General features: G+C 41.5%; 1 protein-coding gene across 1 annotated transcript; it reads right to left on the bottom strand.

Annotated features, from left to right (window-relative positions):
• Nucleotides 1–31214: 31214 nt before the first annotated feature.
• Nucleotides 31215–66403, bottom strand: Scgn (secretagogin, EF-hand calcium binding protein). Its single transcript, XM_003468774.5, has 11 exons — nucleotides 66079–66403; nucleotides 65117–65187; nucleotides 58886–58978; nucleotides 57830–57919; nucleotides 53204–53260; nucleotides 52722–52799; nucleotides 42925–42980; nucleotides 41234–41279; nucleotides 40839–40898; nucleotides 39197–39265; nucleotides 31215–31777 (listed from the first exon to the last, which is right to left on the bottom strand). Exons 1-11 carry the CDS (start codon nucleotides 66161–66163, stop codon nucleotides 31649–31651), a joined length of 834 nt encoding a protein of 277 aa, XP_003468822.1. The 5' UTR covers nucleotides 66164–66403; the 3' UTR covers nucleotides 31215–31648.
• Nucleotides 66404–71078: the final 4675 nt, after the last annotated feature.

The raw sequence follows: 71078 nt of genomic DNA, 5'->3' as shown, positions 1-71078 counted from the left end.
TATTAATTGCTTTTGTAATATTATAAAATTTTAAATTATGTTAGCTCCTTATAGAATATTTTTAAAATTGGAATAAAATAACTTCACAATGTAGTTAAATTTTTTAAACTTTTTTTTTTTTTTTTTTTTGGTCATTTTCGTGCAAGGTATTGTTATGAAGTTCAAGTTGGCCTTAAACTTACTTGTAAACCAGGCTGGCCTCAAACCCAAAGTGATTCTCATGTCTCAGCCTCCCAAGTGCTGGTATTACAGGCCTGTGCCACCACACACAGGGTACTAAAGCCATCTTTTGACAAAGGACAAAATCTTATTCATTTGAAATGTAGTCACACATAAGGTCATCTAACATGAACTATAATCACAGCTGACACTAGAGGGAGCCCAGAAGACATTCCATGTGAAAATGTACCCAGGTTTAATGCATCTCTGAAATGACACGGATAATGTACAATTGAATTGTGAATGCTCTATTTAATAAGCCTGGGGTCAGGGCCTGAGCCTGGGGTGGGGAAGGAGGGATATACATAAAGCTGAATGTAAAATAGACATTCAGAAATTGACCTTTCTGTGAATTTTATATCTAGGAAAGATACAAAATAAGAATGATGATTAAATGAACATCAATTATAGAACACCTACAAATGCCTGTATAGATAGTATGCTAATTGACATTTTTGCCTTACATGAGCACAGACACTGCCCCAACCTAGAACCCCTACTTTTAACCCAAATTCTTTTACCTAATTTCTCTACACCTTAATATCCTCAACTGTACATGCTAATATCCACCTCCCATGGTTATTTTTAAGCCAAATTAAGATGATATCAATTAAGCACATACACTTACATAGGTTAGTTCTTAATCTGAAAGAGGCTTCAAAGTCCTCAATCTTCATCCAGAAATAATTTGGCTTCCCAGTGGACAGTTTTGGTTATCAAAAAGTGGTAGTGGTACTGTCATAGACATGTACGGGCACTCCACTAAGCACAGTATGTAGGACAGCTCCCAGAGCAAAGAAGCATCTGCCCCCAAAATGCTAAAAATTGTGGTTTACAGACTTAAAGTCATCCTTAACTCTCTGCTAAGAATTCTGAGTTTCTGAAAATACAGTACAATAATAAAAGTGTTTTCTTTTTTTTTTGTCTTTTTCCTTTTTATCGGTACCGGGGATCAAACTCACGACTGCCTGCTTGCAAGGCAGGCGCTTATGCTGCTGAGCTAAATCCCCAGCCCCCAAAAGTCTTTTCATTCAGGGGGTTACAGTCTAATAGTAAAACTGGCTTGTCACACTCTGGGGGTGAAGAACAGTGAGGGAAGTGTAGACAACTCCCTTTCTTTCATGGAAGAGAGACAAGAGGCCCTCTGGGTGGCTTTGGACTGACCTGGTCCTCCTGCTTCCATTTTCCCTGGTAACTCTCAGAATACCTGGATGTGCTGTCCTGAGACAGGGAGAAACTTAGCAGAGCAGTCCTGGCTCTGTTCCAGTCACTTCTTGTATTGACATTTTATTACTATAATGAAATAGGTGAGGCTGGGTAACTTTATAATAGAACAGGTTTATTTAGGACACAGTTTTGGAAACTGGAAATCCAACACTGGGCAACCCCATTGACTTTCCTCTGATGAAGATCTAATGGTATATGGCATCAGGTGGGAACATGTCCAAGAAGAAGAAATCAAATTTCAACACAGAAGACCAGATAGTGATTCAGGGGTAGGTTTTATTTTAATACAACTCATCTCACAAGAGCTTAGGAGTCCTATGAAAGCTACCTATTCTCTTCCAGGGTCAGCTCCCTCAGTGACCTAAGGAGTTCCTGTCTATTAAGCATTCCATCCCATTGCTTAATATTGACACTCTACAGATGCTCATGAACCTATGGAAGACAAACTACATTCAAGCCACAACACAACTGGACCACACTGTACCTCAATGTTGTAGTACAGCAGGTCCTATTGCCTTTGAGGTCCAGGAAGCAGGGCAAGCTGCTTTTTGGGCAGAAAGATGTACATTTGTCAACCACCTGCTGCATATCAAATCTCTAGTCCATTATTTAAGACACAAATATGGAAAAACCTCATGAGGAAGACCAAATGTCTGATCGACTCTTCCTGAACCCATACTGCAGAGAAAAGATCACCCTAGAACCTGACCTGTTCTTCCCACAGAAAATGACCAGCAATGTTTGTATATCTAAAGAGAAGTGTTCAGGAATTTTACATAACCATATATGATAAAAGGAACTTGGAGTAAATTTGGACAAAAAAGCACTCTCCCTTCTTGTTCACATCTCATGATGGTCATCACTTGAGTAAGGCCTGTGTCCACAGCAAGAATTGGAGAATGGAGGGAAAGGCCACCACACCTTTGAAACAGTGAGTCAGATCCGTGTGGGGACAACAGGCAACACTCTGCACATTTTCCACATCTTGGCAAAGATGAGCAGAGCTGCAAGGCAGTGAAGACATCAACACCAAGTGTTTTCATTGGCTGCTTCTCTGGGCCAACATGGAAAGTTTGCAGACTGGGATGGAGTGAAATGTTGCTTTTTTTCATTACACTTGTCTGGGGATGTATTTTGTTTCAAACCTTGGCTTTTTCTGGCTCTAGAAGCTGCTATCCGAAGATCAAAATGCTCGTCGTGCAGACACACAGGCTGGAAATACAGCCTCTCCAGTCATGAGAGGGAAATCTGCCTTCCTCTTAACAGTAGAGTCACCCAGTTCTACAGGGGACAACTGAGGGTTTCCCCTGGGATGCATGAGAAGGCACAGAATCTGAGGCCACATGGGCTGTGGGACCTGCCCCTGGCAGTTGTGTGAAAGCGGCAGATGTCTCTGAAACTTACTCTGTGTGCTTCACTGCTGTTTCGCCATCCTGTCAAGAGTTCTGGAGTTCTGGATGGTGAGGTGTTGGCAAGAAGGGAAGCCTAAGGCAGAAGAGCTCTAAATCAGAGTGGGTGTCTTCTACGTAAATTATAATTGCCAGGCAGATATGGAAAGTTTTAAAAGACATTCCACCCTCTACACTCCCAGGCGCAGAACTAACCAGCAGATGTCTGATTGCATTTAAACCAGAGCGTCTCAAGCTGCTCTCTCCTGGAAGAACCAGCTTTTTTCTTTTTTAATGTCCAATCTGTTGTGGGCTAACTTTTCTCAAATATAATAAAAGAAATGACTAGGAACATGAAATAAAACAGAAACATAAAATACAGTTCTAACTTCTTCTTCAACAGTTATAAAATTACATTTCAATAACTAGGAAAAGAACCAACATAATATTGGGGAAAATAAAGGAGTCACAAGAGCCAAACACATTTATGGAAATACACACAGAGGTGATTTCTAGAGTCTGTACTTGGCTAGCTACAGACCAGTGACAATTTTCAGGACAGCAAACCACACTTTAAAGAACACCACTTGAAACCCAGAACCAAACTGGAACAAGCTAGATGATCAGAGAAACAGACAACTATCGTATCTCTTTATTTAGTTTTTGTCTTAGTATGTTCTACCTTTTGTGCATATTCTGCAGTGGATATATGAATACATACAGATGCAATCATACACAACTTTTGAACAAAGAAATGTAAATATATGTGAGATGTCCCAGTATGAGTTCATGTTCTCTAAAAGTAAAGAATGAATTTTAGGAGCAAGGAGATTAAGAGCAGAATATGATTACTTAGAGAAAGAAAGCTTCTGCCTGAGAGACAGAAGGGTTCCCAAGTGGGTTGTCAAAGACTGTCTTTTCTAGGGACTTTTATAGAGTAAAACCACAAGGTGAGTCAGGTTCAAGGTGAGGACAACCTGAACTCCCACACTGGGCATAAGCTAGGACAGAACTATGTTTGACCAATAAGATTAATTGCTCAGGTGAAATTGATTAAATCGGGACAAATGGGGAAGCGAGTCATGTAGCAAACAGCATGCTTACAAAGCAGTGACTCTGCTCCTTAGGGAATTGGAATGGTGATCTCTGGCTTTCTCAAGGGGATAGCTATTTAGAATATCAGTTCTTAGGACACAGGTACATTTGTTTGATCTTTTGTCTTGAGGACTGGCCCAGAGCAGGAAGTGCCTGTCTCCTCCAGGTATTTGCTTCTGCATTGGCTCCTTTGAGAGCCTAGCCCTGTCTGACTGCCTGTAATATTTCTAACTCAATTGCCTGTAACATGTGCAGGCATACTGAAATTTTTTCATAATAATAAAAAAAACTACTTAGCAATAATCCTTCCGGATGTACAGTGAAAATTGTATACACTTGGAAGCAGGTTAGGGGACTGGGTACCCCTGAGTCTCTCTGCTCCTGATGAAGCAGATGAAGCCTGGCATGTGCAGTTCTGACTCTGAATTCTGGGCAGTCACAAAGCCTCAAACAGATGTCCACACACATGGACACCAGTAGTGTCCCTGACATATGACCCACAAATCATCTGCTGAGTCCCATATTACATGCACATTCTTGGCAATTTTCCCTCATATATAATGAATGGAAGTTTTCTGCATGGTCAAGCATAGGAACCATACCTAAGATCCAAGGAACTGCCAAAGGATGAGGACTAGGGGTAGACGTACTACTGAGACACAGAAGATCATTATGACACAGCAGCAGCTTGGAGTCCTGACTATTGTTACTCAGGACCCAAGGACTCAGGTTTGAGACGAAGAATGCTCATAGAAGATTTGGTCATGAAAACCATCTTGGAGAGTGCAGTCATCCAGGACATCAGGGAGGGGTGAGGCGGTACAGTGGGCCACACTCCCACACCTACACCAACACCGACTAAATTCCTATATTGAAAACTCTGACCCTTCATATAACAGTGTATGGATTTGATGGATTTCAGGGAGGTAATTAGGGTTAGATATGATAAGTAACATGGGGCCTTTGTGATGAGATTAGTACCTTTATACAAGGAGGCAGCAGAGAATTAATATTCTTTCATTCCCTCTTTCCCACTTCTTCTCCTTTCCTCCAGTCTTGCAATTCTAGCTTCCAAAACTTTGAGAAAGAAGTTTCTGTTGTTTATGCTATTTTGCTATATACAGCAGCCTGGGTAGGCTGAGACAGTGGGAAATCCTTGTTTATAAGGACTGCAGGTTATGGTCAGATCACCTGTCAGCATTCTCACCCTATCTGACCTCAGATAATTTACTCCCCAGGTCTCTCTCTGAAAAAGACAGTTCTGTAGACTGAAAAAGAGATCAAAGTGGGCAAGAGCCACCTAGACTAGAACTTCTCCTCGTTAATTCATGGAGTAGTGATGTTGAAACCTGTAGATGATAACAAACAGCCTCCTTGCACACATGACATAAGTTTGCCACCACTATTCTAGATAACTAAGTTATTTAGAAATATTGTAGGCTATCAGATAGAGCTGAGCCCTTGAAAGGTCAGAAGAGAAGACAACTCTGAACCGGGCATGGTAGTGTATACCTGTAATCCCAGCACTGGAGGCTAAGGCAGGAGAATCCTTGTGAGTTTGACCAGCCTGGGCTACAAAGTGAGCTGAAGACCAGCCTGAAGTGCATAGTGAGACCCCATCTCATAAAGACAAAAAAAAAAAAAAAAAGACAACTCTCACTACAGGCTTATTCACTGAAGACCAGACTGCAAGAAAAGAGAAACTGCTCCTCAGATAACTCCCCTAGGGATGAACAGCAGTGGTTGATACTCTAAATAGGCATCAATCACCTTGGGATGGAGGACCAAATCCCCTTGACCCATCCCTCCCAGGAAAGTCTTTGTCCATCCCAGGTGAGCTTGCTACATGACTTCCTTCCCAGTTTGATTCCCATTTAATCAATATTACCCAAGCTACTGTATTTGTTGTAATTTTATAGGTTAACCATAGTTTTACCCCACCTCACTCACCCTTTTTTTTCCCATTGGATGGGTATTACCTAAACAACTACATTTGTTATCTTATTGGTTGATTATAGTTCTGTCCCACCTTGAACTCACCTCATCTCATGGCTTTGCTCAATAAACACCCTTGAGAAGTAGATCGGCAGGCAAAGCACTTTCCAGGCCCCTTCAGTCGCTCTCAGACAGAAGCTTTCTTTCTCTCAATAGACTCTTTCCACTTTTAATCCTGGGATTCATTCCTTAATTTTAGGGAACACAAACTTGCCATCTCAGAAATCTAGCAGGGTGGGAGTTTCTCTCCCTTATATCACTGCCATAGTGTATCTTTGGGAAAATATGACAAAAGTGGCCCAACCCAGTCAGCTTGGGCTGACAATCAGGTGTTCTCGGCAGGTACTTTATCAGAGAACAGTGTATCTTAGCAATGCAACAGTCCACTGCATGAATATCCAACAGTTCACTGATATAAAATTAAACACTGCCTTGCTACCTTCTTATCTCTTTAGTGGAAAGGATCTTCCTTTTGGTTTGGTTTGATTGGGAATTTTCCCGCAACAATAGGAATGCAGAAGTGTATTTTTGGGTGGTTTTGGCACAAGGTGCAGTTGGTTCAAGACCTGCCTAGCTGGGCACCTGCTTCCAAGCTCACTGGTCATTGACAGGAAGGCTTGGCTCTTATCTAAACCTCGGTAGGGCTGCTCACAGCATGCAGCAGGCTTCTGAACAGCCAGCAATCCAAGAAGCGACATGCCTTTTAAACTTAATCCAGAAACAGGTGTGGTGATGCACGCCCATAAGCCTGAAGCAGGAGAATTACCAGCAGTTTAAGGCCAGCCTGGGTTATGAGTAAATTGAAAGCCAGTCTGAATTGCACAGTGAGACCCTGCCTCAAAAACAAAACAAAAACAAATAAATATAGTAAGCCTAATGGAATTCAAGCATAGTACAGTATGGAAGGGGACTCAAGGATATTAATACCAAATAATGGTAACTGTCTATACTTCCAATAAATTGATAACTCTTTCACTAGATTTGGGTGGAAATCACAAAGAGTTATGCACAGCTTTACTAGTCGTATCTCCAGGTCTGAGTGGCAGAACCTCTAACTCAGAGTTACAGCTCCGGGGCTCTGTATCACTCCTGTCAGTTCAACAGCCATGGCTTAACTTTTGATTTGCTCTCACCAGTCATGGAGAAAATGTCTCCCATCACTGCCACTTGTCACCAGGCACCACTCACCTCTTCCAGAAGGAAATTTTATTGAGACCAAACCTCTATACAGTACCCCAGAAGGAACCCTGCTAGACTAACACTTCTTATGTAGAGCTGCACCAAACCTATGATTGGCCCAAATTCGGTTGACTTAATCTCATCTACAGTGGCCATTTTGCCAAGTAAGGCAACATGTTCACATAACTGGAGATTAAGACATGGAATTATGTGTGTGCATGTGTGCATGAGTGTATGCATGTATGTGAGCAGGGGATGTGATTCAACCTACCTGACAGTCACCTGACCCCAAAATGACAAAAGCATTTGCTGATCTTACATCTTTTATATTGGATAGTTTTAGTATGTACATAAAAGGGGGAGAAAAGATGTCCTTATTATATTTTTCCTCACACATTTCAACAAGAGGCAGGGGGTTTATTTTACTTTTCTTAGTAATGTTGAAGGTGAAACTCAGAACCTCCAGCAGGTGAGTCGGGCACTCACCCCTGACCTACACCAAGGCAAAGATTTCTGCTGTAAACTAATGGTCAGGCTTCTGGACAGAACTCTGACCAACTGAAGTTACCTCATAAGGCTCTCTTCTGCATACATGGTCATGGGCTTCTTATTTTTTTTAATTTTTATTTATTTATTTGCACACAGGGTTGAACCCAGGGCTTTCCTGCTAAGTTACAAACATAATCTTTTTAAATTTTTTTATTCTTTATTTTGAGACTGGGTCTCACTAACCCACTAAATTGTCCAGGCTGGACTCAAATTTTCAATTCTTCTGTCTCAACACCAAATCTGGCTGTTTTTCCATTGTCCATGGAATATTCATGGTCTTTACTGAATATTTAACAGGAAAAACTTTAAAGGAAACATAAAAATCGCACAGATTCTTACCAAGCGTACCCACTGCCTTATTGCAGATGGTGCTGCTATAACAGCACACTGTGGAAATGGTAGCTCATAAACTACAGAAGATTGTTCCTCACAGTTCTCAAGGCTGGAGGCCCAAAGCAAGGTGCTGGCATCTGACAACCCTCACTTGGAGGAAGGGGCAACAAACAGAGCATGAGCACACTGGCCAGAGGGACAGGGAAAGCTCTCCTGCACAGCAGCACTGATGCTCCCAACAGCACAAACTAAACCCCTCTAATGAACCCAGCCTCCCGATACATCTAGACAAGGCACTGAGCATCCCATAGATGAACTCTGGGTATGTGATCAAACCATGGCACCTACTGTTAACATTTTGGTAAATGTTGCCTCCGCCTTCCCCTGTCCAGATACTGACATACACATAGTATGAGTAAAACTGAGTCTGGACTGGAGGCACAGCTCAGTGGTATGGTGCATCTTATCAGGCATAAGACCATGGGTTCAATCCCCAGCACCAAAAGAAAAGAAGAAAAAAGTATATCATCCTGTTTATATAATTTTGTGCCTTATTTATAAAATTTTCATACTTGATATGCATATGGACAGTTTATTACATGGTTTTTGAAATCATTCTTTTCTGATACTTGCACTGTGTTAATTACATTTACTTTACTGTTATTTAGCCCTCTCTTTACAGTGGGGAATTTAGGGATTACAAGTAGTCCTGCAATAACCTTTTAAGATAGTTATTGGATTCTCTTCCCTTAGGGTAAATTATTAGAAGTGAGGTTTCTGTGTTGAGAAGTATAGGTCCAGGGATACAGTTTAGTGGCATAAGTTTCTGCCTTGCAAGCTCAAGGTCCTGAGTTTTATTCCTGGTACCAAAAGTAGAAGAAATATGTTAGGGTTTTCCACTGCTAGAGAAGCAAAAGGAAGGAAAAAGTGGCCTTTATTGAGGATGTGGAGAGGAGCACACCACTCATGGAGCCGGGCATCTCTCTTCTGCCTGAGACAAACATGGAGGGAGGTTTTATGACTGCTGACTGGAAACAGCACTTGGGGAGGGCATTGATGGTGTGTGAGAAACTGATTGACATTTTCTTCACTCACACAGGAAAGGAAGGAGGAAGTTGTAATCATGGCTGAAGGGGAAAGAGGAGGAAGTGGTTGACCACCACCATAATATCAGTAATTTATACTGGGGAAGAAACCTTTCAAAATACATGTCCTTTTCCTTTCTTTTATTTTTTAATTGGGGGGTGGCTTTGTTTTGTTTTTTGTTTTTTTGAAACAAGTTCTTATTATGTAGCATAAGCTGGCCATGAACTCACTTATGTAGCCCAGTCTAGCCCTGAACTCACAGCAACCCTCCTTCCTTAGCCTCAAAAATGCTTTCTTTCTACAAAATAACTTGTTTTTGTAAAATGTGTGGAGAAATGAGTATCATCAGCTGCCCTCCCTCTTGTACCTGCCCCCACAGTTTCAGCAGGAGGAACTCCTGTTTGCATTTGTTTCCTCTATACTTCGACCTGAATTGTTCTGAGGCAAATCCAATCCCAGATCCCTGTTCTTTCCTCTGTAAGCATTCCAGTACATGTCTCACTATGGTGCTCGTTTTCTTTTTAAAGTGCCAAACTTCAATTCCAAATCAAGGGAAATAATATTGTAGACTAGGTAGCCAGGTATTAAGTTATTGTTGCCAGTCACTTAGGTCCATATGCTCAGCTTCCCTTGCTTAGCACTGACCAAATCAGAGGAGGCCATTTATTTCAGGGAAAACAAATCAGAATTCATTCAAAGCTGGCTCAGAGAAGATGGAGGGGCCTCATCACCTGAATCACTGTCTCAGGTGTGCGTGTTAGGATCTTTGATAGAAAACGGTGAGGAGGGAGGAGTACAATGAGACAGTGGACATGTCTGGGCCTGGTGTCGCCCTTTCCTGGATCTACCCAGCCTTCACTTCCCGGAGATAATGAAGCTGGACTTTGACCTCTTGATGCCAGCATCTGCTCACTGTGGTGATCTGGGCTGAGAAGTGCAGAGGCCTAATTTAGGTCCCAGACTGAGGAAGTTTGGAGAAGCCACTTGCTGCTAAAGGGAAAATGTCTAACTTCAGTTTCATTTTGACATGCAGATTATAAGACCATGAATTTTGATAGGATTATTTTCAAAAGATGAAAAATATTTCCAAAAGATGAGAAGTATAAAACAAAAAGCGGCCTTTATTCTGAGAACACGGAGAGAGATGACCAGCACGCCCCACCCCTGGCATCCGGTGATTTTTCCAGCAGACACGTGGCGTGGGGGTATATAAGTAGCCTCAGTTTGGGGTGGAACCTAAGGCAGGCATTAGGGATGCACGGGTAGCCCATTGGTCCTAGGTTTTGCACCATAGGTAAATTCCCAGGGGCAGAAAGATGGCATCACAGGTAAGTTCCTAGGGGAGGGGGAGATAGGGGCTTCCTGCTTTTGGTTGAGGCTTTCCTGGCTACAGTGTCTTGTCTGGGCCAAAACCCTTTCATATCTGGTCTTATGATTATTATTATGAAAAGGAGCAAAGATTTTTTTCTTTAACTACTTCCTGCTGGCAGAGGGCACTGTACTGGAGCGTAGGGGAGTCAATGGGATGAAGGTTGATGCCCAGGTAGAAGCTTGTGCCAGGTGTTTTAGCCAGGACAACTTCACTGGTGAATGCACATATGTTAGACTGGAAAAACAAAGAGACAAGATGTTATGAGGAGACATGGCACTGTCATATTTAAGGACCCAGGTGAGGTAGAGGGAAAGGTGCCTTTGATTTAGACATGTTCCACAGTAAGGCAGAATTCTGAAAATTAAGTGTGAGGTTAGGAGAAATGATGTTATGAGTGGCGATTACTCCCCCATCTGAAAGCATAAAAGTTAAGAGGGTAGGTGTATAAAATTTGTTTCTGGTCCAGGAGTTGAATTGGAAAAAATAGGGGGAGCAGGGAAGGCAATGGCTATACCAGTATAGGGAAGGTAAGAGCTTAGGCTTTCAGGGATGTCACGTTTAACCAGACAGCTGAGGGTAGAAAGAACAGCGACTGTTATCATATAGAACATTAAGGCGGCGGCGACAATGGCACACGAGGGAGGGAGGGGCTGGGACGGTGCGTGGGGGAGGGGCTGGGAGTTGGTCCCACCCAGCACGCGAAGCTGGAACTGCTTATGGGGCATGAGGATTAGAAAGCCAATTTAGGAACACAGCTGGGTTTTTATTAGCCTCCTGGACCTGTTGTAAAAGTTTGTTATAGTTAGTATGCTTGCCCTGCTCTGGCACAGCTATAGGCCCAGGGTCATTATTAGTGGTTTTTATCTTATGTCTGTGATCAGCTTCTTCTCGAGTTGCTTGCCACAGCTTATTTCGCTCTTGTGAGCTGAGAGTGGTATTTAGAATCACATAAACATCCTTAAAATGTATATCATAACAATTAGTAATAAATTTAAATTGCCTGATATAATTCTGTGGGTCAACAGAGAAGCTACCTAATTTATGGGCAATTTGGGATAGATCAGAAAGGGAAAAAGCACACAGATGTTAACAAGTCCCTTGAGGCCAGCTTGCTCCCAAAGTGGTAGCAGAGCTTGAGGAGAAGATTCCGGAGCAGAGGGGCTTTGGGCAGCCATCTGTCCAGTAGGCGCATGTGAGCAATCATCTGTAGAGCAGCTACAGAGATGTTGCTGGTCACCCTGGGAAACACAGGCAGATGGAGTCTCACCGTGTGCCTTGCAGTGAGAGGATTGCTGTCAGCAGCGCAATGAAGCATCATGTGCATTGCAACAGGGTGGCTGTTGCAGTTCACAAGAGGAGCCACAAGGGGGCGCCCATTGACAGTGAGGCCCATGCGAACATAGTGGCACCTGGCCACATGGTAGAGGGTTGTAACATGGGGACCATTCTCCACGCAAGTTGGAACAATCACATGGCCTGCTGGAAGGACATAGTGACCGAGACCTAGTATGGTGGGCAGGCCGTGAGAATGCTGTAGAGGATAGAGAATTCTCAGGAGAAAAAAAAGTCGGAGACTGTGAGGAAGCGCTAACAGAGGGATTAGAGCTGCTGGGAGAGTTATGGGTCCTGGAAAACGGAGGGGAAGACGATCCCACAGCACGAGATAACGGCGAGGAACCATTTTGGGGGTAGGGAAGCAGCAGCCGGGAAAACACCGGAGGGCAGGAAGGAAAAGTTTGCAGTGCAGTAGAGTTAGCTAAAAGCATCTGAGCAGGAGCACAAGACTTAATGAGAGATGGGCATGTTCTCAGAATAAGAAAGGCCTGAACATAAGGGAGTTCTAATAATTTGTTGCCGGCCTGACAGAAATCATACAAGTTTCTGAGAATGCAGGAGTCAAATGTTCCTTACTTGGGCCAACGCTTGCCGATAAGCGGGTAGGTTGGCCAGACCTCCTGGCAGTAAAAAGTTAATTGTTTAGTTTTTATGGTACTTTTAATTTTTAGAGTACATAAATTGGAAATTAGGCATTGTAAAGGCGTCTTTTGGGAGTTAGAAAATACATTTCCCATGACTGATTCAGGCAAGAAATAAGCTAGTGGTCCAGAAAAAGCCGTCACTCGTTTGTGGCACCACACGGTGGGTAAGGTTCCAAAAAACTCATGTATTCCAGTCCTCACTGAGAGATTTACTAGTGGAGCCCACATGGGTCAGTAACAGTTTTGCCCATGAAAGTACAAGGCTTTAAGGGAAGTGAGGGCCTTTCAGTGTGGGCAGTCCAAAAATCTCTGCTCTGGGCTATCCGAACCCAAAGAAAGTGAGAGATTTTAGAGTGTGGACACAGGTTCGCCCAGAAAGAATCCTGCCCTGGGCTGTCTTAAGGATGTGAAAATGCACAGACCCACATGAACGGGGAGAACAGTCAACTGGGGCTGCCCAGTGCCAAGAGTTCCCCGGGGAGTGCTCACCTGAAATCAATCTGGCCAATATTGAGTGCAGGCAGCTGGTGACAAGGATGTCTCGGGAGAGGAAAAAGCTCAGAATTACTCCAGGATGTTATCCGGTTATCGGCTAGGGGACTCAGCTGGGTGTGTCCCAGGAGCCAATCGCCTGCCGACCGAGTCACAGCACCAAATGATAGGATTATTTCCAAAAGATGAAAAATATTTCCAAAAGATGAGAAGTATAAAACAAAAAGCACCCCCCACCCCTGGCGTCCGGTGATCTCTCTGGCGGACACATGGCATGGGGGTATGTAAGTAGCCTCAGTTTGGGGTGGAACCTAAGGCGGGCATTAGGGATGCACAGGTATCCCATTGGTCCTAGGTTTGGCACCATAGGTAAATTCCCAGGGGCGGGAAGATGGCGTCACAGGTAAATTCCTAGGGGCAGGGGAGATACGGGCTTCCTGCTTTCGGTTGAGGCTTTCCTGGCTATAGTGTCCTGTCTGGGCCAAAACCCTTTCAAATTTCATACTCCTTTTTACTCAAATGTGTCATTTTTCATCCTCTTTTTGTTCATATTAGTAAGAGTACTAGAAAAATAGTCCTCCACTTGAGCTCCATTCAGCCCCTTGTTAGCCTCAAGCTTTCCCTTCAACTCTTGTCATTTGGGTCAGTTATTTTCCTGACTGTATATATGTAAATTATCAAAAACATCAAAACTCATTTTCTTTACTAAATTCATGTCTTTTTGGAAAACATAACTGCTCGTGTCATGTTAATTCCCAGCATGTTTGGTTTTCATCCTAACTAAACTCTTCTTGCCTTGTCTCCTTCTCTAGACAAGACTTCCTCTTGTCTCCTTTTCTTTTTAGAAAGTTTCTCTTCCTTTCCATTGTGAACATGAGGTCTTGTGCCCATGAGAAACTGTGACCCTTTCTATTAAAGTGATATAGGGGAAATATAACTCCCAACCTGTTAGATATCCAAAATGCCAAGTTGGTGTTCTCTAAAGTCAAGGAATGAATTCTAGAAATGATGGATGTTAAGAAAGTAAAGAATTTATTGAGAGAAAGAAATCCACTGTATGAGAGAGTCAGAGGGGATCCAGAAAGTGGGTTACCCACAAAGCCAGATTCTCAAAGGTTTATTGAGTAAAACCACAAGGTGAGGTGGGTTTAAGCTGGAATAGAGCTATAATCAATAAGATTACAAGTATAGTCACTTATGTAATATTGATCCAATGGGGGGAAAAATCATAGGATGGATGTGAGGTAAAATAAAAACCAAGGTCAATCTATAAAATTACAAGTATAGTCACTTGGGTAGTATTGATTAAATGGGAATCAAATTGGAAGCAAGTCATATAGCAAGCACACCTGGGGCAGACAAGGACTTTCCTGGAAGGTATGGGTTAAGGAGGCTGGAGGCCAAGGTTATTGATGCCTATGTAGAATATCAATCACTGCTGTTTATCCTGGGGATGTATATGGGTGAGCAGTTCCTCTTTTCTAAGAGCCTGGCCTTCTGTGAACACATCTCCAATCACAGTGGTCTTCTGCACTGATCTCACCAGGGCCCTTCCCTGCCTGACAGCTTATAATATTTCTGTCTAACTTAGTCATCTATAATAAAATGATATAAACAGGAATACCTCTATTTTATACTCTGGGCCACGTTGGGCAGCCCCTCCTGATCCCACTGAAATGATGGGAAATGTCTGGTCAGCTTACATTCTGTAAACATAGCTACAGACCAAGATAGCTTATCAATAGCCAAAGACCTTCTGTTTCCTGCACCCTCAACCTCCCACTTTTCCTTCCCCTCAACAACCCTTTGGATCTTCTCCTCATAGTGCTTAAGCCTAAACGCAACTGAAACTGGGTGTGACAGTGCACTCTCAGGATTCCAGCACTCACTCAGAAGGCTGAGGCAAGAGGATTGCTGTGAGTTTGAGGCCAAGCTGGACTACAAAGTGAGTTCAAGACCAACCTGCACAGTGAAACCCTGTCTCAAAAAGACATAAATAAATAAATGAACTCGCCAACCTTGATAGATTGGAAGCCTTTGAATTCAGTCAGTGAGTTTAAAAGATAGCTGTTGCTCAAGGGCTTAAAAAACCCCACCTCCCCTGCTACTCAGCACCTACTGCCTCACCCCTAAAGTACACTCTAGCCCTTCTGATGTAGAACTTTCTGACAGAGGAAATAAATATTACTCCCGGGCTGCTAGGTACAGATACGCTGAGTTCATGTTTCTCAAAATCAAAGAATGAATTCTAAGGAACACCAAAGGAGGTTAAGAGCAGGGAATTTTACTGAGGATAAGACAGCACCCCTTGCAAGAGACAAAGGGACACAGAAAAAGGGCTGCCAATATGCCCACTTCTCAAAGGAAGTTTTGTAGAGCAAAATTAGGAGGTAGACAAAATCAGGAGGGCCAGGTCTCCCACTCTGGTGGTTGCTGCCTATCCAGACTTTACTGGACAAGGTAATATCTATTACAGTATATTGTTTATATGATATGTAGGTCTAGTCATTCCATCGTATCTTGAGGCCTGGCCTTCAATGACTTAACCTCCAGTCATAGCTGTAATGCGTTCTTATCTTCTGCACTGAGTCCAAGGGCCTAGTTCTGTGTGACTGCTTCTGCTTAACTTAGCTGTCTATAATACCTCAGGAGGGCTTTAAATTTTGCCTTTACTTGCTGTCTGAGTGCATTCTTTCCAGTACCAATAATTAGAGCCTGGGGACTTCCTGTCTAAAATGAAGTTTATGGTTTTCCCTGGAGGTCCTGCCTCCACGGAAATTTTGATTTAGCTCTCTTTTTCTGGTTCAGCTGCTGTAACTGGCTCAGAATTTCCTGAAAGGAAAGCCACAAACAAACTGATCATTTGTGAAAGACTGAAAACAGCCAGATTGGCCCCAGAGAGGGATGAGGGCTGGAGACCCTGGGTGTGAACAGCCCATTCTTCCAGAACGGGGATTTAGGCTTAGAGCAGTCCACAAGTGAGCGCTCACTCACCTTCTGCCTCTTCCTTCCTCCTCACTTTCCTGTCCCCTTTAGAGACTCCACCCCAGCTGCCTCTTTCCATCCAGCTCTAGTAGGCCTCCCTCCTCACCACAGAATAGGCACTGAGTGCCTGACGCCTGATGGTATTGAAGGAAAGGCTCTGAGGAAATTCAAAGGCAGCCTTTCTAAAGAGAAGGGGAGTGAGGAAGGAATTTGACTGTACTCCCTACCCTTGGGCTTAACCTCTTCCTACATTAGTACCACATGAAGCAGCCAATTTCCTGCTTCCTGTCCCTTATGTTTCTCAAGGCTCCTGCTGTGTTAACTTCCCTGGAGGGTTCACAGGAGGCAGTATTCCAAAAGATTATTCCTCTGAAAGGGTGGGACCACTTGGAATTCCTCACCCTGCAGCTCCATTTTGGGCAGGAGCCAGGCACTCTTCTTATGGACTGATCCATCCCAAGGGAGATGGCTGAGCCTTTTCCTCACTGCACTTGAGGAACCCAGTTGAAGATAAGCTGATGGTACCCAAGGGTGAGAACAGCCTAGGGTTGTGATAGGTGGACTTTGAAGGGATCCAGCTTCAGCTTCTGCTTCTACAGCCAAGTGGAATCTTGTGGCCACAGTAGACCCCCACCCTTGGGCTGTAATTACAGAAGTGAGTACCTGGTGGGGTCTGAAAGACCCCCATGCCTCTAAATGACCTCAGGAGATTAAATGCCCCTATTGCATTAACTCACTCCTCCATGTTCCTGAATTTATTAGGTTCTAATAAAAGTATAAAACAGAAAATGGTCCAACCGATCCCTTAGTATAAATATGTTTGGAAAGCTGAATACAAATTTTCCCTTATCCAAAATGTCTTTAAAATGTTTTTTTAATAAATACTGTCAAAGTAAAAGCTAAATGCATAAGGGCTGAGGGCACATTGTAGTAGTAGAGCATTTGCTTAGCATACCCAAGAACAATGTTAGGGACCTCATGAATGGCAGCATGTGAAAAGCATATCAGATGTAGACTGACTGTCACCATCTGCTGTCTCCACTAAATGTGACTGCGTGATGTGACTCTGGCTCCCAACCAGACCTAGATGGATACTTGTTACCTCCTACTCATCCTTTAATGTTCATCCCAAAACTATCTCTTTGAGAAAGCATGCCCAAATTTCTGCAAATGCTGCGTGATGCCTCATTTCTCCCAAAAACACTGAGATTGCTAGGCATGGTAGCATAGTCCTATAATCCCAGAATTTGAGAGGCTGAGGCACGAGGGCTACCAGTTTAGGCTACTTAGTGAGTTCAATGCCAACCCTGAACTACAAAGTGAAACCCTGTCTCAAAAAGCTTTTTTAAATGTTGGATATCATTACAGTTTATTGTATTATTTTGGACTCACCTTCTAGGTTTTCTTGGGGGAGACAAATAAATTATTTCACCCTTACAACAAATTTTGCAAAAATAACTCAAAAAGCACATGCACAAACTTTGTACAAAGGCCCTCCTTTTTGTCATCATTTTCTCCATTTTTATGTTTTCTCTGTAGCATAACACAATGTAATATAAAATGTGTCACCAGTCTATGACCCATAAGCTCGTTGTGCCTTGCTGCCTTTTTTTGCAATAAAAATTTTATTGAAACAGCTGAATGCATTTGTTTACATGTTGTTCCTGGCTGCTCTTGTGCTGCACTGACATAGTCTATGGCCCACAAATACGAAAATATTTACTATTTCACCCTTTGCCGAAAGAGAAGCCAAGTTCAAGTCCCTACGTTCCCCCAAGGAGTAGCTATCAGCTATGCTGGCATCTATGCTCGCCTCTCCTCTCTGCTCCTCTTCACACACGAGTATAGGAAACACAAGAACACAGAAACAGTAAAACAGGGAGGTGACACATAGGCACACATACACACACACACACACACACACACACACACACACACACACTAAACTGCAGGCCTGGGTCACTGCATACACTAAGCTTCCAAGGACTCAGTGAATAGTCACACCAGTCTATCTCAATCCTACCAGTCTGGTGACCAAGGGAAGTCTCCAAGAGCTTTGTTTGTGTCCATTTAAAATTCATATGTTGAAATCCTAATCCCTAGTACTTCAGAATGTGACCTCATTTAGGTCCTTGCAGACATGAGGTATGATCAAATATGACGAATACTTCTTTTTTTAAAATATATTACAGTAAAAGACATCTTATTGTAAATCCCCCTCAAAATACTCCAACACAGGTGTCTCATCATTCTAGCAACTTCTTGAAGCTGTTATGGTAGACTTCTTTCATGCATGTCTATAGGTGCTGTGTTGTAGCTGCCTCCATATCTTAAATTGATTCAAAACATTTACCTTTACCGGTCATTTTGACTTTGGGAAACAGCCAGAAGTTGTATCATGGCAAAATCATGGATTAAGTAGATGAGAACATGTGATACTGTTTTTATTTGACAGAAATCTCTGTAAACTGGTTTAACTGATTCAAGACATTGCAGCAGTCATGAAATGATACTCACAAAAGAAGATTCCCAGAACTGCTTCAGAAAGTAACACTAACAATAGCATAATTGCGTTGAAAGGGAGAGGGAATATTTTGTAGGGGATTAGTGGCAACGTGTCTTTTACAGTATAAGTACATATTTTAATTTAAACACATTTGTACTTTTTGGTCAGTCCTATTATTGTAGACAGCTAAATTAGGTAGAAATGTTGTCGGCAGCCAAACAGGGCTGGACCCTGGAGGAAGCCAGTGCAGAAGGCAAAGACACATCAAAACTGTGATTAGAGACACATCTGAAGAAGATTAAAATCACAGTGGCCAGATTTACCTATTTCCCCAAGGGAAAAACAAAAGCTTGAGATTATTGGTACCACTCTTATATTTCTCCTATAAATAAAACATTGTCTTTTTAGAAGTGGGCCATTTTCTCTCACCCACTAAGATTACTAAGACTGAAAGATTAAAAACAAGACTAAAACTATAGATTATAGACCAAGATTAATGTGACCTGTATGCCCTTGCTACTATTAGATCAATATTAGTGAAGTAGCTATACTTGTAATTTTATTGCTTCGTTAGAATTTATCCACATTGTATTCATCTCATGATTATGTTCAGTAAAACTCAAAAAAGTGGGTTCTGTGGCAATCCACTTTTGGGTCCATCCTTTCTCTTAAGAGCTGTTTCTCTCAATAAAATTTCCTATTCTTCATCTTTATTGTTCCTTGAAATTCATTCTTCGATTCCAGTGAATACAAATTCAGCCTATCTGACACCTAGAATGTTGGGAGTTATGTACATTTCCCCTACATCATTTGGGGGCCCCACTGAGATACTCAGAAATCCAGTCTCTTTATGCTTGACTTTTTTTATGCCTGGAGGTTTTTTTTTTTTTTTTTTTTTTTTTTTTTGAGCTTGTTTGTTTTGGTTTGTTCTTTTTTTGTTTTTATTGGTTTTTTTGTTTTGCTTTTGTTGTCAAATGATGATACATTTAAATTGAGAACATGAGAAGATCATGATGGTTCCTTAAAGGGACATTATTTTTTTGCAAGCAAGGTCCTATGCTCCTTTTGTTTTTGTTTATGAACTTACTAGTTGCTGAAGTTACTGGTGTGGTGTTTAACCAGTTTAACTTATTTGGCTTTAACCAGTTTAACTTGTTAAAGTTACTATCACATCTCACACAAATGGCACTAGGGAAAAACAATGTTAGAGTACCTTCTAGTAGAGTTCGATATGCACCAAAATGTGAATTTGTAAAATGCTGTAAGATGTTTTTCTTTTATTGAAATCTAGTTTATGAATGCCTCTTATAAATTCAGGACTCCCTTTCTGGGACAGCATTCATAATTTTCATTTTGTATTTCTAACAGGATTAGTACTAATTTTATACATGCTTACTTGGTTTGTACACTTTGAGATGCTAATGTGGTGGTGTTTCTGACTAATCCTAAATCATTGTAATTAGTACTTGCATACTCAATGTTTTTAGCCCTGTTTGGGCAGGAAAGTGATGCATAGTTATGAACACTTTGCATTTTGTATTTAGAATAATTAAATATTTTTATGTATGTATTTTAAAGAAATCACACCTGCTACTAAAATTTAAACAAACTCAGGACTCCCTCAGTCAGTTAATTGGAACAGCATGACTGCTGACCCTAAATTTGGGAGGACAGGATTCACTGAGATAGTCTGGCATTATTGCCAATCCCATGCTCATGGAAGACAATATCAACCCCATTCTGCATCAGTTTCCTATCTGGTCTGATCCTCTGCTGGTGAGGAAGCAATCTTAGCTCTTGAGATTCCCCATTCTTGTCTTTACAACAGAGTGATGACTCATGGGCAGGTTGGTTCAGTAACTCAGCAGGAGCCCAAGAAGAGACTTTTGTCTGACCTCATTTATCTTTTTCTGTCACTTTATACTTTCCCTGTACCCCCTTTTTTTTAAAAGAGACATTTTTTTTATAAAAATCAGATAAACTCTAAAAAGAGTTTGGTCCAACATTTCCCTCTAATCCAACAACTAAGAACTTTCAAGTTGAGCCCATAGAAAATAAGCATTTATTAATGCTGAAGACAGGGATGTCATTTTAGATGGGGGACACATACACCATCTCTGGATCAGATGAGAAATAAGAATTTCGCCAGTCTAGAAAAATACACAGGAAGATGATGTTCCCACCTAATGTTCTGGGCACAATTTCTCATCCAGTGGATACAGAAAATTGAAACCTGAGACTCAGTGGAAAGAAATGACTTCTGGGTGAAGCTATTTCCTAATCACTATATTTAAGGGACCATATATATTTTCAGTTCAGGAGAGAATTTTTGAACTCCTCTTTTATCTCACTCCCTCATAAACTCAAAAATGCCAAACTACCTGGATCTGTCCTCTTTTAAGCCTGATTCTCATCTTTTATGCGAGGAGTGGAAGAAAGTAGTTTGACTAATGTGAAAGTTGTGGTGTCTGGACAATGAATACAGATTTTAACCCATGAGTTTCATAAGAAAATTACAGATGTAGACACAAAAGTCTGTAGAGTGGATTCTGAGTAAACCTTAACTAAGGCTCCTAAAGGAGACTACCTATGTGACTAGGTAGATAGCACAAATGTGTCAGGAACTGCTTTGCCCTAGGGTTGAGGGCAGGATTTTCCAAGTCATTACTTACATGTATCTGTCACTGAAGGTGATCCCTTTTGTAGTCTGGGAAGTGCTCCAACCACTTCTGATTTTCCCATTTTTTTCCCTCTAACTCTCCTTCAAAGAAATGGAAAGCACTTGTTCAGGTCTCTTGATCATTGATTTAATTGTGCTAGCAAAGTTTCCTTCTGTAAACCTGATTGTTATGGTGACAATTGGTTGTAAGTTGTACATTTGGAAACACACTTTGGAGTTAGAAATATGAGTTTGTAGAGAAGGTAGGGGTCAAACATCAGTAAGGTAATCTGGCCCAGCCTATCTTCTAGGCACTGTCCAGATAGAAGCTACTTGCTCTGGAGCAGGGTATCTTGAGGGATGCCTGGAGAGCACATAAAGACCAAACAGATGATTTTTCTTTTGTTGCTTTGCAGATGAGAAACTCAATGTTAATTCTCTTACTCATGTGGAATATATTTTTAAGTACAAGAATTTATTCAACCCTTACATATTGAGAAAGAGCTGTTAAATATTTGTCTGCACCTGCAGATGGCTTTCCCACCCCCTAGATATAAAGTAGAACACAGATGGAAGTATTAATTATGATACTATTTTGCAACTAGAATTTTGCTATAATAGAGAGGGGAAAGGTCATAATTACCTTATGTTCAGACTTTGTTCACATTAAGAGAAAATCTTTATTCGTGTTCAAAGTGTAGGTGTAAGCCACAAAAAAAAAAAAAAAAAGATGACACTTAAAGCACAATGTAATGCGTCTAAAATTATTGAGCCTAAAATTCCCCTCTCTTGTCCTGCAGACCCTAAGGAAAAGCTTTCCAAGTCAATATCAATTAAAACTTCTGCTGGGGTACAACCATCCCTATCTGATTTTCTTCAAACTTCTCAAGGACAAGATACCTTACAAGAGATTGGTGGAGAATTTAGCTCTAAGTGTGTCTATGTGCATTTTTTCTCCGTGACCTCAAATGGATTAAACAAGATATGGAAAAGTTTTCAGATGTATTTTGAGGCCTTTAGGGTACTTAATCTGACCTAAAAATTAGACCTAAAAAAGATGTAATTGTACTCTAAAATGCTGATTTCTAACGAGATACAGGCAGTTTTATAAACTGCCATTACATTTAGAGATGAATATCATATTGTTATTTTTTAAAAGCCCAGAAGATAGAGGGCCAGGGGAACAGCTAGTCCCTATACAAGATCCCTATTGGCCCACTAACCAGACAGGAGATTAGAATAGGAAACATTTTCAGACATGTATTCTTGAAAAGAAGGGTGATTTCAAAAAGGGTGACCACCAAGCCTTTCAATTATTTTCAATTGTCCACCATTCATCAGGAGAAAATGAGAACCCCTCTGCCTTCTTAGATAATTTATAAGAGGCATTAAAAACATACATCCTTGGCTCTTAATTCAGTAGAGCAGATTTTTCTCAAAGACAGCTATTACCCAGTCAACCTCAGAGATTAGGAAAAAGCTACAAAAGATGGTTTTTGCTCCAGATAGCTTCCTTGACACTTTAGTGCAAATTACCTGCTCAGTATTTTATAACTGAGTCCATGAAGAATCCAAGGGGGAAAACAGACCAAGAAAAAGTGCTGCCATAGTTGCAGCCTTAAAAGGATAGACTAAGCCTGATTCTCAAGAGCTCAATGACTAAACTCATCTGCTACTGCCATGGAAAGCCAGGCCACCTTAAGAGGGACTGTCACAAGAGGCCTCCCGTGCCACACAATAAAGTAACCAGTGAAAGTCTTCCTTCCCACTTGGAGACAGAGACGCCGAAAATCAGACCCATCGTACCAACTTGTCCGATAAAACTGATTTCATTTTTTCCAGAGCCTCACTCAATTGCTTTGTTGTTATCCCTTTAGAGAGGCCTGGCGGGTGGCTCTTGGATTGTCCCACCTCACTGCCCCCTGGATGTTTGGGTTGCACTTTATTTAAGTGTCTTCTCATTTTCTTTTCTTTCTTTTATAGTTTAGTTCCTGGGGTGATGCTTGTAAATTGTCTATGGTAGGTTGCTTTACTGCTAGTATTTAGGACCCTTAGATGATAATTACTTCTCTGAAGTGTTTTCCAGGCTTAGCTGGCTTTTGGGTTTGAGTCTATTGAAAAATCTTACCTCTTCATTTGTTGCAGATGAGAAGTTGTTGCTTGTTTGGTCTAACCCCCGGTTCTTTGGCACTGTGCCACAGTATTTTCTGTGATCTTCAACAATCTCAGTCATGGAATACCAGGACCAACAGCTGCTTAGAACATTTGTATCAATCTTGGCTGTAGCAGTAAGGATAGTATGAAACACAGTGTTAGAAAATGTCAAACTGAGCTAACTCTTAATTTGCTACTTTTTACCATATGAAATAGACTTGTGATTATATAACAAAATCTGAAATAAGCTGGAAAATTATATGTAATATATAAGTCCTTAATATGTCAATTTTGTCATTGGGAGTTAAGGAAAAATAGAGAAGTGGAAGAGGAAGAGATTAGAAATAAGCTTGGAAGACAGAGGGACATCATGCCAACTTTGGGAAACTGGTACAGAAGACTGAAGGAAAGAGAGATGGAAGAGCAAAAAGGAAAAACAGAACAGACCCACAACCAAAAAGAGGCTAGGAACCATGTTCACACTCATATAAAAACAATGAAGGAGAAAGAGGGAAAAAAAAACAGAAAAGAAAAGAAGAAGAAAAAGTCTACTTCCAGGACAGCCTGTGGAGAGAGTCCTGAATCATGCCAATCTATTCCAGTAAGCCAGCAGTAGCTTTTTGGCTGGATAGTGGGTAATCTCAGCAGGCCTGCCCTGAGGCTTGCTGCTATCCAAGCAATTTTTGAGAGTCTGAGTTCAGCTGGGAGCTGCTAGATAAAGCCAGCAGCAGTCCTGGGTTCTGGGCTTAGCCAGCCTGTCTCCAAGATGGCTGCCAGCCAATTACTCTCTCCTGTGGGAGGACTAAGTTCTCTGCAATGACCAGCAGTCCAAGCAGTCCTCCAAGTCCACTGCTTCCCTCCACTACTGCAACTCTCTGCAGAGGCCATCACTGTACTGAGACTATGCATGCACAGATTCAAATCACTCCTCTCACGTGGTGAGTCTCATCTCAGGAAGAAGGTGTAGCCAGCTACCATCTCTTTTGTTGAAGTTTCTCCTTTATTCTCTTCACTAATTTCAATTTGCACTTCAGATTTTTCCTGGATCCAGTGGATCCACTTCCCTCCTTCCTGTCTTCCTCACAATGCATTTGGGTGGTGAATCTCAGAGAGGCTGTTTTCTCTGCTACTTACCACTCCACCATCTTGATTTCCTCCTGGTCCAGGAAGAGTGAAGGGCCCTGGGACACTCTGCTTTGTCTTTCTGGCTATACTGTTACCTCCATGGAAGAATCCTGGCTAACTAAGATTATAAAGGAAAAAGGAACCAGCTTATTGCTGGACACTGGTGCAAATTTCTCAGTTATTCTTTTCAGCCCTGGCCTTATTCCCAGCCATCAGACCTCAGTGAAAGGAGTCACTGGGAACAGGTAAGCGCCTATTTTTCACAGCTCTTACGTTGCAACAAGGATTGTGATTATGCCTGAAGTTGGTTGTGAATCTGCAAAGAAAACAATGTCACTAACAGGGAGCCATTAAAGATCTCTGGAAACTTGAGCATGCTATTATTCAAAGGTCAAGCCTCATAGGAGCAAGTTCTTTCTTTGACTTGCTAACAGGACAGGATCTGGGCAAGTGAGGAAGCAGCTCAAGGCATTGCACCAAACAAGCCAGTGCTGGAAGTAAGTTCCTCTCTCCTGAGGTCACCTGCTGCTCAGGTTACCTGGATCTCTGTTATTAGAAGAGATTTGGGTTTACAGCGCCATGCTGTGTAAAATATTAGACAAAACATGAAATAAAAAGCAAAATATCCAGAAAATGTTCAAAGGGCTGACAAAAGTAAGTGGTTTTGGTTAACAAGACCCCTGGGATGGTCAATTTCAATTGCACAGATGGGGCTGCCTGGTTTGGTTCCTTCAAAGATCTCAACAAGGACATGTAGAAGCCCAAAACTACAGAGATGGAAAAAGGAAGCAGTCAGCTACAAAGCTTCCTTCCTTATTGGCTCTAGGCTCTGGGATTTTATATTGAGAATCCACATCTGTTAAAGGTCATTGTCAGCCTTACAGCATGTGCACCAGCCTACCAACCCCCCTTGGTGACAGCGAGCTTGAGCTAATTGCAGGCTGCTTGCTTCTACAGCTCTTTCTAACTGAATAATGCTTCTGTTTCCACCTCTGACTTAATTTGGAGTTACACAAATGTAATCTGGGGGAGCAGCTGAGAATGGCTTTCAGATAATCACTCAGCAAAGCGATGTCATTAGCAATATTAGCACTTGCTACAGATCCCTGTGCTCATGCACATAGTAATCAGCACTGACTCAGAGTGACACGAGTTTATGAAGAAGACACAGAGTGTGTACCAGGCTGGAGTTCCCAGAATGCTGTTCTCTCCTCTCCTTCCACCATGTGCACAGCATTCTCTGTTTCTCTGCCATCTGTGCTCTAAGATGTATAAAGGAATGATTTGCTTCAAATTGTCCTTCTGCTTCTCCAAGATCCTCTGTTCTTTCCCACAAACTTCCTTTTCTCTTGTGTATCTTCCTCCAGAGATAATCTAAATTCAATGGTTTTTGAAAGGGAAAAGACTGAGAGGCATTTAGGCCAGAGCTATTTACTTTTCCTGAGACAACAAGAGGGCATAAAATCAAACATTTGATGATGAAAGGAAATAAATTAGGAAATACAAAGTTTTCTCCCCAAATTGAAATTGTGAGGCCCAAAGACAAACCCATTGGCACTTGAGGCAAAAGTCAGTTACACTCATCCCATCTTTACCATTTTGGTACTTCTAAAATGTGAGTTTTTGTGCTTGGAATTTAAATATTGCATTAAAGCAATGTTTTTTCTCAATTACTGAATTTATTCTTTATGACCCCTTGGAGTGTGTCCTGGCTGACATTACAGGCAGTAATTAGGAATATTAAGTTAGTTAGGAATATTATAGGTAGTTAAACAGGGCTGAGTCTTCAAAGGAGCCAGAGCAGAAGTTCAGACACCTTGTGACCTCTGAGGAGATAGACACCTCCTGTGGGTCAGATCTCAAGATAAAAGGCAAAACAAATACAACCAAATCCTAAGGATCAATAGCCCAAATAGTTCTCTATCACCCTGAGGAAAATAGGAGTCACCATTCCAATGCCCTATAGGAAGGCTCACTGCTGTTAAGCATGCCTACTTACTATGTGACTCACTTCCCCATTTGTTCCTGAATTAACATTACCTGAGCAACTGTTCCTGAATTAATCAATGTTACCTGAGCAATTAATCTTATTAGTTAACCATAGTTCTGTCCTACCTTATGCCCACCTGGCGAGTTCCCATCCCCCCCCTTGGAAACCATCTAACCTCATAATTTGACTCTATAAAAGCCCCTATGTATGTGATCTCTTGTTCCACTCCTGATCCCAGTGTTTGAAGCTTTAGTATTGTACTAAGAAGAATCAAAACTACTCTTCCTCCTTTCTCTGTTATTACCTACTGTTTGCATAGGCACTGCAATCTATAAAAATATTCTCTTACATATTAGCTCATCCAGTCATACAATCTGTTCACCAACCACTGATGAAGTATCACTTTCATTTAATAGACGAGAACACTGAGCTTCAAACAGCTTGCACATGAGTCTAGATAGATGTGAGAAACCACGTAGCACAGAGTTCAAGAATTTAACCAGGTCTCCTGATTCAAAGTTCTGAGAGGTCTCATTGCAGTGGCTTTTTTTTTCAACTACATATTCTTTAGGGCCTGAAGTACCCTAGTGCTGTATAACACTGAATTCATTTGTTTCATCTAAATGGACTGATTTTGCCCAAATACTATACACTGCCATATTCATAGGCCTCATGAAACATTCCAGCTCATAAAAGCAACTTGTGGCTTTGCCTTTGGAGTAACAGTTATTAGCAAGTAATCTTAAATAATAAAGTCTGTAATTAAACTACAAAGGGAAAACACTTCCTCTTCCATCAGCACAGATTTTCCATGGTGCTGCTGCTGCCAGCAGCTCTGCTAATGTTTTCATTAATAATGACAATTTGTTGTTCTACAAACAACCATAAGTGAGAGACAGGGAGCAAAAGAGGAAGGGAGAAATATCAAAACAATCTGTCTCTATGTTCTCAAGTAATTTTTTTCTTCCTTACTTTTTTTTTGTTTTTTTGGAAAGTGAAGGAAACTGCAAAATTGTTTTCTAATTCTACCTTAGAAAAACTCAAAATTGTAAAGGATTTCTCCAGACTCCCTGATATGTTCATGTTCTTGAGGACCACTTGATTAAAATGCAGGTATTTCCCAACTCTTTTCCTTTAGAACCCTGAAACACTAGAACACTTCTATGGAACTGACTCATGATACAGCCAACACCTACCATAGCCAAACCCCAAGAGTGATCTAGTTTGTCTCTGAAATAGCATGCGAGTAATAAAATCACTTATCACTATGCTTCTGTGGCTTATATGGTTGTTACACAGCAGTGGCAATTATAACCCATTTCCCAGCTGGCATTCTGGAGGTGAGTGTAGTAGCTGGGAGCTGAATCACTATGGTTTATGAGAGGTATTTTAGCAAGGATGGATTACAATAGGACTCTTCCATGTAGCCAGCCCATTCAGATTGACCACATTTCTGTATTCAACTTCTGCTCCATCAGGTGATTGAGAAATAGGCTTTCTTTCATAGTTTTATTCTAATCTAAAACTTTTGTTCCTTTTCTGAAGAAATGAAACAAAGAAACGCACAGAAATCAGAAGTAACTGTCATTTATGTTGCTTGATATTGTGAACTCAAGAAAGCAACTTCTATGTACCTTCACTCTTTCCTATTGGCCTATATTTCCAAAAACTTACCTGTTGCTCTGAGGGAGAGTACTGTTCTCAAAAGATAGTAGCAAATCAGATTAGAGTATCAGTATGACCCCTCCTAAAGATGATGCATCAGATTATCAATCTTTCAGCACTCTTTGTAATCAAGAATGTAGCCAGAATTAGAAGGAATCTTAGAAATCAACCAATCTGGCCTTTCATTTATGTAGAAGAAATATAATCCCAGGAGAATCAAGTGGCTTTGTCCAAGACATAATGGCCTAAGATGGGACTCACTGTCAAGATTCCAGGCCTCAGGCTCAATGCCACTTTCACCATGTTGCTGGGTCTGTCCTTGAGCAACTTCCAACCTCTCATAGAAGCAGGATCTGTCAGCCTCAAATGGCCTTGCAAGGTACAACGAAACACATGTGGAACTTTGCCTCTCCTGCACAGTGATTTACTCAGGCAAACTCCAGTCTAACAACTGAAAAAACTTTAGTATTAAAGCATTTCAAAATATCACAGGAGGGATATCAATAATATAATTCAATGGACTTACTTGAAACCCCCTGTCCCCATTGAAAGATTCTTACCCTAGTATACATTACTATACAGTTATGGCGGTGGTCTAACATGGTGGAAGGCCAAAGTGGGAATGCTTACCACTTCCTGCTTCTTCTTCAGCTCTAATTGCAGCTCCTTTTCCTGTTTGCTCACAAAAAAAATTCCAATGGGTTCCTCACATGTCATCAATATCCGCCCCATGCGCCACTTCAATCGGAGGTCATACAACCGTCTGCCTCTCTATATCTGGTTGAAGGAGACAGCCCAACTGCCATGGGTCATTTGCTCCTTTCTAGGTCCTCAATAAACCTGTTCATTTTGTACTTCTTGCTTCTCTATTGCTCCAGAATACTCTAACACCTATCATTCTCCCTTGTAATTCTCATGCATAGCTGCCTAGATTCCCTCCTTCCTCTTTCCAGATGTTCCCAAGCTCTCCCCGAGGCCCAGCCCACAGCATTACCTCCTTTCCCTTCTCATTTTCTCTGTGGATCTGCCCCTTGCCTTGTGACTCAGTGCTCTCCAGCGAAGATGGCCTCTTGATTTCTGCTCTTGTTGGGGAAAATTAGTTCTTTCAACTGGTATGTTCCATGACTGCACCCCCTCCCTTTTTTTCCTTTCCTGTACCAGCTGCACCTGGTGTGATAACATCAAAAGCCTTCACTACTTCCTGTTCTCACCCTCAGCATCTGGTCTGCCAGAGGCCACCTAGATACGCAAAGGTGTAATCCTTTCACCTTTGAATAACTGTCTTTGTTTTGCCTCTGTACCTTAGCTTGCCCTTTCCATCACAAGCCCTATATAACAGCTCTCTTAACCAGGTTGGAGCTCAGACTTTGGGGTGCTGAATTCCTCTGGGCCCACCAGCGTAGTAACTTCTGACTTCCTCCACTTCTCTGGGTGCCGCTCCATTCTTTCACATCCGATGAACTAAAATTGCTGTAACACTCTTATCTTGCGTGAAAGAGGCTGGAGTGAACAAAATACAATTCTCCTGGGGATGGGAGTGGGAGAATCTGCGCACACATCTGTGTGTGAGACCACAGAGGAAGGTCCTTTATCTTGATCATGTGCTATACTAGTCACACAGAAGAGTGCCTGGCAGTGTGTTGCATTTATTGAATACATAAATATTTTCCAAACAGGAAATGTCACGCATGTAATAACCCCTCTGAACCTAATGGGCCACAGGAGGTAAAAAGAACACAGGGTGTTGATTTCTAACACCTGCCATGCAGACACCATCTTAGCAAAGTGGCTAGTCTCAGTCAGGGTCTTGATGATTCACAGTAATGTAAAAGGAGCAAACCACCATACTTACCCTAGCATGAGATTCTCCTGGTCAATGGAAGCAGATGATGGGCAAACCATGAGTTACAGTGCATATGAGAAAAAATGAACAATGTGCCCCTCTTTGTGATCTGAAGTATAAAAATGAGTTTTCATCATTTGAAGCTCTAACGATCTAATGAGCACAGTGATTAAAGAAATTCTTTCAGGTACAAGCTACAATTCCTGGGAAATGATGCTCCTGCAATAATGATTACCTCAACTCTGCCTGAACAGCATCCTTATTTTCTCATACAAAAAAATAAGACAGTATCTCCACAGATCTAACCCTGCTGTGTATTTGAGTGGTGGCTGACAAGAAGCGTTCTCGAAGCTTCAGTATACAATATTCTTTTCTCTGGATGTCAGGAATCTTTGCAGGTGAGGAATGGATGTGTAGATAGATAAAATGGATAAAATGACAAATTTTTAAAAGTTTAAAAAGAAAGAAGCAAGAGAGGAGAGAAGGCTTTGTGACTTAGGATTTCTCAAAGCAAAAATCAAAGTGTTCCAATTAAAACGAAATAAATCCAACTGCAGTAAAGGTCTTCTGTTCTTTACCAACAACAAAACAGGGAGTAAGAGAGGGAATTAGTGCTCTGAAAAGTAATGTGACATCCTAGAGATGAGACGTTGTTATTGTGGATTCAGCCAGTCAACTCTGAAAGTGAACGTGGCTCCTCAGGAGGCTGCACTGTGAGAGGCCCTGCAGGTTCACCTGCTGCAGATTTGCCTGCTCCCTGCTGCTTCCTGGATTCCTGTGGAGGATGGCCCAGATGGAAGACACACCCTTGTGGATGTGGAGATGTGGAGAAATGTCCTCCCGAGGGCTTTGTGGGTCTCACAGAAGGCGAGACTGTGAAGGCTGAGGTTTCCAGAAAAGGTCCAGGAAAACAGGCTGTAATTAATGTGGGCATCGGAAGCATGGAATCCAGACACTACTTCTGGGACCTATGATAATGGGTGCACCCATTCTTCTGTCTGCCCTGGTTTCTTCATCTCTAGGATGGGTGTCATGACAGTACCTATATCACAGGGGTTTGCTAAGGAGCAAACTGCTTAAGGCATAGAAATCACTGAGACGTACCTGCACACAGAAAGTACTTACTGCTTTGGAGTAGGCGAAAATCAGGTTAGGCCCACGGGGTCCCTATGAGGAGATCCCTGTGAATGATGGAACTCTTGGGTTAAGAATATTGGGTCACAATTATAATTTATAATAATTGTGCACATTTATAAAATAGCAACCTTAGAGGTATTTCATTCTCTTCCTCTACCCACTCCAAGTTAGTGTCTTTTCTTTCAAGCCATCAGGGAGAACATCTCAGAGATCACAAAAGCAATTACCAGTGCATCTTTATTTTCAACTGCAGATTTATTTCCATATAACAATCTTCTTTTGAGAATTACAGAATTGCCATGGATGCCACATACCACTCAGACTCAGCAGAAAGCCCACAAGAAGAAGAGCAGGGATGGATGGGCCAAGCTGTCCCTGCCGCCTGGTGGCAAGGGAAGAACAGAACAGTTCTAACAGATCACTGAGTCCATGGGGTGCACAGGAAAACCCAGGGTCAAGGGGAAAAGGACACAGCTGCTAACTGGGGGTTTCAGAGAGACAGGACCATGCCTGCCATTGGAAAGGCCTTTAGGGTCCCTCGCCTCGCCCGAAAACACCAAGCTATAGTGAGAAAGTTTGCCCACTGGGTCCCAAGCAGCAAAGCACAGATACAATTCTAACAGCAAGAGGGCGTACACATGGCAAGGGCGAACCACAAAGCATGTGAAGATCAGGGGCTGATTTTCAGACCAAGGCACAAAGCCAGCTCAGACTTCTGAATTTTCCCGTCCTTGTTCACATCGCAGTGACGCAGGAGGATCTCTCGGAACTTGTCAAGGTCCACTCCACTGATGCTGGGCTGAGGACAACAACAGGACCCTGTCAGCAGTGGCAGCCCCACCCTTTACTGCCCCCTAAATTTAAAGCGAACCATGCCCACGGTGGGGGCAGGGGAGGGGGACCCATTTTACCTTCCCTTCTCACCCAGGGTTGCTAAGGGCAACTTTGTTCTAACAGCTCCATTTCTTGGCTTGCTCCTTCAGATAAAAAAAGACTTCTACCTCTATTTCCATATCACTTCCCTGTAGTTCGCACAGACTGCCTGTCTTATTAGCTTTGAAAGAAAGACACTTTGCCTCAAAAGTAGAGAACCATGCTCACAAAGTCTTCCTTGAAAGCAGATGCATTCATTAACTTCCTGCAGAGTGCTTCTTGCCCCCAGTTAAAAGAGCTTCTATAGCATAAATGTCTAACTAAAACAGTTGTTGAGCTAGGAACCTAGGATTTATGCCTAGGGAAACGTCAGGAGTTAGAGTTGTGGTGCCTGTGAGCTACGAAAAGATGCTAAGTCCAAAGGCAGCCAAAATTAGCAATGCCTGAACTAATTGGTTGCCCCTGGGAGCTTTCATTTAATCTTCCTGTAACCCAGGGAAGTACATAATGACACCTCTTTTTGCAGTTTAGGACACAGGCCCAGGGAGAGCTTAAGCAAACTGCTGAGCTGGAGAGTTGGGGCAGCATTTTTTATTCCAAGGTTTCTGACACCAATTAAGGGATCATTCCCACCTGAAGGAAGGCTGGCCTCCTGCAGCTACGGGAAAGAATCTAAACTCTAAAGCAAAATCCAGCCAATCAGTTTGCCAAGGCCCTGATGTCTGGTATGGCTTTATGAGTGGACAGAACACAACTGCCTGCAGGGGTCTATTGTGGGGACTCTGAGATGTGCTCCACACACCCCAACCTGGCTCCCATAGATTCCTCATCTCCAAAGAAACTTATGAAAAATTCTCAGTGACAGGAAAAAATGTTTCACAACTAGTCAGGCACAGGCAGACCTGAGGATTTACATTTGCAACTGGGAAATGACTGACACCAGGTCGGACCCTAATAGCAGGTTTTATCAAGGAAGAAAGGAAGAGAGCAGCAGGAAGTGGGAGCAAACGGCCCAACAGCTCAGGAGAGGGTTCTGGGACAGGGACACACCCAGAAGTCAAAAGATTTGGGTGAAGTGAGTTGAGTTGAGTCCACTCCCTTCCTCTGTGCCAGGCCCCTGGATGACCAGGCTGCAAAGTCAAAATGTAACACATTACCAGTGGGTTCTCCTCAGGCTCGCAAAGGGTAGTATGCCAGGTATCAACACTAGGCAGGCGCAATGTGGCCAGGGAGATGCGGCTGGGGCCTTGAAAACAGCAAGCGGTACTCTGTGACAGCATGTTAGGAGTTCATTTGTTACACAGCAGCAACTTGAGGATGTTTGGTTTGTTGCAGCTTGGGTAATTTGTTGCTACAGCTTTTCTCCAATAAGTGGTACCCACCCCAGGATCCTCTATCTCTCAGAAAAGACTCAGTGGTAGTCATTTACACAGAAGCATGAATCAGTTGCCAGTGTATTAACCTTATTCAAACATTCAAACTCTGAGACTTTTTTTAACCATAAATGAAAAATATTAGGACTTGCTGCCAAAGTAATTACTTCTTTAGAATAAGTAAGAAATATTTTTGTGCAAATGACAGAGGTGAGGGTAGGGTAGGGAGTAAGGATGGAAGAGTATTGGGGACCACAGATTCATAGCGGCTAATTTTACATACTTCCCTAGAGAATAAATGGAGGTTTGGGATTATGGCATCACCCTTTTGAGATTTTCCATTAATTTTCTTGGGGTGGGCCTTCCTCTCCCACAAACTAAGACTAAACTAAAACTACTAAAAGGAAAAAGAATGCTCCAGAGCAAGAGCCTCCGTAGCATGAAACCATCTCCACCCTGTTGAGTCATCCCAGGATTATAACATTGCCTGCAGTGTCATGGACCTTTGAATCTTTCCAGAATCTTCTGCTAGCCCCTCCTATCATTGTACACACCCATTGTATTGTACACACCCAATAATTAGTGGCTGGCTTGGAGTCTCTGGGTCTTTGCCCATCCTGAGGCACTGACCTCCCAGCCTGCCATCATGCATTACTAAATTTGTCTGTTTCTTATTTTATTCTTCGACAGACCCCTCATACAGGCAGCGGGGATCCTGGCCAGGTCCCTGGTAGAAGGGAGATTCCTTTGGTTCTTACATGTTATGTTTTTAATGTTGAGTGACTCACTGTGAAAACTGCTCAAAATTCCATGTGTTACTAAAGACATCCCCAGTCATTCAGCCTTGATCTTAATAGCAATCCCCCAATAAAAGTGCACATGGGGCCCCAATCTAAAGGCTCTGCACCTAATAACTGTAATCCTCAGAGCTGCTACAGCAGGTTGTATCTACTTTTTGGGGGGAGGGGGAAAACAATTCCGCTATGTAATTCAGGCTGGACTTGAGCTCACTTTGTAGTCCAGGCTGATCTCCAACTTTCGACAATTGCCCTGCCTCAGCCTCCTGAGTGCTGAGATTATGGACATGTGCCACCATGCCCAGTTTCTACTTTTAACCTTAACTTATAGTGGAGTAAGCTAAAGAACAGAGAAAGGAATCAACTTTTCGTTGTCACACAGCTGCCCCATGCCAGGACCAGGATACAGATCCCTGTGGGCAGGGCACACTGTATGGTAGCTTCTCATACATAAGTATAACTTTGTTCTCATCCCTCTATTGGACAAGTGTCTTGGTACAACTCAGATAACTGACACATTTCATCAGCCCCACTGAATCCTGGGAATTAGGGACCTTGTCCATGAGTGACCAATGAGTGACCCTGCTCTCTTGTCATCAGATGTCTCCCCTATCCTACACGCCCTGGCTCTCTGCAGATAAGAAAAACCAAGACAATCATCCAAGGCCAGTCTTGTGCCATATTTCTTCTGACTGTCACCTGCCACTGCCATAGAGTGGCAAGAAGGAGCCCTTTACGCCTTTGCTGGTACAGCAGAGGTACCTGCTAAGAACCAGGAAATGTGCAGAAGCGCGGTGCTGCAGGCAATGGGCACTGTCTCCCAGCGAGTTCCAGAAAGACCCTCCCTCTGCAGCCCTGCAGCTATCGCCTCATCGCCCCTGCCAGGCACCCATGGGCGTCATTACATCTTTGCTCTAGGGACTGCACGGCCTCCTCCTTCCACCAGTCTCCTCTGGGGAGCCATCTGTCACCGGAGGGAGCACAGCATGTTAATTACCAGCATCACAGTGAGAAGCACACATGTCTATACCAGCCTGCTGTCTTCCCTGATCAACCAGACTGGGCCAAAACAAAGCCAGGAGCATTATGGGTAGTGAAGGTAGGATGAGCCAAGGTGGAAGAGAGGACCAAAGAGGGACATGGTCCACACTTTCTCTTCCAAAGCTTGCTCAAATCTGGGTGGTGGGAATTTTAATGTGTGAAAACCCCTCCACTTAGTAATAGGCCAAATATAGAGAGGGATTTATGTGCAGTGCTATTTTCAGTTAGACACAGGAATTAGACCCAGTGACTGGCCCTGCATTGTGATGCATTCTCAGGGGATCTGAGGTGGTCACTAAATGTCTGCTACTAGGAAATGTTGCTATAATCTCGGCCACATACAAAATATACATGAGAAGCTGGGCATGGTGTTGCATGCCTGTAATCCTAGCACTCGGGAGGCTAAGGCAGGAGGATTGTTGTGAGTTCAAAATCAGCCTGGGCTACAAAGTGAGCTCAAGACCATCCTGAGACTCTGTCTCAAAAAGTGAATAGATATTCATATATATGAGAGAAAAATCACTTCACAGTGAGTCTGGTAAAGTGTAGAGGTTTCCCTGTTTCTTTCTTTTTCTTTTTCCTCTAAGATGGCAAAAATTTTTATATACACAGGTTCACTTTTTAAAATTTAAAAAGTAAATCAGTTATGGTGACACACACCTGTCATCCCTGCATTCAGGAGGCTGAGGCAGGAGATTGCTACAAGTTGGAGGCCAGCCTGTGCTACATAGTGAGACCTTATCTCAAAAAAAAAAAAAAAATGTAAAAAGCAACATGCATGCTAAGGATTAGCTTTGGGCTCACATACTAGATCAGAGCCTCTAGGGTAGGTATTGTCCCTTTTTGCCAGCCATCAGTAGCAGAGAAAACAGGTGGTGTTTACCAAGGAGAAGACAGAACTTTAGGGAGGCCTGGGGCAGGGGACTCTGATTAGCTCAGTCAAACATCTGGGTCATCTCTGGCTGCATGTTTATTTGGCTTTCAATGTTTGCAGTTCTCCCTGGGAGAGCTTGAATTTCTTGTCTTTGTACTTTTTAATTTCAGTTACAGATTCTTGTATCAGTTGTTACACGGTGCTAAATGGGCCAAAGGTCCTTAAGAAGCTTGTGCAAGCTGAGCTTGGTGGCCTATACCTGTAATCCCAGCACTCTAGGAGACTAAGGCAGGAGAATCACAAGTTTCAGCTTAACCTGGGCAATTTAGCTACTTAGTAAAACCATTTCTCAAAATGAAAACCAAAAAGAAAGGGCTGTGGATGTAGCTTAGTGCAAAGACCGGGAAGTCCAGGACAGCAGTGGGGTGCTCCTGATGCCCCGGGCCATGACAGGAGTCACCAAAGAGCAAGGCTGACCCCTGCTTCTCGTGACTCTTTTTGGTGGTCTAGAATTTTTCTTCTTTAATTTTATTTGAATAATGTCCCATCTGCTATGTTTCTGCTTTGGATTTTAGTTCTATCTTCTCCTGTCAGCCTTCAGAAACTTTTGTCAAACTTAGCAATAACTGAAAGGCAGGATTATTGAAAATCATTAAGTGATGATTTTTAGAGCCAGGGATATAGTTCAGTGGCACAGCGCCTGCCTGGCCAGTGCAAGATCCTGAGTTTGACTCCTAGCACCAAAAAAGAAAAAAAGGTAAAGATTTTTAGAGGGGAATCCAGCAAAATTATGCTGTACTTAGGCACCTCAGCTTTCTTTTTTAAAAGTTATATGGAAATGGCAAAGATCATGATCACTAAAGTTTAAACAAACTATGTTCGCTTACAGACTAATTTATGATTGTCATAATCACTAATATTTACTGAGCTCTTAGTGAAAGCATATTATTATGGTTAATCATTAGTGAAGTAGCTCAATATTAAGGAACATGTGCAGAATTTATCCTAAAATGCTCCTGACATCTTAATGAATGTGGAAATTATGACAATTCCCATTCTCCAGAGGAAGAAACTCATCTAGGGTCACAGTGCCTCTTGGTGGTAAATCCAGAGCTAGAATCCAGAGGGATCAGTCTAAAAACTGGATTCTAAATCTAAATTCTCCTTGGCTTTGTAACTTCTGTTTTCCTTTATTTTCAATATTTTTCTACAATATGCAGCACTACTTTTTAAATAAAAGAAATCAAGTATTTTAAATGAGGACTTCTAAAGTAGTTAAGTTCATCACCATCTGACACAATCATGTCTATATTTTAGGAGTTCTTTTTTGCCTGTCTTCTTCATGTTATTACTTCAGAAAGAGTCCCCACTAGGACAGCAGAAGTGTGCACTGAGCTGCTGGTTCCTTCCTCCCTCTCAAATCTAATCTATTCTCAAGCTGAGAAATAAACTCTGAAGATTACAGCTACTTTGCTTTGTAAAAATTGTTTTAAAAATTTTACTATATGATTATGTCTATGTTATTTCTAATCATCATACAACCTGGGGAAGCAGATATCACTGTGCCCATTTCATGGGCAAGGATTCAAGTTCCAGAGAGGTCGAAGAACATGATCTGGAATTAAAGTTCAGTTCTGTCAACTCCAAAACCTTGTCCTCTATTTTATACTCTCTCACCAGCAAAAATGTCTCCAGTGCATTCTTTTCATGGAAAAGGAAGCAAAGCAAAGGAGAACAGTGGGATGATAAAGGAAAGGAGGATGGATAAGTCCACCATGACAACCCCGTAGAAGCCTCTGTTCCAAATTCTGTGTCTGACAGAGTCCAGCTGGTCAGCCGTCCAGCTGCCTCCCATAGCCTGGCAGACAAGTTCGTCAGGAACAATGACATCTCAGGTTGGGAAGAATTTGTTTAACAAGTTTGAGATAGAATCACCAAAAAGGGATGAAAGAAGGAGGACCTATTAATGACTGATTGCTCACCTGGCTGGGCCTCTGCTCTGGGGCTCAGCTGTGTGTGCAGAACTTGGGGAGGTACAGGAGGCCAGATTCTCTGCCTGGGGTCTACAAGCATCTGAAAGCCTCAGATTCACTCTGAAGCACCTGAAGCCCAGCTCTGTTGGGCAGAGGAAGCCTAAGCAGCTTCCCCAGCCCATTCATTGCATTAAAAACAAATTAACTCCAGCTTAGCAAGTCCTTCTGCCACACATCTTTAATATCCCCACAGATAACTGCTGTTATTACACAAGTCATTCTGGCATTAAACAGACAATAACCAAAATGGGATTTTCATTAGCAATCAGTGCAAAAGGAAACAATACATAGATATCCATCAGTTACTCTGCCTGCGCCAAAGCCTACGGCATCTCCAACAGGAGGATCAACCAAGGTGAGAAAGCAAATCAAAAGCTCGGTTAAGATGGAAATAGCACAAGGTAGGAGTCACAGAAGATGATTCCATCAGTCTGCTTGATCATCAGAAAAGATTTGGTTTGTATCTCTGTAATTCCCTGCAAGTGAATGTTCTGGACATTTATGCAAAAATTGATATCTGAATATTTTTCTGTAGCATGACTATATAGTTACAATCTGGTTTGCAAAAAATTCAGGAACCCAAAAATGGTGCATAATTGCTATTCTAATTGGTTGTTGACTGGGCAACAAACCGCACAAAATTAAATTCATTGTATAAACAGAAGCCCGTGGTAAAGGAGGAGTTGGAAATTATCTGTTTAACCAGATTATGCACCCAGTCCATACAGTTCAGGACAGTCACAGGAGGCACCTTTTTGAAACATTGTCTCCTCAGCATAGAACAGCTATGTTGATGTAACTATAACTTAAAGTGCTTCAGTCCCAACTGTGGCAGAGCCGTAAGTATCCTCTGGGAGGTGTTAAGGAAGCCCCCATTAAAAGAAAATTAGAGCCTCAAATATAAGATTTGTTACGTGAAATCAAATTTAAATTTTTAATTACTCTCATAACCAAATCAGAACAGAAAGGACTTGCTAGCACTGAAAAATGAAACAGTAAAGTGTAAAATGGCACCACAGCATTTTGGTGAACTTAGTAACTTTTCAATGACAATTTTTTAAAAAGTGCTTTTTAAAAGACTGGGTAATGAAAACCCAACAGCCTTAAGCAAGGAAGATCTGTTGGGCTGCACAGAATCTCAAAGGTCTTAAATAAAAAATGAATGAACCCATCAAAACAGGGACCCCAGCCCAAGACAGAAATAATCTACTCAGCCCCAGAAATCACCTGGACCAGCTCCATCATGTCTTTGACAAACCCATCGACTTCTGGGCCTTCAAGGGCTCCAGTTCTGCTCTGAAAGATAAAAAAAGATCCACTCACCAGAATGTCATTTTTAGGCAAATCTACCAAATCAGCGTTCTTTTATAACTGCAAGATGAGTTAGAAAGGACATGCTACAGCGTGACAATTTGAATGCTGTACAAGAATTAAAAGAATTAATTGTAAGTAATTCTATGCGGCCAAATAAGAAACAATGTTATACGAATTTCTTGGCTCTTGAAAACAGCATTAATATGACAAAGGCTGACCCTGCTTCTAATGTCACAATTCCATTACAGTAAATTGTTAACTGTGCATAACATTGATCCTTTGAAAGAGAGATTAATATGTTTAAATTCTTTTCATGACTATGACTTAGTAAGTTATTGGTGACTATTAAATTCAGATTTTAAATCAAGAGAGACTATATTGAAGAAGTATATTAGAATGATCATTTAGTCTGTATATAAGCCCCTTTATTTATTTAGTCTTCTTGAGACAAGGTCTCTTTATGCAGTTGAGGCTGGCTATGAGCTCACTTTGTAGCCCAGGTTGGTCTCCAACTCTCAATGATCCTCCCACCTCAGCCTCCTGAGGGCTGGATTATAGGCGGGAGCCACCATGCCAGGCTCAGCCCTTTACATACTTTGTCTACTTACTTTATAATCCGTTCAAACACAAAAGTCTAAAAAAATTCAACATATGCAAAAATATTACAGTTTCTGTTCTAAATTCATTTATTTTCTTCATATTGAAACTTTAGTATATTATTTTAAAAATTCTGTTCCCATGATTTATGTAACAAACACTTCTTTAGTAATTACTATAGGCCAAGCATTTTTGTAAAATCTTATAAAAATGAATTGCTTAATTCTTAGTACAATTCCTTTGGGTAGCCATTACAGCTATCTTTCCAACTCTAATTTTATAGACAAGAAGAACAAAGCACAGGGTCCCTACAGAGATGGAGAGACCTACCCAGGTTACCTGGTTGATAAGCTCAATAGCTGTTCACACAGCCAGTATACTGGGCTGCCTTCACCAGGTGATATCCTTCTCTATTCAGAACTGGACACAGATTCTTAGCCTGATTAACCTCAGGAAGCCATTTCTTAGAATCTTTTCTAACTTTTTGCTTGGTTTTTCCTTTTTTTTTATCACATTATTCTATCTTGTTCTCAAAAAATGCAATCTCTCTGTTATATTTGATGCTTTAGGATTATTATTGTCTCTACAGAGAAATATTTTTATTGTTGTGCCAAATAAGTATGGCCTTGCCTCCATTTGTTTGAGCTGAATGTTGGGATTTTTTGCTTTTTTTTGAGCATAGTACTATTATAAATGGATTCTAGTCCTATAAGAAGGAGAAACGTTCTCTTAGTTTCAATACAAAGACAGACAAAATTGTAATTGTGTTTTTTTCCTTTTCAAATATAAATGCTTCTTTATTCATTTTCATTTAGTTCTCAGAAATTATCTAGAGAATTTGAGGGTGGCCTGATCTAGCAACATCCACGTGAGATCGCTTTGTTGTGAGTAGGATGAGCCTACCGAGGGGAGAAGCAGGCTGCCTGCGTGATGACAGCCCCAAAAGAGACACACTTACAATATCATAGTGGGCAAAGATCTTCTCAAAGTCCCTCTTCCTTTCTTCAGTAGAACTGGCCTGTGTGGAGAGAACACATTCTGTCAGTCAGCACTGTACAGTTCTTCCAAGGGCTTGGGCAAATTTTGTTTTGTTTTGTTTTTTGGTACCAGGAGTGTAACTCAGGACCTTGCACTTGCTAGGCAGGTGCTTGTGCTACTGAGCTATATCCCCAGCCCTTGGGCAACTTTTATAAACTGAGTCAATGACCCTTGAGACCCCAGGGTTTCATTCTGAACCTTATCAGTCTCTAAATTAATTATGAAAAAGATAATAAATATCTTCCTTTCTTCCTTCTCAAAGTCACAGAGAAATTAAAATGATATAAACCCACCTAGAGGAAGGTTACTACTTACATCCATTTTAAATTGGAGAAGGAAATTTTCCTGAAGAGCCAGAATCCTAAATAGGAAAATAAAATAAAGTCTACATGATGATCTATCTGCCCTTGCTTACAAGTAAATTCAGAGCATGTGAGGGAAGGATGGGTAGCTTCCAGACTACCCTAGAAAACAGTATAGCTGCCTGAAATACAGGAACGCCTACATCATAAAAACAGATTAATGGAGAAAGGTTTTCATAGAGAACCTCTGGTTGAAGCACTTTCAACTCTATAGCTGGTCTCTTCATTGTTAGAGTGGCCAAGATCAAATCCTGGGGAGAGTTGCTGTGGCAGACACACCAGCTGCCCCTAGGAAGCTCCTAGGAAGCACAGATAGAGGTCCATCTGCATGCTGACATCATTGTCATGGTCATTAATAAGGAGTGATTTTTTTCCTGGTGTGTCCTTCTTTACACATACCTCTCACCACCTTGTGTAGGTAACTGCCAAGAAAACACTCTGCTGGTGCAGCCAGTATCTCCTACGAGAAAAACTTACATCTGCTGTGATGTAGTCACATTAACTCCTTGTCATTGAAAAAAATACCCTCAGTGCTTGCAATTTCCCTCCCCCAGCTACACCTGCTGCCACCCTAAGTCCAATCACAACCCAGTTTACAGTTGCAACTAACCTGATCTGAGGCACCTGAATTTATCAGTGCTCTCTCATAGGGCCATAGTTATATCCATGTAGTTTGGACCCACTGATTCCAAATTTGAACACCTGCTTAGACTCTTTCTTTTGGCAAACACCTGACGTTGTTGCAGGTCAGTTAGCTTTGACAAGAATCCAACTACAGTTGAAATCAGGATTTCCCTCAGCTCATTCACCCCTGAATTGAGACAGAAGTTTAATCTCAAAATCTATGTTAATGAAATTAAGAAGATGGAATCTGAATTCGACTGTGCTGTGTAGAGGTAGTGCCTTTGGCAAGTGATTAGATTTGATAAGGCCCCATGTTGAATCCTGGTAGTTTTATAGCAAGAAAGAGACACACAGACACAGAGATGGACTTGCCAGGACTTGTGCCATCCTGTTTGATCTTCCAGACTTCAAAACTGTGTGCTAGGTAACTTATCTTTCTTTAGAAGGTAGCCTACCTTTGGTATTTTATTATAGCAACAAAAAGTGGACCGATACACAAGTTGACATCCACTCATATGTCTCACACCCGATTCACTGAAGCATTTTTCACACTGGGCCTCAGTGGCTCTATCCTGTCCTCCTCCTTCTCCACTACTGTTTGGCACTTTATGTCCTCTCCAGCACTGAAAAGCCAAAGAGCACTGAGATGGAGTCGGGCTCAGCTGTTAGTTTTGGTCTGAACCAACTGCTCCGTGTTCCTGAAGCGAAGGAATAGAGTCACAATGTGTTTTATCACAGGGTCTAATGTGAGATCATTTATGTGTGACATTGGTGGGCAGAATCTGTTTATGACCCATCTATGAAACTATACAAGTTCTCTTGGGGGGAGCAAAAGTTTTCATTATCTTCACAAAGGAATCTGTTAGCCCAAAAGACTCAGCAGCACTGCAGTTTACTTGTTAAGATGTACCTAGTCTTTAGAACTGTGGGGGAGACTTGATTCTGGTTTAAAAGGACGTGCCTTCTGTCATCTAACCTCTAGGAAGATGTTTCCAAATTCACAGTGTCCTTGTCACTCACCTGGCCAGGTCATTGAGATCCAACCGACCATCTTTATTTTTGTCAAAGATTTTCATCTGAAATGCAAAAAGGGAAGTGATGGCAAGAAGGACTTACAACAAGAACTCATTCTGAAAGTTATTCAAGAGCTTCCTTATTTTGCCCTTCTAGTTACCCATTTGCCTTAACTCACTGAGGAACACATCTGCTTGGGGAAACTGGTAGTTTCTACAAAATGAATTGACCTTAGCTTCCATGTTAGGATGGTCATAGTAACTGAGCACCCTGAATCTTGTGGCTTAGCACAACCCAAGATCATTTCTTGCTTGTGTTATATAAGAATCCAGAGTTGGCTGGGAGCTACTTCACATAGTCTTCACTCTGGGATTCAGAGTGACAGAGTAGCTACTATCTGGCAACATTATTAGATGCCATAGTACAAAAAGAGAACAAACACTTAGTGATTAAAATGTCATCATCCAAAGCAAGTCGTTGGCCACACCTAACTTCAAAGGGGTGAGCATTACAATTTTACTCCGTCCTTGGTAGGAAAATCACAATGATTTGGTGACTAGTGGAGGTAACTACCATTTTCTGACAGGCATAATAGAATTTTGCATATTGATTACAAACTTGGGATCTTGGTTTTTGCTTTGACTCAAGGTTTTCTGAACTATTTTGTAGCCCCCACATAGCATATCTACAATCAAGTCTAAGGGCCTCATATCCTAGAATACTCCCAGTAGTATAAAGAAGAAATCCCATGCATCCCAAAGATAAGGGAATAAGCTGAGCTGAGCTGAACTCCTCCTCCCATGGAGAACTCAGCATTGCCCAAAGAGCCTGATTACTTTATTAGATCAGACATCGCTTACACAAGACAGTACTCAAAGTTAAAAATGTCTACACAAAGCACAAATCGGGAAGACCAGATTGTGTTAGTCTATATCAAGGAGATGCACTTATTTTCATAGTAGAGTTGGAATGTGAGTCAAGTGGGTGACGTCACAACACTTTAAGACTGCAGAATATCTCAACCATCTCTATATAAGGACACTTCACAGGGAAAAAGCAGAAAAATAATCTGAAAATATATCTAACAGATTTTTGCCTTAAAAATACACTAGGCTTCAATCCTTTCTCCCTCTCCAAATCATTTTATATTTGAAGTGAATTTGAAAGCCTGTTCTCTTCAAACACTGGCACCTAACACGTATGTTATAAAATCTCTTAAGACGCAAATCATATTTTTATACTTTTGAACATATTGCATGTCCAGTTGTGTCGCTTGAATATAAACACTGCACCCAGCCTCACTTACTGCCTGTGTGGACCTGGGGCAGGTGTTCTGTTGGTACCTACAGTTCACCAGGTGCCTACCAACAGGTCTTTTTCTCCCACTGGGCAGCTGAGGGCAGGAGCACTACCACTCCCTTCCACCAGAGGTTTCTGCCTTGGAGCCAGAAGACTGTGGACTGAATCCCCTGAAACCATGAGCTAAATCATGTGTCCAGGGTCACAGACAAGATGCAGATGAACTGTTGCTAAACCTTAGACAGTACCTTTGTTTTATCCATGATACGCCCCCAAATACCCAAGACAATAGCTTGCACGTAGTAACCACCCAGTATTAGTCGTGTTAAAAGAAACATAGGACCTAGCATTTTCCTTTCTCTTGGCACTAACTTACTTCTAGATAGCTATGACAATTGAGGGTGGGGTTCCCTTTGGTAGGGTGGCTCTCACACACCACTGTCACCTCTACTGCTGCTTTCCCAGTCTCATGCTCATATCTCATCTTTTCCAGTAGGAATCATAAGCAGGTGGTGTGATGGGTAAGCTTGACTGCATCAATTTGATTGGCTTGGGAGCTGCCCAGGGGATTAATGGAGCCCACTTCTGGGTGTAACTGAATAAGCCATAAGGTTGTAGCCTTAGGGTCTGGGTCTAGGCCCTGACCCCTTCCTCTGATGGTGTTCCCTTACTCTCTTTCCTATCCACCATGAACTAAGCAACTTTTTTGCTGATACACCCTTCCATCAGGATGTTTCTGCCTTGGAACCAGATGACCATGGACTGAATCCCCTGAAATCATGAGCTAAATTAAACCTCTCCACTTGTAAATTGTGGGTATCAAGTATTGTGTCCCAATAATGGGAAAGTTAACTAATGAAAGTGCTATAGGTGTACCCAGAAATGGATACAAGGTCCTACTGACAAACTCTTTAAAATTTTGTGACTGGTAATTCCTTCTCAGGCAAGACACATCTTAGGAATTGAGTTACCCAGAACTCTCCTCAGACTGATTAATATGTTTCTTTATAACTCCAAATTTTGACAGATATAACAGGTATTATGAAATGTAAGTTTACCTAAAATCATTACCCAGTCTCTTCAGTTGATAGTTTCTCAAACAACAGACCCAAAACACAACTATTGTCTAGTAATAGAAGAAACCATTTGTGAATTTCTTAAATAAGTGGTAATTGATCATTAGAGTAGGATATATGACAGAAGTGAAAAATATACATGTATCCAGTAGGAAAAGGACAAGTTCCCTTCCTTACCTATTTTAGAGGTAATGGCCACTCAAAGACTCTCGAGTATCATTACAAAACTTTCTAAAGTGTGTGACACACACACTGCTTACCGTTTTTTATTTTTTATTTTTGTCAATAGGACCATGACCTATATACTGCCTTGCAACTTTCTTTGTTCATTTAATAATATTCTTGCAAAGAATTCTTAACTGTTATATTTATCTTAAAAGGCAGTATTTTGTTATAGCAATAGGAAACCGACTAATATAGTAGCCAGTAGCCTTGGTTGATTAGATATAGAGTGATGGAGAAAGAGGTATTAAAGATGTTTTCAAGAATTTTGCCTCGAAAAATTTGGAAGGTCAAGTACATACTGTTGGGGCACAGTTATAGTGTAAGGGCACACTTACAGAATAGCAAACTTCTAAGTAGTTTCAGAGTAAAAGCTAGAGATCAACAGCTAAAGGTCTGTGACAACGCTACTGCTGCTTATCACGTAGCTAGCCTACTAACTTCAGTTCATTTTGATTGTCTGCATCCAAATAACACACTGAGTCAACTTGGCTGTGTTACTTGCTTCAAGGACTTTAGGCCAGGAACAGACTGGCCCAGTCAAGGGCACGTTTAACTCTGCTTTTCCTACAAGAAACCCCCTCCCCTCTTTCCCAAAATGTTCCCATATTATGATAAAAATAAATTCCTTATAAGTAAACCTATTTAGAATGACTTGCCCGATAATGTATATAACCAATCATGTGATCACCTACTATCAACTTTTGTATTTCCTGCTTATAAAATGTATGTAAGTTTCTGTTTCACTCTCAGTCGCTGCTAGTGATTTGGACTTGATTCCATTAGTCTGCTAGCGTAATAAACATTGCCTTCTAGAGTCCTTGGTGCAAAGAATCTTCCATCCAGTTTGATATTTGGTTTTTCTGCAACAACCCCAGTGGAGCAGGTTTGTAATTGGAGTTTAGAATTTCAGTTTGGATGTGCTAAGTTTGAGATACATCTTGACACGGTAATAAACATCCAAGCACACTCAAGGAGCTCAGAGAAATGGTCTGAGCCAGAAACGTACACCAGAGATTGTTGGTCTTTAGTTAGTACTTAAAGTCAAGTGACAGTTTAGATCCCCAGTAGAGCAAAGGTAGACATGGGAAGAGAAGATAGCTTAGGAATGATCCCTGACCTTTCTCAGGTTGGCCTGGCTCAGAGACACATGACTTGATCTGGGAAGGAAGCAAACCAGAGGCTGGCTACTTTAATCCAGACAAGAAGGATGAGTGCCAACACCAAGATCCTGGATGGAGGCCACATATAATTCCCTTGATCCAATAAAGTATCAGGTTTTAATTTATTGGTTTACAAAGTTCAAATTCTGTGCTCTCATTTGGTACATGAGGTTAAGATCTCCTAGAGATTTTAGCTTACATTTACCACACTAAATATATCTACCTATCTGGCCAGCTAATTATCCCCTGCTCACTGCTGGCAGCAGTGTCACAACAGTATCACAACAATGTCTTATTTCCTTACTTGTCCAGAACACTGATTAGGAATCAGGATAAGACAAGGTGTGCAGACCTCAATTTTTCACCCTGATTGGCTGTTTGGCACGACTCATTCATTTGTCATACTTCAGATAGTTTTCAAATGTGTCCAACCTTATTCAGGTCAATTTGAATTCATTTAGTAGGTTCTATCTCTTACGCATTTTATGTCAAGCCTTAGAAGCAAAGCTTTAATGCAATGTTACCATGACTGTGCTCCTTGCTCAACCAAAAATCATTAAAGGAGCAGTAATGTGATTCCGCACATAGTGAATCACTTAGAGCTCAGGATGTAGCAGTCATTTTCAAGAAAGGTGAGTTTTAAAAATTAATACATCCAAAGGTCTCTAGGAAAAGAAGTCTTTAGAAACATCAATAGCTCTGTTCTAAAAATATGTTCATTGGAAAGTAAGGCCTACTACAACTGGCCAAAATCTCATTAAACTGATTTCATCTTCTGATCAAATTCAGATCTTTGGGCAGACACTCACCAGACTTCCTTAGCAATTGCCTTAGTGCATAAAGAGGATGCAAAAGGCTGCTTGAGGAAGAGAGTTTTATTAATTATGCTCTAATTAATAAATGTTCCAGGGGATCATTTCAAACCAGAATGAATGTTTAACTGCAGCACACTTAAGCAGAAGAACTATGAGGTTTTAGCAATGAAACAGACACAAAATAGTAACAATGTTCCCGTCAATGGACAAGACCTCTTGGATTCCCCCCCCCCCCAGCTATGTCTCAGAATTCTAAACTAATAGATCTAAGCTATATGTGATCCAGACTTACTCACCACAAGGTTTTCTTCAGCTCTGGGCATCGTACTGTAAGATGCTGCAAACTGGTGGTTCCTTAAACTTAAGCGTGGAAGTTACGAAAAGAAAGGAACAGCTCTGCCCACTCAGGATTCCAGGCTGATACAGGGTGCACCAGCTCCTTTGAGTCAGAGACTGCACTGTTTCCTGAGCTCTCAGAGCCTTCTCGGCTCCCACCTTGGATGAGGGAGCTGTCTGAATGGAAGCCTTTGGAGTTGTATGCAGGCTCCATTCACCTTTCTTTCCCCCTTCTCCAGAAAAGTGGCGATACATCTCTTCTCCAAAACAATTGTGTTGTCTCTTCTTTCCCATTGCTGCTTATTATTTTCTTTTCTGCTTGGTGTTTAAATAAGATGTCAGTTCTTTGGATTTTAGAGACTTTATGCTAAGAAAAATCTTTTTTCCTGGGTAATAAATCCCACTATGGTTCCTGCATCATCTTATATTTAAAGGTATATTCATACGACACAAGTTCCCTCACTTGGCTTTATTCTTGCCTGATTCTTGCCTTTCTTCCCAGGTTTGTCATGACTTCTTGGTCTATGTATACAACCTTGCCCTCCCCCTTTGGAAAATTTTCTCTTTAACAATATTAAATTCCACCATTCAGACATAAATGCTATTGTTGAAAACATAGGTTTTAGAGGCATACCTGGTTATGAATTTGCAATTCCACTCCTTCCCACATTTGACCAGTTAAGATCTATAATCCTCAGATGTTTCATTTGGTAGAGAGGGAGTTTTATAAGATTTGCTGTGAATCAAGTGAGATGTCTGAAAATGCTTTGAGATAGGCTGGTTACAAAGTGAGTATAATTATTATGATTAAAATACTCAGTAGTACAGTATATGCTAGTTGTTATTTCATGAAAGTAGAATATCACATGGACGCAAGCCAGCACTGCAAGGCACTCATTCTGGCTCCACTTTTGAGACTCCATGTTAAGGGAAAAGGAAATAGACATTTCAGGCATAAGGTGCTGCTTGGGGAAGGTATGTACCAAAAGCTGAGATGTACATCTGCAGCCCAGGCAAAACAGGCGAGCAAGAGCTTTAACAGGAATGCATAATGGAAAATTCAGATCAATTTGCATTAAGTAACCTACTGTGTGCCTAGGCCATTTGTGGGCTGGCATACAGAGAAAAGATGCTGTCCTTGCCCTCAAGGAGGCACAGGCTTGCACAGCTCCATACCCACACACACATCAAGTCAGTGCCATCTCAGACTCACCTGCTATATCAGCCAATCCTGTGGATTCCATCCTAAGAACTTCCCTATCCCAACCTGGTGGCCTCTCTCATCTCATTCCAAGTTTTTCTCAACTTAGCAGCCAGATGGTTTAGTCCTCGCTTCAGACCCTCTGGAGAATCCCATCGCACCCACACTGAGCTGCAAGTTTCCATAAGCGCCTAAAGCCCACCATGGTCTGAATGTTGGTTGTCTCATCTTTGCTCACTCTGCTCCAGCTGCACTGGTTCCCTGCTCCAAAATACTTCAAATGTGTCTGCTCTCCAGCCTAGCTCTACCTAAGTCCTTCCTCTCCTCTCACCTCCCTGGGACACCTGATGGAAATTACACCTTCTCCCCAGCTCCCACCACAGATGTGCCGGCAGGTTCTACAACTCCATTTCCCCCACCACACTTTTTACTGCCTATCATGCAACGTAATTTATTATTTATTACTTGCATTGTTTGCTGTCAGTCTCTCCTTTGCCAGTTTTGCTCCCTGCTGAACTGCCAGTGACTTGAATAGTGCCTGAGCCAAAAGTATTTAATGAATATTTGGGGGAAGGAATTAAATGAGTGATTATAGTATCAAGATGGTAACAAGCGCCATAAGGACCTGGAGAACTGATCCTGGGACTCCCTATGCAAGAAGGTGCTGGAAGCTTTTCAGGGCAAGATGATTTTTTGTTTGTTTGTTTGTCTTTTGGGGACAGGCTCATGCTATGCAATTCAGGCTGCCCTTGATCTCACTTTGTAGCCCAAGCTGGTCTTGAACTCACAACAAGCCCCCTCAGCCTCCCAAGTGCTAGGATTATAGATATGCACTACCAAATCCAGCTCTAAATGAATTTTTAAGGATAAGCAAGAAGCAGATGAAGAAAAGTAGGAAAAAATAGTTACAATATATTAAGCAATCAGTATTATTAGTAGGAATTGAGAAGACTTCAAAGTCAAAGGGTTTCATGGTGCAAAAAAAATATGAAAACTAAGCTAAAGATGAAAAATGCAAATCTATTCATTTTGTGTAATTCATGCTTTATAAGTGAATGAAATTGACATAGTAACAGCTAGTGCCAATATTCTGCTAAATTGATGTTTAAAAATATGCTCAGCACCCAGGCAATCCAGAAGGTTGAATTGCAAGAGCTGTTGAAATAAGGAGCGAGCCTCTGTGAGACACATTCTGGCCTGTTCAAAGCAGAGTAATTTATTCTTGCTGCATGGCGCTCAGCCAAAGTCTTTGGATCAAAATCTCCAGAGCGACTGGGGGAGGGGGGAGCTAAAAGAGCTTTCATTTACATTTACTGTTCAGAAAAGTTATTAGCTAATTGTTCAAGGCAATGTTATACACATACATTTAACCAACGTGTCACTTAGTTTATCCACAGGTAAGTGGAAGGTGCATTGCAAACCCAGCTGAAACAAGAATGCACTTCCAGAAGTCCTTGTGACACGAAGCCCAAGCACAGAGCTGTTTTACATCAAAAAAAAAGCACTTTACATGGCAGACTGCCTTCTGCTAACCAAGGCTGGTTAATAATGATCAAATTGTTTGCTGAATGATGCTCTAAAAGTGCTCGATGAATAATGTCATCAGGTGGCTTGAAAAGTGAGAAAAAAATACATATGATATGTGAAAAGAAGCTAGAACCATGATGTGTGCAGCTTGCAGATTTTTAACGCGGCTCCAGACTATTTCTGTGAGGAGAAAAAATGTTGCAGTGTCCTACAACTTTGTGGGTTAAACTGCTTCTTTAGGAAGCGTTCAGATAAACACTTCTCTTTCTTTGGCCTTATCCTTTCCCTGTGTTTGCATTTCCTGCTTTCTTTTCTTACTCTTTCGCATCTTCTTCTACTCTTTGTCACTGCATGTGCAACAAAAAAGGGAAGGGAACATTTATTTCCCCAAATTGTATCACCTTAATTAGGGCTAAGAAATTTGACATAAAGTAAATATCCACAAAATTGTAAAAATACTAAATATGCTCAATAAGAAGAAGGATTTTTTTTTTGTTGTTCTGGCCTTTGGGCCATTTTTATCAAATTTCCTGCTTGTGTTGTTCATTCCATTGCAGGGTTCACAGCAGCTCAGGTCAAAAGGACCTAGTGACCATCCTGTGACCAGGAAATTGCTTCTTGCTTCTGGAGGAATTTGCATTTGACCTTTAGTACTATGATCACATTTACTTGGGATTTTGAGCATCATTTTGCATGTTATTAAGGCAAATAGACATAGCAAGAAGTCAAATTGCTTACTTGAGATCCTGTCCTGCGATTTGATTTTCCCCTTGATGTCATCCATTTCCCTATCCAGGCTACTTATAAATGATCATAGTCAAAAATGCTTTCTTCCACCTCAGGGCACATCATGTGGCAGGAGGAGGGAGAAGCATTTAGAACAATGGGATGTGGATTTTGAGGCAGGAAGGGACCAGGACTGAAAATTAGAGCATGTTAGCTTCCAGTGCAACTGGTACCTTCAGCTTTTCTCAGTCAAGTGACCTTAAAGTGAGTTTCTGTGTGGGGAAACACCAGCTGCAAGCCTCTGTTGACGAATGTAAGAGCTCACATTGTGAGAGAAGTCCACACTCTGTCCTCAATGGTCTGCACTCTTGACTCACCACTCCAAGGCTCAGCAGATCAGTCTGCTCCAGAACTGTTACATAATAATGCGACAATCTCACAAGTTCACAGGTAAGCCTTGGTCAGCAAACTACTTCCTTAATAACCAAGAAGACTGCAGATCTGATGAGCTACAGTGCAGAGCTGGGGATGAGAAGCCACTACATGGAGAACCCAGGTCCATTTCTACAAGAATTTCTGGCTGGTGCTGGGAGAGGTGCACTGTGTAAGGCAACAGAACGGAGTATGGGCCAAGTTCTCAACAGCTGGAAGCTTGACACTGAGACAGTCTCCGCTTCCTTTGGCACAAGGATGGTATGACTGTGAGGACTCTTCGAGTTTGATACTCAACACATTTTGTTGTAGTACTCATGCTTTGTTCGGTACTACGACTTCTCAGTGTTGATTTCCTCCTGACTGGGTATACACCTCAAAGCCAGAACAATCTGATTGTCATACTTCCTGGAACCAAATAAAGACAGATACCAAGACCCACTGTACTACAGGAAGAGGGGACGTGTGCTATGATTCTGTCCTGGACACATGCAACTTGGTGTTCTACCTGTACCAAGTTCCTTTGCCTTGTAGTAATGAGATACTCTTAGGTCGCATATTACAGACAAGCAAACAAAGCTTAGACACTTGACACTTTCTAGGCAATAGCTAGTAAGCTGCAGAAAAACATGTATCCTCTATCTGTCTGCCTTTCCACTACTCTAGGTCAGCACCTCAGTGCCTAGAATCATCCTCTGTGGCAGGGAGCTGCAGCTCTCTGGTCCTGATGGCCAAGTCCCTGCTTACTTGTTTGCTGGGTGACTGATTAACACTGAAGTCACTGACTAGGTGCTTAGAAACAAAATGTTGCCTGGAAACAAGTGGGTGGCCTTCTCACGGATATTTGCAATCTGTTCCTGAGACTGAGAGGGGCTAAAGCACTCAGTTTTACCCAGTGCTCCCCAGCGACGAGGTTCTTTTCACGCATTCAGTCCACAAACATTTTCTGAGGGCTGGAGGAGGCAGCCAAGTGCCGCCCTTGTGGAAATCGCTCTCCATGACTCACCATGGTGTCAGTGTATTCTTCCAGTTTTGCCTCAGAAATGACCTTTTTATGGTGGAGGAAGAGGTCTCGGAGGAAGTTCTGTGACATCAAGAGAAAAGTGACATTTATTCAGCCAGCAAATAAGCTGCAGAGGTCTCAAGAGGCCTGTTTGTCTGTTTCAAGGAGGAAGTAAACCTTTTAACAAGCAATCAACTCAAGATTGCAGAGCTGTCACCGTTTAAAGAACCTCATGAGACCCAGAAAATAGCTTCTGGTATAGAAAAAAGAGTTTTAAATACTCAATCATGCCTCTTTCCCAGAGACAGCAATGTAACCTAAATTTTCTAAATCTTCCAAATATGAATACATTGTTAAGTAACAAATATAAATTTATATTTCTTGGGCCACAGAAATCAAACTCACGTTGTATATTAACCAAATTATCAATAACAACCAAAGCGACATTTCACCAGTGACAGTTCCCTTCCCCCAGTGGCACTTACTTGAAGCTCAGCAGCTGATATAAAGCCACTGCTGTCTGCATCGTATTTGCGCCAAATCTGAAATACACAGAGACCGTCGGTCAATATACCCCCCACGTAGACTACTATGGGGTTGACTTATACTGGTGTTTTCCATGGTTCACGTCTGAAAACAGTTCTTAACTGAATGCAAATAAACTTATTTTTTAAAGTAAAACAGAAAAAAGGATAGAAATGACACATAATTTCAAAAAGTAATAGTAAGAAATCATCACCCATTAATATATCACATATTGTTAGCTTAGAAGTAGTGTTCAAGTTACAAAATCAAAGCATAAAAAATGAGCACATATCAATCAATGACAGCACAAACTATGCTTTTTGATGAACTAACAAAAACTTAGTAGTATGCTTACCTATCTTACACACTTAAACAGACGTGCAGTTATATGTGTATACCTACAATTTGTTCTTTCCTTTTGAGCACTTTCCCTTTCATTATTACAGCATCTATTATACATTTTGGATCTTACTACTCTTTCAGTATTATTATTATTATTATTATTATTATTATTAAGCATGTACAGCCACTGTGAAAATCAGTATGGAGATTCCTCAGAAAACTAGGATTGGAAGTCCCATTCAATCCAGCTTTTCCCCTCCTAGGTATTTTCTCAGAAAAACTGAAAAAGTCAAATAAGTCTTTTTAACAAGAAATTTGGGGCCTTCTTTCACAAAAGCAATTGTTTCAGCAGAACTCAGTAGAAATGGGCCACTTTTACTTGGAGAATTCATGAAGATCAGTGGGCTCACATTGCCATGGTTCTTTTCTTTCTTTATTTTTCTGGAACTGGGAATTGAATTCAGGACCTCGTGTGTGTTAGGCAGGTGTCATGCCGCTAAACTAGTTCCCCAGCACTTGCCATGGTTCTTTGCGGAAGCTCGAAATAGAAAGATAAGAAGGAATGGACTTCAATTTGAGTGATACTGCAAACTAAGAAGCCTTCTCTGTCCTAAACACTTAAAAGTGTGGAACATTGAAAAACAACATATAACTGAGCTGGCAAGAAAGAGAGAGGATTTCTACAGGATCCTCAGGATAGGGAAGCACAAACCCAGAAAGGCGTACTTTGGAAACAAAGCCCATTCCAGGTGTACATGCTGGTTCCAGGTGACTCAGCCTGCAGCATCATTAGAAAACCATACTTGTGGTAGACAAGAGACAAATCCACACAAGGTGAAATCAGACTGAATCACCTTCTTTCAATTGGAACTCTACATTACAATTTCTTAATGAAAGAGTAAACTAAACAATAATAATAATCTGCAGGAAAGTCCCCTAAAGTAATCTTGCCTGTGTGGCCTGGGCTCTGGGGGCATGAGATGATCTATCTCTGACAAGCTGTCCGTCTTCCTGGTTTGAGCCTATTGCTCTTCTGGCTGAAAATACAATTGCACTCTGAATTAGAAGACAGAACAACTAAAAGTTTTTGAGGAAAACTGTGAACTGCTATCTTTAATAAACACTGTTACTGTAACCACTTCTGATAATGCCATTGACAAGACTCAGACTGGTTAGTAAGCTTCTTAACACCTATACAAAATGAAAAGTAGCTCAAAGTAGTTTTGTTTTTTAGTAGTCAAGAGTTTCTTTAGGTCCTAATGAGCAACCATGTTACCAACTACCAGGACCTCATTTCAAGACAGGCAAGGCCCTGACCAAAGAGCTTGCAGGATACTGGGAGTTGCTTACCTGATGCCAGTATTTAGTGGAATAGTTAGAAACACCACTCCTTCCAGTCTCTGAATTTAACCAAACTTACAAATCAGTGGGTTAAATCTGATTTATATTCTAACTTTTAATGGGTGAATATACCAAAACATACAAATCAATGGGTTAAATCTGATTTTTTTTCTAACTTTTAATGGGTAAATATACCAATAATATGAAAATTTCAAGTAATTTTTAAAACATTTTATATGCTTTGAAAACACTATTGTCCAGATATTCCCCATCTAAATGATCTTAGAGTTTTACTACAGCTGGATCCCAAAAAATCAAACATTTTTATGTGAATACTCAGCAGGCCTATCATTAAAGCATGAAAGCAATATAAAGAGATTTCCAGACCACCAGAAATAGTTTGTTACCAGTGGACTCTTAGGAAAGGGTATACCCTAGGGAAAATGAAAAACATGAAGAAGGACAACGAGGATGCAAAAGGGAATAACCAGCAAAGACAAGGATAAACACGTGGGCAAACTGAAATGAATGCTGACCGCTCGAATATATGGGATTAAACAAAAAAAGACAGAAACAATGTCTTGTGCTGGGCACGTTGGCACACACCTGTAATCCTAGCACTTGGGAAGCTGAGACAGAAGTGTTACCATGAGTTCAAGGCCAGCCTGGCTACAGAGTGAGCTGAAGGACAGCCTGAACTTGATAGCGAGATGCTGTCTCAAAAAAAAAGAAAAGAAATGAAATGAAATAATGTTTTGCACTCTAATGGCACTTGAGCTGAAATTCTGCACTGAGAGTTAAAGTATAAGTTTCATGGTTCTGGGGAAAAATAAATACATTGACTTAGAATTTAATGAAATTTATAGGATATAATGGGTTACAACTAATTTAATTTGTTTAAAGAATTCAAGAATCTACAATGATCTCGGAAAGACAAATATTCTTTAAAGAAAGGGAAAGTTAGTCTTTACAAAAAAAATAACCTGAAACTGGAAAGAAGGGGAAATAGAATTTATTTTTTAAAAAGATAAAAGGCTTCCTCAGTACTGTTTCCTCTTTGCATTTCTCTCAGGGATTCTACACTGCCCGAGATCTAGCACACTAGTACTTACCTTCTGACTTAAAAAATAAACCATATTTGTCGTGCAAAACTCATGAAATACAAAGAATAGAAATATATGAAGCCCAGGAGCTCCTGTCCAGAGATAATGACTATTTCTATGTGTTTCCTTCCTCTCGTGCTTCGATTACTCATACAGCAAAACCTAACTGCCGGTTCTAATCCCTCTACACATGGGCTGGCTTATTTTATACAGCATGTTAAAACAAGATCACAAACATTTAAAGTGGCTTTTAAACAACTATGATTCTACAAACAACTGGAAAATTTTAAAAAATACAAAGAATATGAAAATCAGCTGAAATCATATCATTTACAATCACTATTTATCTATCTTCCATGCATATTAATTAAATTATGTGAGGATGAATGCTTTTATTCTTTATGACAGAATCTCACTGTATACTTCAAGTTGGCACTGAACTTACTATGTAGCCCAGGCTGGTCTCAAACTCACAGTGATCCTCCTGCCTCAGCCTCCCAAATGCTAGGATTACAGGTGTGTGCCACCACATCCAGCCTGAATGTTTTTTAAAAGAAATTAAGATCACGCTGCATACAGTTTTGTTTCTTAACATGATATTGTGCCTCCTCATCATAAGCGTTCTTTGGAAATCTGATCTTTAGTGATGCGTAATGGTCAAAGATGGGATCGTTCTCTACTCAACCTGTTGCATTTAAAACCATCCCAAGCAGATCAAAGTTCTCAGGAGTAGACTCACAGGGTGAATAAGTCATATAAATGTATCATAATTTGTCTCATTTTTTATTCAGTGTTAGGCTTTTATATATTTTCAGTTTGAACTATACACTGCAACATTTAATAAACATGACCATACAGAAGAAATCTTGCTCTAGGTCTTTGGTTAGATCTCTAAGAAAGATGCCTGGAGAAATAGAATTATAAAGTCTTTAAAAAGTAACTCTAGATAGTGAAAGTTTAAGGGGCCTGGTTAAATTTTTCCAAGATCACTTTTCATAAAATGATTCTGCACAGAATGGCTTTTAACAGGGCATTCTTGACAGTCTCATGGCTTCCTTTACTGCACTGTGGGTTTTTATGGATCTCCTTAAAGTCTTTACCATTTCTATTGTAAAAACTTATTTTAATTTGCATTTTGTGGGTTACTGATATACATTTGTATTGCATGCAAATTTCTTCTGGCTATGCATGTTTTTGGCCGATGTCACATGAAGTCACACAGAACAATGCCAGAGAATGAGATGTTGTTACCTCTAAAGGGGGCGGGGCATGGCACTATTTCATGTGTGGGGTCCAGGACAAAGTGGTGATCTTGAGTTCACTGCTGCTGTGGCCTACCTGCCCTCCCCTCCTATGGCAGTTTTCACCCAGAGGCTGAAAGAGGGGGGTCACCCGGATGGAAGAAGCTGGGGGGACCAGGGGTATTGTCTCTAGTTTCTATTCCAGTACCTGGTTGCAAGCAGGTCAGTACACTTATAGATTGTGGTTGACTGCATTGCTCCTTCATGGCTAGAGTGAGTTCCACAGAGAGGCTGGATTTCTAGGTACAATTCTCAAAAAGCAAAGTTCACTGAAGCTCCACAGGGCTACTGGCTTTAGACAGAATGTGTGCTGTCCCTGTTGGTCGTGTCAGCTCTTCCTGCTCCCCGTCCTGCTCTTAGCATACCTGGCCAATCCTGCTAGAAGAACCATCAGTTCAGGAGCAGCCTGGCTCACCTCTGAGGACTTCTCTGCTGTCTTCTATACACAGATTCCTCTTGGGATTGGACAGGCAAGCAGCAGCTGCAATGTGACACTCACCTGCATAAACTCCACACTGCTGTCCAAGGGAGCTTCCAGGTGAAACAGGAGGAGAAAGTTTTCATCCTCAGACAAGAACATACTGGCCAGCTAGAAGATCAAAGAATAGCATTCAAGGACATGGGGACACTGGCCAGAGTCACTTTACAGAGAATCCCCTGGGTAATAGGCTATGATGCATACTATATTGTAGAGGGCTCTGATCTCGCAGGACAGGTCCAGCTGTAGCTCTGAACCCACTGTTGCCATTTGTTGATTTACTTGTCCTTTCCAAACATGTCATTCTGCTACTAGGTGTGAAACATTTCCATGGCAGTCTCATACTGCTTGTGTTCCCTGTGTCTCTTTGTAGCTTTGGAATCCACACTGAGAAAGTGATTTATGTCATTTAGGCTTGTGTAACTGTGCTCTGTCACAAGTATGCTTTTCTCAGAACATGTACCCATTGTGAAGCAATACATAACTGTGGAGGAAATTCTTTCAAAGAGTAACCCATTCAGAAATTTGAGGAGGAAAGATCAGGTAAGAAGTAGACCATCCTAGATGCCACACACTAAAATCATTGTTTTTCTTTAGTAAGCACTCAAGAAAAGAGGACTTGAACTGAAAAAAGCTATTTTCTGTTTGTTTTTAATCATCTTCAGCGAAAGCTCTTTGCAGCCTCTGCTGGATGCTGATGTAGAAATTTAAACTCATTTAGTGTCTTGTTAATTTTGTCTTACATCAAGGATTAGTTCGAACAAGACACTGCAGAGAGACAAACGTTGGTTCAAGTACCTGAAAGGGCTCCATCATCACAAGTTCATATCATCCAATCATAAAGCAAGTACAAATATTGATTGACCTAAATAAAACGATGAAAGAATTTCCCAATCTCTGTTACTAGGCAACTAAGCAGATGAAAAAGGAGAAATGATTACTTTCAAAATGTTATTCAGGCCAACAGCCTTGCAGGAAGTTCTAATTTCCCAATCAAAGGTTAAGATTACCATTGCCTTCAAAGGAAATTACAGTTTAAGAAGGTGCAGCCAGGACAGACACAATCATGAACAATACCTCTTTCATTCTTATGTGGCCTTCTTTAGGGACACCGTAGGCAGTCATAAATTGTTGTTTTATCTTGTGTACATTTTCCTCCATAACTGAGTCCTGCAATGAGCCATATACAACCACATTAAAGCCACCAGGATTCAAAAACATAAATATGATAGCAAATTTTCAAAACACACAGCCCTATCATTATGGTCTCCTACCCTGGAAAGCCAGTTCCTCAGCCATTTTGAGTGATCCTACTGTTTTATAGAAGAAAGAGCACTCATGAACATTTCTTGAGTAAACAGACAGCTACCAAATTATGTCTAGGTAAAATTTGTAGTTTGTGAGTCACTAAATATGGACTAAAAAAATGCTTAGAATGAGAGTAGTAAAAGAATGAATTTTAAAATAATGATCATTTTGATTGCAAGAAAAGATTATTATAACTAATACACAGATGTTTCCGTTTTTTAACTAAAAAGTCTAGCTTTAGGTACTATCAGCCATTCTCTTAAAGTTTTCCTAGTACTCTCATAGGAAAAAATAATTATAATAATTAGGAAAAAACCAAAGAAACAAAATAATTGTTGAGTTACCAAAGAGGTCATATTTCTCTCCGGTGTATCTTTTCTACATATTTAGTTGTCTTCTTTAGTGGATTTCAGCTTATTGCAAGAAACATAACAGATGCACCAACAGAAAAAAAGCAAATCTGCTGCAAGAGCGGAGAGGCCAGACACTTCGCACTTCTGAGGTTCCGTACTTGCTGAAATTCTTATAAAATTGATTCTCTCCAATCCCATTATCCTTTTCCTACCCTGAGTCTATCAGCTGTGAGTTTCAGGCTGAGAAGAGGTGATGCTCTTGGCTGACCACCTGCCCTGCTGGTATGGAGAGGGACAGTGACTCTGAGGTCCTGGGAGGCTCTGTGGGTGCTCTGTGCCTGGGCTCACATTTGAGGCTGTTCCCTGGGGCCTAGGACTCACCCAGTTCCCCCTTTCTCACTCATAGTTCCCAGGACTAACTATAGGATATGCTGAGAATGAGCCTCCTGAGTTTGAAAAAGAATTGTCTGGGACAACCCAAGCATGGATCCAGTATAGGGTAGGATGTCCCAATCATGTTTGGCCCACCACGGCATGCTGTGCCCAAGTATAAAACTCAGGGCAACTACTTTTTGTTGAGTACTCAGCTAGTGTTGAACATGACCCTGATCACATTCAGCAAAATAGACCCAGCCATTTGCTTTGGCACAGGCTGTGCCAAAACACCCTTGCCCTGTTTTCCTTTTCCCTGGAGCCCCTCTTTGATGAGTTCTGCAGAAGGGGGCGGATGGTGAGAGGGATGAGTGGTAAAGAATAACAGACACCTGCCTCTAATTCATAAGGGCAGGTGAATAAACATTCATGAAGAGCTATCCATTGAGGCTCCATGACACATGGCACCTTCACGGTGTCCATGGAAGATTGCTTCTGTGCTGTCCTCCTAGCCTTTCCTCTTTGGGAAGGTTTTTGCTTTGCTTTGTCGTCATCATCATTGTCGTCATCTTCATTACCATCTTTGTGCTTGTTAATCCTTTGTACACTGAAACTTTCCTTTATGGCTTTCCTACCCCTAACTGAGGAAACATCTCAAGGGTTTTCTTTTGTTTTGTAGAAATGACACAAATATCCTTTCACTTGCCCTCTTGTCCTCAGACAATCATCTCTGCATTTGACGGTTTTCATAGGGTGAATGTTGCCCAGGAATAGCAAATCTAAAGAGTCATCTAAACTCTCTACCTCGTAGGACTTGAGATATGAAAAGAGGAAAACTATTTGTTGCTGCACCTGAATTAAGTGGCCTGCTTCTTGTTGATTAATCTGTGACTTGGAAGCAAGAGTGAGGAGAAAAGAATCAGAGGATATTAGGTGCCATTCTCCAAGGACATGAGACACTACCCTTTCACCTTACTGATGTTGAAAGACACCAAGAGGGTGACTTGCTTTCACTGCTATCTATCGGAAGAGTAAGCCTGAAGCCAGCACTTCCCAGTGCACCTAGCAATCAGGGCAGAGCGCAAAGGCAGAGTGCCCAAGATTCATGGGTTATAAATGAGCAATGGCTCAAAGTCCAAGGAGAGCTTGGGGCCTTGTGTTCAGGAAAAGCTCTGGCCTATTATTTAAATATCATAAGACCCTGAAATGTGAAAGCCAAGGGCACCTTTGCCAGCAGCAGCAATTTAATGCCAAGGAAGACCCAGAGTATTATTGTAGGATTTCAGTGCCTGACATTAGAACCTTGTCCAGCTAACTGTGGGAGGTTAGTACACAGGAAATGTTTGATGGGTGAGCTACAGCAGGAGGTAGAAAAAAATGCTCTGTGATGAGATGATTTAAGCTATTGGATTCCTCTAACATCATCTTAATTTTCTATACTTCTAGGACTGATGTAGTAACAGAAATACGGGGCCCCATCAAGTTTCATGTCAATCATTTTGGCCCTTGTTTGTGTAGTCATCCACTAATTTTTGGCAGCACTAATAAAAATGCACTCATGTCCCCTCTTTTTTTCTTGTCACCTTTTACTCATGAGGATTAAATTAAAATACGGTAGATGAATTATGTATACACAAGAGAAAGAGATTAATGAAATAATGTCTCATTTGATTCCCAGCCAATTAAAAGTTTCATGAATAAGCATATAATATATATATATATATACATACATATATATATACATATATATATACATACATACATATATGTATGTATATATATATATATGTATGTATGTATATATATATATATATATATATATATATATATATATAAAGGCAAACCCAAACCTCCAGAATTTGTAAATGATGCATTAATCAAAAGGATTTGTGTATCTAGTCATACCAAAGCCATCTGCTAGATTTATGGCTTCGGTCTTATACTTAGAATGATTAAATGATTAAAATAGAGGGCTTGGACAGATTGACTCTGTAAACACATCAAACAAATGTCCTCACTTGATGATTCTAGACAGGGATATAATAGTCAAGACCCTAACTGAAAGACTGAATGCTTTCCTAAGTGGACACACCAAGGGAAAATTGTGACAAAAGGTGTTAGTGACTTGGAACCAAAATCTCAGAGACAGATGTGAGAAATGGATTATTTGTCTCATTCTAAGCAAGCGTCCTGGGCCCCTGAGGTGACTGTCCACTGTCTGCTGTCTCCCAGTGAGTAGTTTCTTTACTCATGGGGGATCAAAGGGGGAGTATGACTGAACCATTCTCCAAGGGAAATGGAAAATTCAAAATCTCTTGATCTCATTGATAAATATGTTTAATGTTAGATCATAAAAGCTTTTCATAAACATAAAAGCATAAACTTCAATTATCCTGTACAGGGTGATCCATTAGTGGATCTAAGAAGGGAAAAGGGTACAGAATAAGCATTGGAACAGTTGAGGTCCCAAGAAGATGTCACATGTATACATCAGGCACTTCCACAGCTCAGGAGCCTCTTCACTTCTGCTGTCTCTTTGTGACACTGGCAGCCAAAACATGATTATCCTCATTTTATGTACAAGAAAATTGAAACAGATGCAGGGAGTTAAGTGGCATTTTGATGTCAGCTAGGACACAAATGTCTGATTTCTGTTCCACATAATTTTCCTCCCCTCTCTGCATGAGGCTTCTCTAGAGTCAGCCTTCAGACAAAGAGCCACGAGGACAGGTAATTACAGCAGGCTGATTGCTCCCCAAGATTGACAGCAGGCAGCTTGCCATTAGAACTCTAAAAATCCTGCATCTGAGGTTCCTGTAAGGGACTAGTCAGTGGGAGAATGTGGAGCTGTTCAAGCCTCTGTTGAACTTCATGCCATTTCTACACCTCGAGGAAGGGGCCACCTGATCCTGGAGGCTCCTCTTGTGCTGGCTTCAGTTTATACTGGGTACACACAGCACCACAGCAAAGTGACTGTCCCTCCTGATTGAACTCGCTTAGCTCCAGTTTACTGCCAACCGGACAAAAACCTAAAATCAAGGCACCTCCGGTTTCCATTCTGTTTGTGAAGGCAGCACAGAGTGACACAGAAGAGGTCCCCAAAGTCACACATGTTGTGCCTCCACACTTGGAGAACTAGAAGCAGGTAGTATTATTTCTGGTTTACAGTTTGATCAATCTATAAGAGCTCTTTCCCTAGCCTCATGCCGAGAAGTGGATCCTGGGGTTACCGTCACAGCTCAGTGGACCTGATCTGATCACAGTGGGACCCTTCTGCACAGGCTGTCACTGTTTCTATAAGTGCCAAGGGTGATGGAAGAAGATGCAAACCAAAGTGCAAGATTCTTTCCAGGCCCTGAATGTAGTAAAATTCCTAAGGCCCGCATTTGAACCAACATAGATTATTCTTAAGCATACCGAAGTTAGAATTGCACTGGCCTAAGGACTATGAGGCCTCTTGTCCTATTTTCTAGCCTCAGAGATAGCTATGCTGAACACTAATGATTCATCTGAAAGCTCTCTTCTCCAGAGTCTACTTGCCCATGTGTGAGGATCATTCCACACGACCAGATCTGAGGGATCACCTGTGATCAGAACAGCCACACTGCTCTCCAAGAGGTGGCTCCTTCTTCTCTCTCACCAGTGGCAATGACACCTATCAGGTTGGCCACAGCTTCAGACAAAGACTGCTCCAAGTATCCTCAATTGTATTGAGGTGGCCACACCCTTCAGTGCCTGCACATGACACTTCTGGTTTCAATGGCTGACTGCAAATTCTCTCCTTCTTTTCTGTATGTCGCTAAGTCAGAGAGACTTTGGAAAATGTATAATTTCCAAGCCTCACAACTTCTAGAATTTTAGGAGTTGACCATCCTCTTTTGAAGTTCAGGAGTTGGCTATCCAAGGCTTTGAGTGGTCTAGCCTCCATTTTTTGGCTTTTCCTCAAACACCCCTGTCAAATGGTCAGCAAAATGTGTTTGATTCATGCATTTTTAGAAGCCATGAGCCTCAGGATGTACAAATAGTGGAAGCTGTGTAGCAAGGTGAGGGGTTTGCTGTGGGCTGCTTACATGTAAAACAGGGCAGCAAAGAGGGCTGTGAACCTCCCTGCTCTGAGGCATCCTCAGCCCTGATCCCAGCTGATGCAGAGGCAGCCATGAAAGATAAAGAAGTGGGCAAAGGCCTTTACCCCGTGGCTGCATAGGGTATGAGGTGGGACCAAAAAGACAAAGAGGTCAGAGAGAAAGGAAGAGACAGTAGGGGGTGAAGGGAGAAAAGTGCAGAGATAAAACACAGAAATGAACGGACTAGAGAGACAGAAAAGTGATGGCAAACAGACATGAGGCCCCTGTGGCTGAAGGCCATATGGCAGCTTTTCTTCTTCAGAACGGGCTGCCCATGTCCCCAGTGCCCTCCTTCAGTGATGGAGAGCCAGGGCCTGGGAGCCCTCACTGGGCTGCTCCAAGCAGATGTGCTGCACTTTGTACCTTTCCAGGTAATCAGTGTCCGAAGAAGAGGAAGGACCTCCATGATTCACTGACTATGGCGGTGCCAGAGCTACGCCTCCCACAGTCTGTGCCTGAATCACTGTGTCCAGATCGAGCCCATCCCCATTCAGACCTCAGCTCTTGGCTCCATGCAAGTTCTTCCTCTTCTTTCCTACCATGCTGCTCAAGGGCCATCTACATCTCTCAAGGCCAAATTTGCCATGTGGGACATGAATATCAGATGAATTGGTTTATACTTCTCGCTGGACTCTGAGTATATTGGTTTCTTTTGGGTTTGTCATTCCCTAAGAACTCTGTAATTTCTTCTAATAAAATGAAAAATGAAAAAATAATCAGAAATGTTTTTGCTGTTGGCTGTCAAAAGAAGATCATTGGCATTAAACACAGGACTTTAATGCTTTTCATGTTTACATCTTTTCTAACTTTGTGATCTTTTGACCAAAGTGTGCTACACTCTTTCTAGGTTTAATCTATCTAACCAGAAAAACATTTAGAGCAGACTTGATTGAACCCACAGTTAAGATCTCTGAGTGGGTAACAGATGTTACAATCAAAGTCAATGACTAGTCCAGCTAATGATATAGTTATATCTTTTATAAAACCTGCCTAAATCTCTCTGTGTTGCTAGGAGAGGGAGAAAAATTATACACATGCAAAGGAAGAAAGGAGGTCAGACCGGATTAGTAGGTACAAATCAACACAAGACTTGGATGTTTGTATTTTACAAAGAGAGGCATAAATTAATCCTTAGTGCTATGAGTACTTACATCAGTACCCAGTTTCATCAGCAAATGGTGAAAGAAATCAGTAAGCTCCTTCTCTTCTATGTAACCGTTTTCTAAATGCAAAAAGATAAACATAAACAATAGTCACTTATACAGAATGACATGTGACTTTTATCTAAATTTGTTTTCAATCTTGAAATGTATAAAATCCCCATGGGTACCATTTTTGCTATTCCAATAACTAAGTACCAACACATAACTTGCAGAAAACATGGATTTGGACAGTGAAAATGTGTTGCAGAGTAATTGATTTATGCAAGGGGGTATGGTATAGTAACATTTGGGAAAAGGAAGCTACCACTAAATACATAGATTGTAATCAATGAATAAATATGAGCTTTAGAATGAAATCTAACCCAATGACTTTGGAAGGTTGGAAAAACCAAACAAAGGCAAATATCAAGTCTTAAGTTTGCAGATTTAAGCAGTTTTATGTTTCTTTAATTGCTAATAAAAACAAAGAATAGGTAAGTAGCTTTATTTTATTTTTAAGAAAGTTTCTCTTTTTATTTTTCTTTCTAGTGGGCAAATAATACATTTGAAAGCTGATAAAATTTCTACTGCCTTTGAGAGAGTATGTTAGGGGGTAAAACAAAACAAAGTGACTTCTAAAAATAAGCAAGCTCATTTAGGGAAGGCTGCTTTCAAAGGACTGAGACTCAGCGCACCATTCATGTGTGATACTTGTCATTACACACACACAACACACACACACACACACACACACACACACACACACACACACACACACACACACACACCCTGCGAAGGCAGCGAGTTTGCAGGAGGTTTCTGAGCGTCCCACACCAGCTCTCCACAGGTGTGTGGGGCAGTCTGTGCCAGGCATGGGCACGAACGACGCAGGCAGACAACTTTCCCTGCAGGAAAGGGGCGCGGGCAGGGGGCTCTGGGTGTACCCCGCAGGAGCAGCCCTCGCGACTCACCGTCCGCATCAAAGCGCTTCCAGACCTGCCAGAAGCCGGCGGCGTCCAGCTGCAGCCCCCGAGCCGGGCCGCGGGCGCTGTCCATGGTTCCGACGCGGAGCCAGGCGAGGCGCGAGGACCAGGGAAAGCGGAGCGACTGCGCCCTGCGGACTCCGGGCTCCTCCACCTGCTCAGCCGCCCTCTGATCAGGGACTGCTGGCGCCGCGGCGTCGCTGGGCTGCCCCCGCCCGCCTCGACGGGACCTCAGCTGACAGCGGCTGGACCGCCCCGCTGCCAGGGCCCCGCCCGCGCCGGCGCTTGCTCCGGACCGCTGCCCCTGCCCTGCGGGCTCCGCCAGCAAGGAGCTGCCCCGCGGCCACTACGCGCTGGCTGCGTTGACCTTCACCTTGTTTGTCAAAGTCGGAGAAAGCACCTACCTCACCCTGACTCACCTTTCAAACGAGTGTCCCAAGAGCTTTTCTGCGGCGTTGTCCCATTTAAAGAGCTGGAACAGGTGTCAGTGCCTGGCGCTTTCTCCCTGATGGTTGTACCCAGGAAGTGTGGTGGGAGGGAAAGGAACGTGGAACTGAGGCAATGGGAAGAAATGACATTTAAATCTGGCCTGGGGCCACGGCCAGGTAATCCCAGGACGCTGGAAGGCTGATGCAGGGGGATCACACGTTCGGTCCCAGTGTGGGAAACTTAGTAAGACACCCCCGTCTCAAAATAAAAAAGTTAAAAGGGCTGGGTTTGCAGTCTAGTGATGTAGTACAAGAAAGAGTGAGCGAGAGAACGAGAGAGAGAGAGAGAGAGAGAGAGAGAGAAATTACTGTGAAGTCAGTCGTCAGCGGTAATGAGTCGCGATTGTCCTAGTTGTGTAGGACAGTGTGGGGCCGTAATGCTCTATAAGGACCCACGACTGCACAGATACTGCCAGTCACAGTGGCGTAAAGTGCTTCTCTAGGGTGCTGGGGGCAAGACGAGAAAAACTGCCTGAAAAGAAGTTTGTCCAATAGATGCTTCAAAAGGTGAAGAGACTCATCAATAGAAAACACCAGCCCTCCTTCAAGGGGTGTTTCAGAAGAAAAATGCAAATGGCAACAAAAGCTGGAAATTTTTATGTATCATAACCAAATCTTCAATAGCATTTTCTTTGTTTTTCTTTCTTTGTTTTTGTTTTTGAGACAGGGTCTTGCTACACTGTTCAGGCTGGCTTTAAGCTCACTTTGTAGCCCAGGCTGATCTCAAACTTTCACTGATCCTCCTGCCTCAGCCTCCCAAGTGCTAGGATTACAGGAGTGTGCCAGCATGCCCAGCTTTCAATAGCATCTTTGTTAATCTCCACAAGGGTTCAGTTAACTTGCTGAGTATTGTGGAACTCTGTATTGCTCGGCAGTCCATAACCTGAAGTCAGTAAATGAACTAATCTATAAGTGTTAAGTATGGCAAAATCAGAAAGAACTATCAGCACAGATTGGATATCTCTTGGTAAATGTTTTATCAACTTCAAGGAGAACTGCACCATTTGAAAATACTTTGAAGAGTCAAATAAAGTGGTGCCTCAGTTCATGAACAATTTTGTTTGCAAACATACACTTGGCAAAAGTCCGTTTTTGTTTGAGAATTCTGCATCAGGTGACAAACATGACAGTAGTCATCCTGCACAAACACGAATTTGGCCATCTTTCTCAGAATTATGAGAAGAGTTAAGTTCATCAACCAACGTAGCACTGTACCTTCCTGTGGCTCTGCAAATGATCTTCCCCTCAAGCTGAAATGAAGAAGACCATTCATGTTGCAGAAGTTGGTCAAACTGGTAACAGGAAAGACCAGAACAAAAAGCTTATTAGAAGGATTACCTAAAATATCTACCACAGTATTTTTGTTAATAAACAACATCTGCTCCAATCAAGCAATCAATAATAAAACACATGCAAAGCCCTCTAAACCAGAGTAATAAGAAGAACATGGCACTCATGATCAGATGGCCTGGATCATGAATGTTCATCTCTAAGCCTCGGCTTTCTTATCTATAACAGGGGCATTAGAGCATCTATCTTGGAGAGGTCCTCTTAAGGCTTATATCCAGATGCCCTGTAAATCCTCAGGCACTCAGAGATGGTGCTTTTTGGAGCTGGCTGTATCGAAGGTGTGTGGTACTGGGATTAAAGTGTGTAGTACAAAATTATTCCACTGATTAGCATGGTTCTGGGTATGGAAAACTGGATGTTGTACACTGGATGCATATGGAACCACCAAAAATGCTGGTAGCATGGATGGTATAGAAGGGAAAGGGAGGCTTGCTTCACTGCTTGCAGCTTGCTGCCTTCTGCCTTCCACCTGCCCCACCATGAGCTGTTTCTCCTCTGGGATGTCCCTCTGCCATACTACCTTGCCTTGGAGCCAGCTGACTATGGGATGAAACTTCTACAAACTGTGAGCCATAACAAACAAATAAACCTTTCCTCCTTCAATTCTGGATGTTGAGTATTTTGTTTCAGCCATGAGAAAAGGAACCAAGCCAGGTACCATGAGGATCACAGCCACATTTTGTTATTATAGCTGTTATGGTGGGAGATGACTCTATTCTTTTTTTTAAATAAAATAAAACCAAATGAGAAAAAACAAAATGGGGTAAGTCAGAACAAAAGGATGGACATATTACATGACTTAAAACCAAAATGCAAGGTGATCTACAATGTTTACCATGGTATCTCTTGTTATCTTCAACAGAATTGCCCATATCATCAAGCACAATAAAATTGAACATAGCAGTACAGAACAAAATCAATAAAAAACAAAACATTGGAGACATTATAGGACTTCAAAAGAAGGTAATAGTCAAACCAGACATGAGTATCATAGTGAATCTATCTTCAGAGTAGTTGCCTATACTCTTAGACTTGATATTATCAAATATAACATTAATATAAAATCAGTCAAAGTAAGGCAGCAATCAAACAAAAAAATTCAAATAAAATTTCAAAATAAGACAGTGAAAGCAATGTAGGGCTTCAGGTTAAGTTAACAGGAAATTAAAAATGGTTACTGTAGTACATCCTGCTATCTTTGGAATAGCTGTCCATGCCATCAAATCTAGTACAAGTAGACAAACTGGAACAGAATATAACCAAATTAAACAGAGTGATGCAAACAATTTGGGTTTCAAATCATGATATAAGATTAATAATGTCCTCTGCCTTCCTTTTTTAGACAATCCCTCCCCTTTCACTTTCACAGGGTACATTGTACATTTTGTATCCCACTAACTTCTCTAGTTTTTTTTTTTTTTTTTTGTCTTTTTCCTTTTTATCGGTACCAGGGATCAAACTCATGACTGCCTGCTTGCAAAGCAGGCACTTATGCCACTGAGCTAAATCCCCAGCCCCCTAACTTCTCTAGTTTTTATAGAATTTTTTTTTGTCTTTTTCATTTTTATTGGTACCAGGGATCCAACTCGTGACCACCTGCTTGCAAGGCAGGTACTTATGCTGCTGAGCTAAATCCCCAGCCCCAACTTCTCTAGTTTTAAGATTAGGGAGGCAACCACTATTTACCAAAGTGATTCTGAGCCTTTTAACTCCTGAGCGTGATCTCAAGGTGTATCCATTAACCTACAAGAGTCTCAAGATTTTAGTTCCTTATAGCTGAGTAGTTCTCCATTGTATAAAAGTGTTATTTCTTTCCAACCAATTTGCAGCTGAAGGGAGAGCCATTCCTACTTTTTTCTGGTTCTCTGTCACATAGATATCTTTGACTTTCAGTCCATAAACCCTCTGTCAGGTTAGTTATATTTCTTATGTACAGCATCTTGATGGACCCTATCTCCTGATCCACTCTGCCTGTGTTTCTTTTTATTAGTATATTAAAGTCATCCACGTTAACAATTATGGCCCACCTTCTCTGCCTCATCTCTGCATGCTATTTTTCTGTCATTGTTTGTCTACTTTTCCTCTTCGTTTCAATGTCTGCTCCATTCAGTGAGCCCCCTCTGCCACTGTTACAGAAGTGATGGTCTTTTCTCTCTCTCTCTCTAGAATGTCCTTCTGTTTTTTCTGTAGGGTTGAATTGGTGATCATGAGCTCCCCAATTTCCTCTTTGTCATGGAAACATCTTGTTTCTCCATTAATTTTGAGAGATAGTTTTTCAGGGTACATCAATCTGGGTTGGAGGCTGTTTTCTTTCAGGGCTTGGGATACTTCACTCCAAGCTCTTCTTGATTTGATGGTTTGTGTTGAGAAGTCTGTTGTGATTCTAATGAGCTTTCCTTTATAGATGATCTGTTTCTTTTCTCTGACAGTTTTTAATATTCTGGTCTTGTGTTGAATTTCTGGGATCTTGACTATTATATGTCTGGATGTAGATCTATTTTGGTTATAGCTAGCTGGAGTTCTGTATGCCTCATATATCTGAATACCATTTCCTTTTCCTATGCTTGGGAAGTTTTCTTTAATTATTTCTGTAAATAGCCTTTGTGTTTCATTTGTGTTTACCTCTGCTTCTTCACTCACATTTTTTATTCTTAAGTTATAGATCCTCTTGTCATCTTCTAGCGCTTATATCATTACTTCCTGGTTCCTTGTTATTTTTAAGAGATCTTTCCTTTCACGATCACAATTTGCAAACCTGTCTTCAAGGTTTGATAGTATAGTCTATTTTTAGTTTCTTTCAAGCAGTTTTTCCAGCTGTCAATGGAGTTTTTAATTTCCTGGTAATCTCTTTGAATCTGTTTCATGTATTCTAGATTTTTTATATTTTTCATTGAAGGTTTCCCACCTTTTTCTATGTTCCTCCATTCTTTCATCTGTGTCTTGTTGAAAGGTGCTTAGCATTTCATTATTTTTCTTATATCTTCCTTTACCTGTATTTTCTATTTCTGTTTAAGTTCTTTTATAATTTCATGAAAATATTTCTTTATATTAGACGCTGTTTCTTCAGAAACTGCAGGTATGCAACCCCCAATCTCTTCTGTATTTACCTCTCCTGGGTCAGTACTGCTTGGGTTGGAGGCTGGAGACCTT

Source organism: Cavia porcellus, unplaced genomic scaffold (genome assembly GCF_034190915.1).
Source record: "Cavia porcellus strain 051 isolate PalLab524CR breed Dunkin Hartley unplaced genomic scaffold, mCavPor4.1 scaffold_13, whole genome shotgun sequence".
NCBI lineage: Eukaryota > Metazoa > Chordata > Mammalia > Rodentia > Caviidae > Cavia > Cavia porcellus.
This window is presented reverse-complemented; position numbering and strand designations above follow the sequence as displayed.

Bases quoted from the DNA above. Each gene is read 5' to 3' on its own strand.
- Scgn (XM_003468774.5), bottom strand. From the start codon at position 66,163: ATGGACAGCGCCCGCGGCCCGGCTCGGGGGCTGCAGCTGGACGCCGCC. The intron at 65,188-66,078 runs GTGAGTCGCGAG...TTTTGCATTTAG, and splicing joins GAAGCGCTTTGATGCGGACG to AAAACGGTTACATAGAAGAG. The intron at 53,261-57,829 runs GTGAGTGTCACA...TGTGTATTTCAG, and splicing joins GCAGTGTGGAGTTTATGCAG to ATTTGGCGCAAATACGATGC.